General features: G+C 39.5%; 1 protein-coding gene across 1 annotated transcript; it reads left to right on the top strand.

The window, feature by feature from the left end:
• Positions 1-17717: 17717 nt before the first annotated feature.
• Positions 17718-68422, top strand: LOC118809693 (alpha-tectorin-like). The gene is made up of 23 exons (XM_036573216.1): positions 17718-17791; positions 21402-21461; positions 23293-23331; positions 33004-33045; positions 34127-34153; positions 41836-41886; positions 43775-43795; positions 45573-45704; positions 47465-47578; positions 49463-49501; positions 50113-50133; positions 53112-53243; positions 54725-54838; positions 60016-60146; positions 61639-61902; positions 61975-62076; positions 62172-62289; positions 63505-63612; positions 64555-64733; positions 66189-66352; positions 66435-66680; positions 66909-67071; positions 68085-68422. The coding sequence occupies exons 2-23, from the start codon at positions 21416-21418 to the stop codon at positions 68187-68189; spliced, it is 2358 nt and encodes a 785-aa protein (XP_036429109.1). The 5' UTR covers positions 17718-17791; positions 21402-21415; the 3' UTR covers positions 68190-68422.
• Positions 68423-72089: the final 3667 nt, after the last annotated feature.

Below are 72089 nucleotides of genomic sequence, written 5' to 3'. Positions count from 1 at the left end.
TAATGACCGCAACTATCCTAGTTTATTCTCCAACCCAGCTATCCGCTTGCTTCCTAAAGGTTTAAATAAATCTACACTGCAAGTTTCAGATAAACATTTACCCATAACTCCTGAAATACTGCAGATGCTTATTTCTGCTCACGCGAAGGTCTTTTTACACCTTTCATTAACACTTTACTTGAGGCTGTTTTTCTCATGGCTTTTTACGGTTTCATGCATCCAGGGGAATTCACTTCTAACACTCAGTCATTCGATCCCACACGAGGTCTCACACTGTCTGATATACGCTTCTCGCCTCACTTCTTTACCATCTTCCTTAAACACTCTAAGACAGACTTCTCTGAAGCGAATGTTTCTATTAAAATCTGTAGACTAAACACCTCCTTCTGTCTCTATTCCTCTATGACCCGTTATCTCAAACTCCACCCACCTACTCTCAAGTCACCTCTGTTTATATTACTAAACGGCCTTCCTATGACTGCACAATGGTTCAGGGAACATCTAGCCTTCTTCATTACAAAATGTGGACTGTCCCCAACTCACTACACAGGCCATTTCTTTAGAATAGGAGCAGCTACAACCGCAGCTAAACTTGGTCTAACCATCAATTCAATCAAGCTGCTTGGGAGATTGTCCTCATCTGCCTATGAATCCTACATAAGGCCAGATGCACAACTCATCATGGATGCTCAGTTGGTTCTCTCAAAATCTATCAAGGTATATTATATATTTTTTGCAACTACTGGTGGCAGCTACTGACCTTTGCAATTGAATGAACACTGCATGATTTACTTATATGGGCCTATATGGGCTCAATGCTGAGCAAACGCCATGCAATCTCAATACATGAATGGGCCATCATCATAACAAACACTTGCATGTGAGGGCGCGCCGCCCTAGCAAACGCTGTGCATGTGAGGGCGCGTCGCCCTAACAAACGCTATGCATGTGAGGGTGCATCACCCTAATGAATGTTATGCATGTGAGGGCGCGTTGCCCTAATGAATGCTATGCATGTGAGGGCGCGTTGCCCAGCGAACATAGTGCATGTGTGGGCTCGTCGCTCAGCGTACATAGTGCATGTGTGGGCTCGTTGCCCAGCGAACATAGTGCATGTGTGGGCTCGTCGCTCAGCGTACATAGTGCATGTGTGGGCTCGTCGCCCAGCGAACATAGTGCATGTGTGGGCTCGTCGCCCAGCGTACATAGTGCATGTGTGGGCCCGTTGCCCAGCGAACATAGTGCATGTGTGGGCCCATCGCCCAGCGAACATACTGCATATGTGGGCCCGTCGCCCAGTGAACATAGTGCATGTGTGGGCTCGACGCCCAGCAAACATAGTGCATGTGTGGGCTCGTCACCCAACCAAACATGGTGCATGTATAGCAGCCCTTGTATCAAATGTTTACATAATAAGTACCGCAGTACTCCTTACGTAATGTAAGCATGAATTTGTTGCTCTCTGCAAACTGTTTGCAGTGTTCAGGCCTCGGCCTCTAAAACTTGAGTTTTCTTTTAACCTGACGAAAAATTTAAGCTTAAAGCCGCCTTATGTACTCCAGGTGACCTATGCGTTAGAACAACTAAGTTCTGTTACTTATTACACCACCACAATGGTATTTAGAATGATGAGCCTATTCACTTATCATTCACTTAACATCTTAGCAAATGCAATAATTAAAAGCACTTAGTACACTTAATCAGTAATTTAATTGCACTTGTTACTAATACCCACAATCTGTACTTTTATTGGATATATACTGATATATCTTGCTAATAACATCTCTTACAATAATGCCATACAGTCAGCACTCAGTAGCAGTCATGCTAACCAATAAGAGCTCAGTAGCATTAATGTTAACCAATCAGAGCTTGGCACGGCACGGTGGCGCGGTGGGTAGCGCTGTTGCCACACAGCAAAAAGAGTCTGGGTTCGATTCCCTGGCCGGGCGTTTGCACGTTCTCCCCGTGTCCGCGTGGGTTTCCTCCGGGTACTCCAGTTTCCTCCCACAGTCCAGAGACATGCAGTCAGGCCAATTGGACATGCTAAATTTCCCCTGAGTGTGAATGTGAATGTGTATGTCTGTCTGTCTGTCTGTCTGTTTGTCTGCCCTGCGATGGACCGGCGACCTGTCCAGGGTGTATCCTGCCTTACGATGACAGCTGGTATGGGCACCAGCACCCCACCGTGACCCAGAAGAAGGTAGCTTAGAAGATGTGTGTGTGTGTGCGTAATGGATACCCAGGCTTTACCTGGATTGACCAGTCTGAAAAGGACAACACTCAGTAGCACTAATGCTAACCAATCAGCACTCAGTACCAGTAATGCCAAACAATCAGCACTTGGTAGCAGTAATGTTAACCAATCAGCACTCAGTGCTAGTAATGCCAAACAATCAGCACTTAGTAGCAGTAATGCTAACCAATCAGTACTCAGTAGCAGTAATGCTAACCAGTCAGCACTCAGTAGCAGTAATGTTAACCAGTCAGCACTCAGTAGTAGTAATGCTAACTAGTCAGCACTCAGAAGCAGTAATGCCAATCAGCACTCAGTAGCATTAATGCTAACCAATCAGTACTCAGTAGCATTAATGCTAACCAATCAGTACTCAGTAGCATTGATGCCAAACAATCAGCACTCAGTAGCGGTAATTTTGAGCAATCAACACTCAGTAGCAGTAATGTTAACCAATCAGTAGCAGTAATGTTAATCAGTCAGCATGCAGTAGCAGTAATGCTAACCAATCAGCACTCAGGTGCAGTAATGCTAACCAATTAGAGCTCAGTAGCAGTAATGTTAACCACTCAACACTCAGTAGCAGTAATGCTAACCAATCAACAATCAGGAGCAGTAATGTTAATCAGTCAGCACTCAGTAGCAGTAATGCTAAATTAGCACTTAGTAGCAGTAATGTTAACCAGTCAGCACTCAGTAGCAGTAATGCTAACCAATCAGCACTCAGTAGCAGTAATGATAACCAATCAGCACTCAGTAGCAGTAATGTTAACCAGTCAGCACTCAGTAGCAGTAATGCTAAATTAGCATTTAGTAGCAGTAATGTTAACCAGTCAGCACTCAGTAGCAGTAATGTTAACCAATCAACAATCAGTAGCAGTAATGTTAACCAGTCAGCATTCAGTAGCAGTAATGCTAACCAATCAACAATCAGTAGCAGTGATGTTAATCAGTCAGCACTCAGTAGCAGTAATGTTAAATTAGCACTCAGTAGCAGTAATGTTAACCGGTCAGCACTCATTAGCAGTAATGCTAAATTAGCATTTGGTAGCAGTAATGCTAACCAATCAGCACTCAGGTGCAGTAATGCTAACCAATTAGAGCTCAGTAGCAGTAATGTTAACCAATCAGCACTCAGTAGCAGTAATGTTAACCAATCAACAATCAGTAGCAGTAATGTTAATCAGTCAGCACTCAGTAGCAGTTATGTTAACCAGTCAGCACTCAGTAGCATTAATGCTAAATTAGCACACAGTAGCAGTAATGTTAACCAGTCAGCACTCAGTAGGAGTAATGCTAAATTAGTACTTAGTAGCAGTAATGTTAACCAGTCAGCACTCAGTAGCAGTAATGCTAACCAGTCAGCACTCAGTAGCAGTAATGCTAAATTAGTACTTAGTAGCAGTAATGCTAAATTAGCATTTAGTAGCAGTAATGTTAACCAGTCAGCACTCAGTAGCAGTAATGCTAACCAATCAGCACTCAGGTGCAGTAATGCTAACCAATTAGAGCTCAGTAGCAGTAATGTTAACCACTCAACACTCAGTAGCAGTAATGCTAACCAATCAACAATCAGGAGCAGTAATGTTAATCAGTCAGCACTCAGTAGCAGTAATGCTAAATTAGCACTTAGTAGCAGTAATGTTAACCAGTCAGCACTCAGTAGCAGTAATGCTAACCAATCAGCACTCAGTAGCAGTAATGATAACCAATCAGCACTCAGTAGCAGTAATGTTAACCAGTCAGCACTCAGTAGCAGTAATGCTAAATTAGCATTTAGTAGCAGTAATGTTAACCAGTCAGCACTCAGTAGCAGTAATGTTAACCATCAACAATCAGTAGCAGTAATGTTAACCAGTCAGCATTCAGTAGCAGTAATGCTAACCAATCAACAATCAGTAGCAGTAATGTTAATCAGTCAGCACTCACTAGCAGTAATGTTAAATTAGCACTTAATAGCAGTAATGTTAACCAGTCAGCACTCAGTAGCAGTAATGCTAAATTAGCATTTAGTAGCAGTAATGCTAACCAATCAGCACTCAGGTGCAGTAATGCTAACCAATTAGAGCTCAGTAGCAGTAATGCTAACCAATCATCACTCAGTAGCAGTAATGTTAACCAATCAACAATCAGTAGCAGTAATGTTAATCAGTCAGCACTCAGTAGTAGTAATGCTAACCAGTCAGCACTCAGTAGCAGTAATGCTAAATTAGCACTTAGTAGCAGTAATGTTAACCAGTCAGCACTCAGTAGCAGTAATGTTAACCATCAACAATCGGTAGCAGTAATGTTAACCAGTCAGCATTCAGTAGCAGTAATGCTAACCAATCAACAATCAGTAGCAGTAATGTTAATCAGTCAGCACTCACTAGCAGTAATGTTAAATTAGCACTTAATAGCAGTAATGTTAACCAGTCAGCACTCAGTAGCAGTAATGCTAAATTAGTATTTAGTAGCAGTAATGCTAACCAATCAGCACTCAGGTGCAGTAATGCTAACCAATTAGAGCTCAGTAGCAGTAATGTTAACCAATCAACACTCAGTAGCAGTAATGTTAACCAATCAACAATCAGTAGCAGTAATGTTAATCAGTCAGCACTCAGTAGCAGTAATGCTAACCAGTCAGCACTCAGTAGCAGTAATGCTAAATTAGCACTTAGTAGCAGTAATGCTAACCAGTCAGCACTCAGTAGCAGTAATGCCAAACAATCAGCACTCAGTAGCAGTAATGCTAGCCAGTCAGCACTCAGTAGCATTAATGCTAACCAATCAGTACTCAGTAGCATTAATGCTAACCAATCAGCACTCAGTAGCATTAATGCCAAACAATCAGCACTCAGTAGCAGTAATGTTAACCAATCAACACTCATTAGCAGTAATGCTAACCAATGAACACTCAGTAGCAGTAATGCTAACCAATCAACAATCAGTAGCAGTAATGTTAATCAGTCAGCACTCAGAAACAGTAATGCTAAATTAGCACTCAGTAGCAGTAATGTTAACCAGTCAGCACTCAGTAGCAGTAATGCTAAATTAGCATTTAGTAGCAGTAATGCTAACCAATCAGCACTCAGGTGCAGTAATGCTAACCAATCAGCACTCAGGTGCAGTAATGCTAACCAATCAGCACTCAGTAGCAGTAATGCTAGCCAATCAATACTCAGTAGCATTAATGCTAACCAATCAGTACTCAGTAGCATTAATGCCAAACAATCAGCACTCAGTAGCAGTAATGCAAACCAATCAGCACTCAGTAGCAGTAATGCCAAACAATCAGCACACAGTAGCAGTAATGCTAACCAATCAACACTCAGTAGCAGTAATGTTAACTAGTCAGCACTCAGTAGAAGTAATGCTAAATTAGCACTTAGTAGCAGTAATGTTAACCAGTCAGCACTCAGTAGCAGTAATGCTAAATTAGCACTTAGTAGCAGTAATGTTAACCAGTCAGCACTCAGTAGCAGTAATGCTAAATTAGCACTTAGTAGCAGTAATGCTAACCAGTCAGCACTCAGTAGCAGTAATGCCAAACAATCAGCACTCAGTAGCAGTAATGCTAGCCAGTCAGCACTCAGTAGCATTAATGCTAACCAATCAGTACTCAGTAGCATTAATGCTAACCAATCAGCACTCAGTAGCATTAATGCCAAACAATCAGCACTCAGTAGCAGTAATGCTAACCAATCAGCACTCAGTAGCAGTAATGCTAACCAATCAGCACTCAGTAGCAGTAATGTTAACCAGTCAGCACTCAGTAGCAGTAATGCTAACCAATCAGCACTCAGTAGCAGTAATGCTAACTAGTGATGGCACCCTTGAATCTGAAGCTTCGAGGCGTGTGTCGTGTGTGTGTGAGTTTTCTTTGCTGTTTTAGTGAAATAAATCCTTCTATGTTCTAAAATCAAAGGAAGGTCCCGGACAAGCAGTTAGAAACTGTTTTAACTCTTTGTTTTCAGCTGTATCTGTCTGCCCTGTGATGGACTGGTGACCTATCCCGGGTGGTTCCTGCCTTCTGGCCAATGACTGCTGGGATAAGCTTCAGCTCCCCCCCGCAATGCAGAAGGATAAGCGGCTTAGAAAATGTGTGTGTGTGTGTGTGTGTGTGTGTGCGTGTTTTTAGCTGTCTTTGTTAGTTTAGCTCCACTCACCCCCATTCATTGAGGACTTGTTCAAGTGCGCCCTCTGCTGTTCATCGGTGTAACAGGAGAAACAGAAAGAGGCCAGGCTCCCTTTAAACCGGCTCTGGAACTTTAAATATGAGAGGTGATTGTTGTTTAGCTCCGCCCCCAGTTCAGTCTTATGCAGTGACTGGGTGCTCCTGGACTAATTACATGCTTTTGTTGATTTTCTTGATGAAAAGAAGTGACAGCACACTCTACAGAGAACACACTTCTGCACGCTTTAATGCACAATTATTGTTCATTTGCTGAATTTAACAGTTTGGAAAAATAAATACAAAATAAAATGTGGCCTGTGCAAAAGTTACGGCACACTTTGTATTTTGCGTTTTATTTTTTCCCCAGTATGTTACACAATAGAAGCTGTGCACTAAAACGAGCAGACAAATACCATATTTAGGCCTTCGTGTGTTCCTTGTGGAGGATGTGTTAACTTATCTTCACTCAACATCAATCAACATGTCATTTGACTGGGGGTGCCCAAACTTTTGTACCAGCTAACAAGCATTACCATGGCAACAGACTTCTAAGAGTAGTAGTAATTCAGACATAGTATGTTTTTCTACGCTCTTAAAAAAATGCTTCTTCAAGGGTTCTTTTTGAAGGGAATGGTTCTATTTAGAACCATGAGTTCTGTAAAGAGACATTTGCATGCTTAAATCATTCTTCAGATTGATGGAATGAATGTGTTGTCAATGGTTCTGTATAGAACCTATAGCACCAAAAAGGGTTCTGCTTTTGTTTTACACTCTTAAAAAGATGTTCAAGCTGCTCAAGTGTTCTTTAGTAAAGAAAATGGTCCTATATAGAATCATGAACACTCAAAGAACCCTTTGCATGATCAAAAGGTTCTATATGGAACCTTTTTGAAAATGGTTCTATATAGCACCAAAAAGGGGTTCTTCTATTGTTAAAAGCTCGACTTTATAATAATAGAAAAACATTTTTTGGTGCTATATAGAACCCTTTTTACATATACTCATACCAATAAGGGTTCTATATAGTTCTATAAAGGGTTCTTTAGCTTGTAACAACAGTGGAACCATTTTTGGTGCTATATACAACACTTTTCAAAAAAGGTTCTATATAGAACCATCTACAGTACATTCTCCATCAATCTGAAGAAACTTTCATGATGCAAAGAACCCTTTAATCATGCAAAGGGGTCGTTGAGTGTTCATGGTTCTATATAAAACCATTTTCTTTACTAAAAACCCTTGAAGAACCATGTGTTTTTGAGCGTAGTGCCATGTAGCTCCATTCACTGAGGACTTACTCACAGGTGCCCTCTGGTGTTTTGCAGTCATGTTGTTGATGTAAGGGGAGAAATAGGAAGTGGCTCAGCCTGGGCTGCTTTTTGAAGGAAGCACAAAACAAAATTATTCAAAGGTCCTTCAGAAAGGAAATGGTTCTATTTAAACCATGAGTACTACACTCTTAAAAAAGATGGTTCTTCAGGGGTCCTTTAGTAAAGAAAATGGTTCTATATAGTTCTATATAACCATGAACACTCAAAGAACCCTTTGCATGATTACAGAGTGCTTCAGATTCATGTAGAATGTGCTGCAGATGGTTCTATATAGAACCTTTTTGAAAAAGGTTCTATATAGCACTAAAAAGCATTCTTCTATTGTAAAAAGCCTGACGTAACAATAGAACAACACTTTTTGGTGCTATATAGAACCTTTTACAAAAAGGTTGTATAAAGAACCATCTGCAACACATTCTCTATCATATTGAAAAAGAACCATTTAATGATACAAAGAACCCTTTAATCATGCACATGGTTCTTTGAGTGTTCATGGTTTAATATATAACCATTTTCTTTACTAAAGAACCCCTTAGGAACCATTATTTGTGTACAAGCACACTCTTAAAACAATGGTTCCTCATAGGTTTTTTAGCAAAGGGAATGGTTCCAGACAGATAGATCCATACATCCATTTTGTGCTTAAGGGGTTCCTTGCATGGTGAAATGGAGAATGTGTTGTATATGGTTCTACGTATCACCAAAAAGAGTTCTGTTATGATGTCAAACTTGTAACTATACAAGCACCATTTTTTGTGTTATATAGAACCATTCTTTAAAAATGTTCTATATAGAACCATATACAACTCATTCTCCATCAATCTGAAGAACCTTTCACGATGCAAAGAACCTTTAATCTTGCAAAGGGTTCTTTGAGTGTTCATGGAGAAGAACCATCTTTTTTAAGAATTTAGGCCTTAACTTAACATAACAACTCCAAAATATAGATATTTACAACCGTGGGTTCTACACGCTTAAACAAGATGGTTCTTCAAGTGTTCTTCAGTAAATGGAACAGTTCTAGGGAATGGTTCTATTTAGAGCCACAAGAGCTACACTCGTAAAAAAGATGGTCCTTCAAGAGTTCTTCAGTAAAGGGAATGGTTCTATTTAGAACCATTTTGTGCTGAAGTGGTTCTTTGATACAGAGATACAGAGAGAATCAATAACACATTAGTGTTAAGGCCCAAGATCCTAGATGTTAAATGGCCCTGGGCATTGATCCACACTCCCTCCAGCAGGGGTGCTGGGGCCCAGTTACTTTGGATTTCTGTTTTTTTGTTAAGAAGAACTCATCCAACAAACCTCCATCCAGGTCAGTGAGTGAGTGGTGGAATTCTGGCCGTGTCCCATGGCAACTTCTGATAGTCTCTAATGAAAAACATTGAGCCCAACATTCTCTATTTATCCAGCAGAGGGCTCTGTAGATTATGTATCATTTGAGGTTTCTGAGTTTGCAGCTGTACAAACATTGCAGTCTTGGAAAGAATCATCTGATGAGAAATCCAGGGTGATCAAATGCCTGACGATGATGCTGTCAATGCTATCACCACTGCTTTGATAAGGGAACATTCCAAAGTCTGCGATCGTTCCTCAGTTTCTCTGAAGGAACTGTTCTTTTGTGAATTTCTCATACCATGAATATTTTTCTCCTGTAGCATTTCACTTCCTTTAAGGCGTAAAGCAGTGCCGGTTAAACCACTTCAGCTCGGCCTGTTTGATCTACCTTCAGGCCCGTCCGTGGCACGAGTTCATTGTTTCATTGTTAGACTGTAGTTTTGAACCAACCGTTCTTTATTTTCTGTTTTTGTGTCAGTTTTAAATGGAGATTAAATATGTGAGCCTATAAAGAATGCGGTGTTATTATCTGACATCAGTAATGCGGGTCTTGTACAGTAAAGGCTGTATTTACTCAGCAAGACAGGCAGGCCTACTGCACAGATAAGACTGTAGTTCCTCAAACATGTTGCCCAAATTGTACACATTTTTGTGTGAAGATGTGGAGTTATTCATATTAATACTTTTTTGTGTTCAGTAATAACTAATGATTTATAAAAGAATTTGGGTATAATATACATAATAAGTCTAACAACAACAACAATGATAATAACAAAACAACAAAAAACAAAACAACAACAACAACAACAATAATAATAAGAAGAAGAAGAAGAAGAAGAAGAAGAATAGAACAAGATGTCAAAAGGTTATTTTATATATTTGACTAGTATTCAGTAAGACACTATATATTTATCGTTATTTCTTACTTTAAAGTATTTGTTTTGACATTTGGTCAAAACTTTGCAAATACATTGCTTTCAGGATATTAATTTTATTTTATTTTTATTCGTTGTAAGTATATAATGACGTTTTAAGTATATAATGACACTTTTCTGAATCTGAATCTCATGTTAAATCATAGGTTTATCTCATGCTAAATCTTAGGTTTATTTTATCTCTCTATCTATCTTTTTAAGTATGTAATGACACTTTTTTAAGTATATAATGATGCTTTTTTAAGTATATAATGACACTTTTTTCAAGCCTATTATGACACTTTTAAGTATTTTATGTCACTTTTTTAGTATAAAATTACACTTTAAGTCTATTATGACACTTTAAGTATATAATGGCACTTTTTAAGTATAATGATGCTTGTTTAAGTACATAATGGCACTTTTTAAGTACAAAATGACACTTTTTGAGTATATAATGACAATTTTTTAAGTTAAGTTTCAAAGGACACAGTTCAAGTTGAGCTTCAAAGGACACAGTTTAAGTTGGGCTTTAAGGGACACAGTTTAAGTTGAGCTTAAGGTGCTTGCTTATATTTTTTTAGCATAAGTCACACATTTTTTCTTGCTATTCTTATACCATGAAGATTTTACTGCCCTAGCATTTCACTTCCTATAAAGTAGGGGTGGGTGATTAATCAAATTTTGTTTACAATTACGATTTTAGCTTCTAACAATTTTGAAAACAAGATAATGGAGATAAAACATTTTTTGTGTTGTATGCACATGGTGCCCTTGTTGAGTCTTGTGTTAAATTCAGCGCATCCCTTTCCTTTACCCCTCCCTAAAAGTTCAAACTCTCAGCCAGGCCATTGCATGTTCAGTTCAGCTCGAGCAAAGACTATGGAAAGAGAGCCTTTGGTCAACAAAAAAGGTGAAACCAATTCAGCTGGAGTCCACTGAAAAACAACAAATACTGTGCAAGATTCCTTACATGGTGGCACCCAAGGCAATAAGAACAATTTGTTGGATCATCTGAAATTCAGTCTGTAAAACAGCTTTTTTAGAAGTTGAATAAATACATGATGTTTCCAAAGTCAATGAGTAATCACGTTCAATAATCACAATCTCAGTATTCACTATAATAATCGTGCCTTAATCGAGTTAATCGAGTCAAGATAGTCCAGGTTATACGATTTTCACTCTCATGTTCCATATTCTTTTTAGCTTTGATTAAACTTTTTACAAACTCACTGTTGTTTCATTGTTGGATTTCATTTTTGACAACTGTGTCTTTATATTGTTCCCATTTGATGTGTAAAGGTGCTTAGCTATGCTATTCTAGTGCAAGAGGTGCGATTATTGTGGCTTTTATGATTAATAAATGACCTAAAATGACCTTGTGTGACTTCTCAAACATGACAAAGTGTTTTATTTACTTTAAAAATAAAGGCTGTATTTCCTCATATGAATGGCACCAGTAAGACCGGTTGAGGTGTTGCACAGATGAGATTGCGGTTCCTCAAACATGCTGCACAAATTATGCACACTGCTGCTAAACACCTGTGGACTTTCTTCTGCTGGTTTACATGCAGCATGTCTTTGCACACTTCAGAGTTAACCCCTTAAAATCCCTTATTACATACTAAGGCTTATTATTCAGTAACTACAGGGACTTCAATGCAAACTGTCTGAGCTATTCTTAGTTATAGAAGTGTGTGATAAAACATTGTGCCTGCTGGTGGGGCCTGGCGATTTAAAGGGTTTAAGGGTACAAGGGACTCTTTAAGTGTGGTCTTGACTTTTTTCATTTCAAAATTTACAAAAAAATGTAAAAAAAATGCTTAACTATGTTAAAAGAGAAATGAGTCATAGTTTATTATGCATTATAAAATTATTAGATCACTTAAACTGAAAAGTCTACATGAAAATAAGCTTTATTTAAGATTTAGGTGGGCTTATTGGGGGCTAAAACGTCTAAAACTTGTTTTGTCATTGATGGGAAAATTTGAATATGTACACACTTAATCAATAATCAAATAGATTAGGCATGTAATCAATAATCAGATAGGTTAAACATTTGCTAAAAGGGAATATTAATTTCTCTTACCAAGGTAACATAGGAAAAGCAATAGGCCATAGACTGCATGCATTCTAGCTTAGTGAACTCCCTGAACCTACATGCAGGTGTCTGAGTGAACTTTGTGAACACACATGATATCAAATAAGAATGATCTTGTAGGATGGGATGGACAGGTGCGAACTGGATGAAACCAGCTTTTTAAAATGGAGTGTTGTTTACATTTGGAAATAAGGGGGGGCTAAGTAACGAAGGGGTTTTGTATCTAATGGTGACTAAATGGAACACCAAAACTGATAAGAAGGGTGGGGTGACATTATAGCACCCCAGATAAAGGGTATAAAAAGCGCTGTTCAAAAACTGTATTTTGCAGCTGGGGGTCCATAAGAGTGTCTGAAGTCTTTTTTCCTTTTTGACACTTTTTGAGAACTTATAATTGAAGTAGTTATTAGTGTAAGTGTTCAGTCAGTACTAAAGATTTAGTACTATGTCAGAGGACTTGGGCGGAAGGACACCATGGAAAACAAACTGAATCAAAAGTGAAATAAAGACTTACTCACGCCACTGTATGTAGAGAATAGAACTAATCTTTCAGAGATGTTTACCTGATTACTGAGTTCACTGCGGTTCAGACCACAAAAGTCTGCAACATAATAATCTGTCTTTGTATGCCAGCATTGCTGGAAACCTGTTGCTGAATTCCATGGTTGGGTTGCTTGTTCTGGGTGTAAAAACAGTTCCTGGGTCAAACATTCTTAACATCATGAACCTCCATGTAGCCAGTCCACCAGAGGAGACCATTCCTACAGCTTATGTCACCAACTTCTCATGAAACATATCACAACAAACAAAAAAAGAAGAATCCCACAAAACAGAGGAAAGGTACACAGAAATGTGGATAATGTATAAAAGCCATGAAGCTCTGGTCAGACTGGCTAAAGATAAATTGGTCAGGAATCTTCACTGTGTCTCTCCATCGGGTGTTGGAAAGGTGTGAAACCATCTGTGCTTTGATTGGCAATGTGAATTTAAATAGAATAAAGAATACACAGTATAACTGAAGTGATAAAATGTGTTACATTAAAAACAAAGTTTTTGTGATTGCAGTCTTATTTTTCATTTACTTTTTATTCAGACGTTATGTATTGAAAAAAAAAAGATGTGGGAAACTTTGCACATCAAAGGTGAATGATCTTTTATTGAATGGGCAGTAAGGGAGGACCGCTGCTGAAATGGCTGAGATAGCAGACCATATGCTGTATATTCCAAACAGAATAGCTCAAGCAACACATGTACACATCTTTAAGCCAACAACGACAACTTATTTGCAAATAATGTCTCTCCTACTACGAGCACAGCACCTCCCAAGAGCCTCCTTGCATGGTCACATCTCCTAGGCATCAGCGGCAACGTGACCCAGTAGCAAGATGCTATAATATTTAGTTATTGAGATTACTGACAAAGGCAGCAGCACATAAAATAATATGTTCCCTCACAGTTGAATTTTAATGTTAATTTCAGAAGATTATGAATACTGATGTGTCTGCATCGAGTTACATTTTACGCTGTGCCTTCTGCAATAGTGTTGCCAGAAACTCATAGACTGTTACTGTCTATAAAACATATGACAGTCTATAGAGTGTAACTAATAAAGAGGCTATTGATCATATGGGGAAAACACACATTATACAAAGTCAATAAAGGGAAAAAAGGTGGATAAAACAGTGAGATCACAATAAAATAATTGTAATTTACATTTACAGTATTTGGTAGACGCTCTTTATCAGAGCGACTTACAGAAAGTGCTCTGTCTACCTAGAGGAAGTATCTTTGCTAGTTATAAATAGGCTAGAGCGAAAGCTGGTCCTGAGCTCAGATACTGCTAGAAACATAAGCCCATGTTGACACCTAGAGAAAATTACAATACATTAGAATAAATACTAAACTCAGTGCTCACTTAAGTGCTGTATAAAGAGACATGTCTTCAGTCTGATTTTGAAGACCGTGAGAGACTCACGTTCAGAAAGTTCCACCACCTGAGTGCCAGGACTAAGAAAAGTCTTGGTACTTGTCTTCCACGCATCTTGAAGGATGGCGGGTCAAGCCGAGCTGTACTTGAAGCTCGAAGGGCTCAAGGTACAGTTCGAGTTTTGACCAGTGCCATTAGGGAGGGAGGGGCTGGTCCATTTTTGGCTTTTTTAGGCAAGCATTAGTGTTCTGTTGCATGCAGCTACAGGAAGACAGTGAAGGGAGTGCAGCAGTGGAGTGACGTGACTGAACTTAGGAAGATTGAATATGAGCCGTGCTGCTGCATTCTGGATGATTTGCAGAGGCTTGATGGCCTGTATAGGAAGACCAGCTAAGAGCATGTTGCAATAGTCAAGCCTGAAGATGACAAGAGACTGAACGAGCACCTGGGTGGTCTCTTAAGTTCAAATGGGTCGAATCCTGTGGATGTTGTACAGGAGAAACCTGCATGACTGAGTTAGGTTCGCGATATGAGCTGGTCAACTGGCCATCCAGAATCACACCAAGACTTCTTGCGTCTTCAGATGGAACAATCAGAGAGTTCTTGAATGAGATGACAAGATCATGATGAGGACCTGTAGTTGTAGGGATGAATAGCAGCTCAATAGGAGATTAAATGAAGGCGTTTACTGTTAATACCCGTAAACATTTCAACACCTGCATTCATTTCAGGAATCCTTTCTAGTTTCCTGGAAGGGCAGAACCAACCTCCCAGGCATATGCATGCCATTCCAGTGACTCCTTTCTGTTCAGTAGCTCTGCATACTGACTTAACTCCTACCTACATAGTTGCTCATTACAGGCTAGGTGATTAAATGGTGATGATATGAAAAGAAATGAAGCTGTTCTTGTCACACCTCATTGCTGCATTGTGTAACTGTCAAAAGAAAAATAGGTTTATTTATTCTGTGCTACTTTAGGCTAGACCATACAGGCCATACATCTTTGACACGAGGCAACCATGCATTAGCATGTTTTTTAGTGCATGTAGGAGCTGGATGAACAGGAGGAAACACTGTTTAATAAACTTTAAAGGATGGTAATTATCCAAACAAAGGCAACTTTTGTGAATAATTACTCAAGTGGTGCTGTATTGGGGCACACATCTACACATCACACCTACAGGAGCTTTTATAACATCCCATTCCAAATCCATAGGCATTAATATGGAGTTGGTCCCCCTTTGCAGCTCTAACAGCTTCCACTCTTCTAGGAAGCTTTCTACAAGATTTTGGAGTGTTTGTGGGAATTTTTGCCCATTCATCCAGAAGAGCATTTGTGAGGTCAGACACTGATGTTGGACGAGAGGGCCTGGCTCACAATCTCCGTTCTAGTTCATCCCAAAGGTGATCTGTGGGGTTGAGGTCAGGGCTCTGTGAGGTCCAGTCAAGTTCTTCCACACCAAACTCACCTATCCATGCCTTTGTGCACTGGGGCTCAGTCATGCTGGAACAGAAAAGATTCTTCCCCAAACTGTTCCCACAAAGATGGAAGTTTAAAATTGTCCAAAATGTCTTGGTGCTGAAGCATTAAGATTTCCCTTCACTGGATCTAAGGGTTCTAGACCAACCCCTGAAAAACAACCCAATAGCATCATCCCTTCTCCACCAAACTTTACAGCTGGCACAGTGCAGTCAGGCAGGTAACGTTGTCCTGGCATTTGCCAAACCCAGACTCGTCCATCAGACTGACAGATAGAGAAGCTGATTCGTCACTCCACTGCTCCAGAGTCCAGTAGTGGCGTGATTTACACCACTCCAAATGCTTGGCATTATGCATGTTGATCATAGGCTTGTGTGTAGCTGTTTGGCCAAGGAAAGCCATTTTGTGAAGCTCCTAATGCGCAGTTCCTATGTTAATGTTGCTTCCAGAGGTAGTTTGGAATTCAACAAATGACAGACACTATATATATATATATATATATATATACAACAGCCTTATACTTTATATTTTATGATATGCCTGAAATTTCCTCTTAGTGGCCCAGATAAACAGGCACAGTGAGGTAGGATTTACAAAGCGTGCTTCATTTTGAATAGCCTACTATTAGCCACAAATTCTTTACGACAACAAAAAATACCATGTACGCTATACAGCATATTTCTTGCAAAATATAAACCATAAAATTGCTACAGACCCTGAATACAGTGGCAAAAAAATAACAGGTTCACACTCCTCCCAACCTTTTTTAAAAGCTTTTACATGTTCTACCTTTGGCCTAAAAATAAACCATTGTTCTCATCACCTCATCAATGGATGTAAGACATTTGTTCTTAAGCAGAGGTTGAGGAAATCAATAAGCAGTCATTATCAGAAACAAAAGTAGTTTTTCACAACACAGCAGGTTGTACTTGTATGTTGACTGCATATTTCAGGAGTGTGATGTCACTTTTGCTATTGTGATGAAGACACGTGCTGATAGAATCTTCCCTCTTCCTTCTTCATTACTCCTTCTTCCTTCTTCTTTCTTGCGAATTGTGATTCCCATGTCTTTAGAAAGTCTTGTAGTCAGTTCACCATTCTGAATTGTATTGTTCCATCATATCCTGCATTGTTTTTGAAGTTTGTAGTCTACATTGAAAAAATGGAAGATGGAGAGTTTTTCAGTTTACTAATGTGCAGTTTGTATATACTACAGAATTGATTCATATTTCTCTTTTGAACATGTTTAAATCTTGTACAATTCTTTTAGTATTGATGGATTTAAATTCTGCTAGGCTCAGTCATGTTAAGAAGAATGAAACTGATTTATTGGCACAGGTCAACATCAAACAGAAAAAAACCCTGCTTTTTAAAAAAGTGTGACTTTTATTTGTAGTGTGAATTTAACACTGCATTCACACCAGCAGCGACACAATGCGTCATTCATTTTTGATGAGATGTTTGAGTGTCAGTGAGTCACTCTTTCTCTTTATTCCAGCTTCCATTCTTTTCAGGAGACTCACTTTCAGTTTCTCAAAGAATCTGCAGACATGCCTCCAAAGTTCAGTCTTAGAAGCTGGCTGATCATTTTCTGAAGTAATCAAACACATTCAGTGATGTTGAGGTCTGGACTCTGGGGTGGTCAGTCCATTGTTCAGCTTCTTTGTTTGATGTGTCTCCTTTTCTCAGTGAGGTTCTTCTTGGCAGCTACACATCCTTTCAGACCCACAGCGCTGAGTCGTCTTCTCACAGTGGAAGGATGGACAGAAACACCTGTGCATGTTTTCAGATCTGAAGCAGCTTGATTTTCTCCTCTCTCTCTCAAAGATGAAAGCTTTAAGTGCTCTTTATCTGATGGGGGCAGTTTTGGGGTCTACCAGGTCTTTCAGGTGGTTGTTTTTGAGCTCCAGTTTTGGGCTCCTTAGAAATATCTCCTGAAAAGTGAATAACTAGTACTTACTGGCTGTTTGGACTAAAAATTGAATAAATGAGGGTGGTCTCTGATTTTCATGGTGCTGTATATATTGATATATCATATTGATGGGCCTCCTCTGACTTGACCAGTCCCTGAAAATGTAATGAGAATAAATAGGTCTTACCTCAAAGTGATGTCATATGGCTCGCACCGAATCAGATGGTATGGAGTGAGAACGTGTTTTAAGAGTATGTATTTTCCCTGGTACAGCAGGTTCATCTTGATTGATGGCTGCATATTTCAGCTGTTTCTGTCATCGTTTATATAGATTCTTCCCATCAGGTAGTGAGCACAGAGCAGCTCCAGACTCTGCGCTAGTAGCCTACAACCTGGTAAGACATTGCTTATTACTATTAAATAAAACCACTAATAAAATGGTTCCCACATGAGAGTAACCCTACACAACAGGGGTGAGCACTGCAGCCTTAGGGGGGGCCATTGATCTAACACTGCAAAAAATATTAGGCAAAATATAAGAAATAAACACTAAATTTTTGGCAAGATAGTTTTATTTGACAATAAATCTAATCTAGAAATACGTAGCTCTGATAAGTGTTCAAAGGCTTCATAAAATGTAGAAAATGCTGTTTTTTTAGATCAAATTACTTGAGATCAGACTCATTACAGCACAGTAATAAGTGAAATACACTAAATATTAGCAAATAATTCATAATTTAGTTTTCTTAAAGGGTTCTTTAGTGAAGAAAGTAGTTCTATATAGAACCATAAACACTCAAAGAAACCTATGCATGATTAAAGGGTGCTTTGCATCATGAAATGGTTCTTCAGGTTGATGAAGAATGTGCTCTAGATGGTTCTACATAGAAATACAGCACCAAAAAGGGTTCCACTATTGTTACAAGCCCAAGAACGCTTTTTTGGTACTATATTGAACCCTTTTTTAAGAGTGTAGTAATCATGAAATAGGTAGGCCGAAGCCCATATTTATTTTAAAACTAGCCCTTAATCTCAGAGCAGACATTTTAAAACAGGTTCAGTGAAATTTCCCGAGAGAGAGAGACAGAGAGAGAGAGAGAGAGAGAGAGAGAGAGAGAGAGAGAGAGAGACATTGGACCACTGAAGAATAAAAAAGGTTATACTGTTGGAACATCAGAGAGGAACATTTTTCTGAATTAAATAAAACTAAACCCGATAACAGAATGAAGAAACCTCAGCAGAGGACACTGAGGAAAAACTGGATGTGTGATTCTTAAATCAAGCGATTGTTGATTTTACCTGTAAATTACTCAATTTTAAGATTTCCTGACTAATTGGGGCATAAAAGGCATATTCATGCTAACTTTAAGGACATACCATGAATTAAAAGATATAACTAGCTAATAACTTTTAAAACAAGACAATTCATCTCATATTTCCAGATCTAAGATTTTAAATCGTGGCAAACACAGAACAATTTGTATTGAATATACCTGACTCATAAGGTAATTACAAGGTTTAGCTGGTGTGTTAAAGCAGGAAAATGATCCTCCAGGGCCACAATATAAATGGCCCAAAATGACTTGGGAAAAATCTGTTTACATTAACTTCCATTATAAGTCAAGAAATGATTACGACTAGTATGATATGTAAGTGTATAACAGAACAGTGCAGCTTATTCTAGAAGTAAACAACAGCAATCACAGTTTAAAGTCCAGGCAATTTAATAAATTAAAGTTAGTAATTATTTCATAAATAAGGCAATAATTTAATAAAGGTTTATCTGCAAATCTGCATTATTGCATTTACTGGGCAACCGTCATTTGGGTGGCCAATAAAGTTCTACCTTCAGGACTAAACTTAAACCAGTAACATAAGGTAGTGGCTTGAGATCTCAAGGTCCACATTTACAATGTTACTTTTATACTGATTGGTGGGAATCACCCCCCTTTCCACTCAATTCCACTGATTTTTCAAAATTTATGGTTGAGATTTAAACAAAGTCTTTCAGATTGGTTTGATGTGAAATGGTTTATTTGTAGAGTCTGATTTCTTTACAGTGGTGTTGATAGGAACCAGATGTCCTGATGTCTACAATGCAAACATAGCCAGTTTATTTACTATCCAAAAGCACCAGTGAACCTACACATGCCTTTTGAGTTTTTATATGTGCTGTTGATGATGGTAAAATACTGGTCAATGTGAAAAAATAGGTTTTCATTATTTTTATTTATACACAATGTCATCATCAGGTCTCCATAGGATTATAGACTTAAGAACTATTGTTCTGTAATGGCTTCTGTCCTAACTTCAGTCTTAACTGAAGTTGCCATGACAACAAAGCAGATCTCAGACTTTTTTTTTACAGAATTTTCTGTAATAGGGCCCCTGGTTCCAATCACCACCACTGAGAACAATTCTGACTCATTAAGTTTATTTTAAGCCAAACTTTTCTGAATGATTTTGTTGAGATGTTAACAATTTAATTATGCAGTAACGTTGAAAAATTGGTGGAGTTCGCCTTTAATCATTTTTCATTTTCATAGTGGCATAAAAATGCAATCGAAAGTAAAGTTTTCATTTTTTTCTGGATGGTGGGTGGCCTTTTACTCATTGTCAAAAGAACATCCTGCCTGAAAGTCCTTTACTGGGACTACATTCTTCCATCTGTACTGAGCGATTGAACCGAGTTACACTGAGCGATATAGCATTTGATATGTTGGCTAAACTTTAAAACATAACTTCAGCTTCTTTGGACTTCTTTTATATTGAACGTTCTACAGGAGGTATTCAGATCCGGGCCTTAACTCCAGTTTTAACAAGTCGAATAACTATCACTAACTACAAAACTGGTCCAGCACCAAAACTTCACGGCCAAACAAATGACCTGGGCGTGTATTTCGAAAAATTCTCAGAGTAGGAGTGTTGATCTAGCATCTGATCTTGTCTGCAAGCTCATCATAAATAAGACAGGTATCTGATTCTAGATCAGCACTCCTACTTCCAAAGAGAAAGTCCAATTAATCTTCTTTGCTTGTCACCAAGTATTTCCATTATAACTGGATTATGGCTGGGGGATCACAGAAGATGTACAGAAGAGTATCTTGTGAAAAAAGTGAGACGTTAATAAAATCTGCTAGACAGTTATCCTGTTATTCTAATGCTAATACGTGACAGACACTTGACACTTTGCGTGACATTCCTCTCACTGTTATCTAGAAAGTCATCTCACCTTAAGGTGTGTTCCACTGGAGGAGCAAAAAGCTGTAGAATGCGGAATAGATTTGAAAAGTAATCCTGAAATAAAAAAAATAACATGAAATACATGAAAAGTACATGAAACATGATTTATTTCTTGCCCTATTTAAAACTGTTTTTCAGATTTTTTGACAAAATTTGTCAAAAAATCGATGAGTGGACCAAAAGAAACGACCAGACTGTAGTCCATCTGTTTCTTTGCATACTTTGTAATCCACTCACACCAGCCCATCACACACTAACACACCACCACCACCATGTCAGTGTTACTGCAGTGCTCAGAATGATCCACCACCAAAATAATACCTGCTCTGTGAGGGTCCTATGGGGGTTCTGACCATTGAAGAACAGGGTAACAAAGTGTGCAGAGAAACAGATGGACTACAGTCTGTAACTGTAGAACTACAAAGTGCACCTCAGTGAAGCTGATAAAGTGTGAAAACAAGGAGGTGGTTTTAATGTTTTGGCTGATTGGTGACATTACAGTGATATTAATACAGATTGATTTGTGCCATAATAGTAATAAAAGATGCATTTTCTCCTCAGCACTCTTATTTTTAATATATTTTAATAAGCATATATGGAGCCCGTTTGAAAATGGCTTGTAACTAAAAGACTGAAGCTCTTCTGAGCACAAACAGCTGATCAGCTCATTATAATTATCATTAGCTCATGCACAGTTGTTTGTATGTATGCACTGATTTGTGAAATTGTGATAAAAAGAATTTTGTTTTGCAAATTTTTCAGATCTTCTTCTCAGGATGGGGTATCTGCTTCCAAAGTGTTTGGCCGTCCTGCTCTTTATGAGTAAGTCCATGCACTGAACATTACACCTGAAGGGAGATTAAAGGTTGCTACTAGATCTTGGCTGATTCTGATTCTATCCATCATTAGATTAACTAGTACATGTTTTTATTCACCTACCTTGTTCTTCCACACACTGTTCACTTTATGAGCTCAGGCTTCCTTATAGGTCCACTATGTAAGTTTATAGTTACAGACTGTAGTCCACCTGTTGCTGCCCAGTTTATCAGCCCCTCGCCACTCATCATAGGTCAGTTTCTGATCAGAGGCCCACTATTGTACTTTTATAATGTTGAATGCTCTAATAAACTGAAAAATAATATTTTCAGGCACTCTATATTTTGAAAAATGCACCAAATCAAGACACCACTGTATCATATAGAACCCAATTATGAATTCTGTGAACTGTTACACCTGCAGTTTTTCACACGTCAGTGCCACCACTAGTTTCAGAGTGGTCCACCACACAAACTGACCACTCGTGAAGGGCTAAAGGGTCTCTAACTGTGCACCAACAGATGGGCTTCAATCTCCAACTGTCCACTAGCAAGGTGGAGCTACAAGGGAGGCCTTTGTAGAAATAAAAAAGTGCTAAGTGTGAGTGTAAATGTTACATATAATTCAGTAGATCACAAATGATCTCATATTCATGTTTGGCAGTGCTACTGAGGCCTCTTAGTCAATGTTGCCACGCTTAGTACAACTGAACCAGTCACTTTGGGGAATGTGTCACTGTTCTTGAAACATAGCACGCTGGCGACATCTGCTGGCCAAAAGTGTGTAAAAGCACTGTGAGAACAAAAACACATCCTGAAATAAACTAACATGAATTTATTTATAATATAAGCTTTTATGTATTAGTAAGCATTTTATCATGTTCATTATATGATTTGTGTATCAAATACAGTGATTGCTGATGCATAAAATAATGTCCTTCAGTGTCTAAATGAAACAGTGTATTGAAATACATCACACATACATACCCAAGTGTTTTCTTCCAGACGGGGGTGGAATATGTTATACAATATTTGGGTGATTCCACAACCTGGGTGCCATTTAGTCCTTGTAACTCTCATAAATTAGAGTTTATTAACATATTAACATTAAATCTAAGAAAACATGCATAATGTGTTTACCCATCTGAGAAAAATCTCATTTTTACAAAGTTACTTTGCTGACAGGGGCTTAAAAAAACTTAATTAGCAATTATTCAGGTAATGGGGTTGGGTTACAGCTGGCCAATATGGCAATACTTATCATTATTGTGATAAATTGCATCACAGTATGTCACAATATGCCTTTCTGAGCATATTGTAGATATTGTCAGTACTAAAGACTGTTAAAATATTGAGAAAATGACATTATTTTGCAGTCATTTTACATTTTGAGAGGTCAAACATGAGCCAAAGTTTATCATCCTGCTACCAGAAAGTGGTGGGAAAACAACAGGTGACTTTCTTTCAGCTGATGGAAACGGGCTTCCATTTTGTTGGATGGGCATCTCTGAGCATTATGAATGGCAGCCATGTTAGCAACAAGAATGTGTTTACAGATATTAAACATTGTACATAATTGTTGAGTCAGCATTTACCATCAACCTTGGTAAACTGGTGGTTTATTATAATCTCCTCCAAGAATACTGTTATTTTCAGAGGGAAACTCCCAAAGATAAAACAGTGTTCAAATGGCTACATATGCATAACAAAATAACAATGTTGAAGGATGTTGACGGATATAAATATCAAGCATATATTCATAGTGTGTGGAGGTGAGTCAGTAATTATTGTTCATTCCTTCTTTCTCTTTTTGTTACTTTCTCTGTCTCTAAAATTAGGCGTGATGACACAAGTTGCCACACAAAGTACGACGCAAGGTAAGCTGGCTGAAGTATTTAAATGCATTCATGGTGCCGCTGTCAAACGCCACTCTCGACAGGAATGTGCCTCTGACATGATGTTTTTAAGCAGAGCTCCTGATGTCAAATGTAAATGAATAATGTATTACACACTTGAGCCCCATGTAAAACAATGCATGTCGTAAGTCCGCTTATCTGCTCTGCTGCCAGGACTTTCTTAGGACTTTTCTGTGTGTTTTTATTTCACATTTAAAAACGGGGATATAAAGTAGAGGAAATTGTCGAGGCACTGCAAGAAGTACTGAAGAAACATGAGCCAGTGTTCAAGGAGGAACTGGGAGACCTCAAAGGAACAAAGGCAAAAATTCATGTAGCCAAAGATGACACTCCTCATTTCTTCAAACCACATTCTGTACCTTTTGCAGTGAAAGCCAAGGTAGAAATGGAATTGGATTGACTGCTGAAAGACAGAATAATAAAGCCCGTGAAATTTTCAGACTGGGCGGCCCCAATTGTCCCAGTATTGAAGCTTGATGGTACTATGAGGTTGTGTAGGGGCTATAAACTTAGTGTCCTCACTGGAGCAGTATCTCATTCAGAGAATGGAAGACATGCTGGCCTCTTTAGCTGGGGGAGAAAAATTCACAAAACTAGGCATGAGTCATGCCTATCAGCAATTGTATGTTACAGTGAACATGCACAAAGGACTGTTTACTTATACGAGGTTACCTTTTGGGATTAGTTCCAGCCCAGCAATATTCCAGAGAACTATGGAGGACATTCTCCAGGGTCTCTCCAAGTAGTGGTGTACCTGGATGATATTCTTCTGACAGGGAAGGATGACAAGGACCATTTAGGAACAATGGATCAAGTGCTTCAGCGCCTTGAAGCGGCAGGGCTACGACTGAAAAGGAGCAAATGTAGCTTCATGGAAAAAGAATTACATTTCTGGGACATAGGGTGGATACCACTGGAATTCATCCCATACCAGAAAAAGTGCAGGTCATACAGGACGCGCCTGCAGCTGCTTCAGTGACCAAACTCAAAGCCTTCTTAAGGCTATTGAATTATTACAATCGTTTCTTGCCAAACCTTTCAACACTGCTGGCACCACTTCATAAAATGCTTAGGAAGGATGAGACGTGGAGATGGGGGTCAGAACAAATAAAAGCATTTCAGCAAGCCAAGGAGCTCTTGCAGACCAGTAAGGTGTTGGTGCATTATGATGAGTAGGAGGAGCTGATACTCTCCTGTGATGCGTCGCCTTATGCTCACTGGATGCCAGATGGAGGCGAACGCCCAATTGGGGTTGTCTCACGCATCTTATCTGCAGCCAAAAAGAACTATTCACAGTTAGATAAGGAGGGTTTAGAGGTCATATTTGGGGTGCAGAAGTACTTACATGGGAGGAAGTTTGCAATCTGTACCGACCATAAACCACTTATCAGTTTACTGAACGAGATGAAGGCAGTACCTCAGATTGCATCTCAGCGAATAATGAGATGGGCTGTAATCTTAAGGGCCTATGAATATGTGATCACATACAGAGCAGGGAAGGATAACAGAAATGTGGATGCGCTTAGTCAACTCCCAGTGCCCTCACCCCCTCAAAGCCCTTCACCTGTAGAGCATATAATGTTGATGGAGCAGGAAACAAGTCCACTGATGACCTCTGAGCAAATCCAGAGATAGACAGCTACAGACCCAATACTGTCGAGTCCGCGAGTTTGTGAAGTGAGGTTGGCCTGATCACCTAGAGGAACCAGGGTTTATATCTTTCCGAAAGAGACAACATGAGCTGAGCGTGCAGGATGGTTGTGTGTTTTGGGGAACTCGCATCATTGTGCCAGAGAAGGCACGCTCCTCTTTGTTAGCCCAGTTGCACCAGTCCCACCCAGGCATAACAAGAATGAAAGGCCTGTTGAGGAGCTATCTATGGTGGCCTCAGTTGGATGCTGACATTGAAGTAAGAGTAAAGTCTTGTAATGAGTGTCAAGAACAGAGAAAAGCACCGCCAAGGGCATTTTTACATCTCACATCCTAATTGAGTGGCCTGCCAAGCCATGGAGGAGAAATCATATGGACTATGCAGTTACTTTCATGGGTAAAATGTTTTTAGTGTTGGTGGATGCACATTCCAAGTGGACTGAGGCATACCCTGTGAGCTCTGCAACCACAGCTGCCACACTAGTTAGTCTTAGACATTGTTTCAGCATTCATGGTATTCCAGAAATGATTGTGTCAGACAGTGCACAGAGTTTTGTCAGTGATGCCAGCAAAGAGTTCATGGCAAGAAATGTAATCACTCACAACACCCATCAAATGGGTTAGCAGAGTGAGCACTTCAGACTTTTAAGGAGCTAATGAAGAAGAGCTCAGGAGAAACCCTACAGTCAAAGCTGTACAGAGCATTGTTCAACTACCGAATAACCCCACAGTCAACCACTGGACACTCGCCCGCATAGCTATTGATAGGAAGGAACTTCCGTTGCACACTAGATCTGATACATCCAAACCTCAAGGCTAATGTTGAAGCAAAGCAAGTCAACCAGAAAGCCAGTACCGAGGAATCTGGTAAATCATCCAAGCCAGAGTTAAGGCACTCGGAAAGAGTCAGAAAGCCATCAGCTTATTTGGAGGACTTTTGTTCTCTGTTAAGAGTAAACAGTAAATATGAGAGTATTTCAAGCTTAAAGTGGAAGGAATATAATATATTGTTTAGGCCATACCCTGCCAGAACCAGTAGGGGCAGTAGTCGTTTAGCAGTACAGAGCTATTCCCCTTTAAGAGAGGAGAGGAAAGTTTGGCTGTGAGCCTGAAAAAAAGCTGTTCATGTAGTTTAAGGCAGGGCTGTAAAAGAGTGAAGCTTCATTTGCCCCATCTGTGCCATCCCTTATATTTTTGGTCACAAGATACTACAAACAATATTGTTATTTTCAGAGGGAAACTTCTAAAGATAAAACAGTGTTCAAATGGCTACCTATGCATAACAAAATAAAAATGTTGAAGGATGTTGACGGACATAAATATAAAGCATATATTTATAAGGTGTGAAGGTGAGTCAGTAACTGTTGTTCATTCGTTCTTTCTCTTTTTTGTTACTTTCTGTCTCTCTCTAAAATTAGTTGTGAACACACACAAGGTACGACACGACGTGCGACACAAGGTAAGCTGACTGATGTATTTAATGCATTCTTGGTGCCACTGCAAATGCCACTCTCAAGAGGGATGTCACACTGACATGACGTTTTTAGGCAGAGTTCCTGATGTCAAATGTAAATGATTGTAATGTATTGCGCACTTGAGCCCCATGTAAAACAATGAATGTCGTAAACCTTTGAGGTAACTTCACTGTAATGCCACATTTTAAGTCAAATAAATTAGGTCAGTTGTACATAAACCTGAAAATATCCCACATAATACTTAACAGGACGTTAAAAGGACCTTTTTGGGTAAAACTTTCTTCTTTCCCATTGGATCCTGGCTTCGTCTACTTGCATATTGGGTGTTTCTTCCCGTTTGTTTTACTCACCATCAAAGTGTTTATCTTTAATTTCTTAATTATCTAAAGAAACATATAATGAAATTGGGATTTTGGATTTGATGAGTAAAGCAAATTATCTTTGTGATGAATGCTTGTTCTGCTTAGTTTGCTCACATTCTTTTAATGAAAAATTGAGGGCACGTTTCCACCAAATAAAATAAAACATTTTGTTAATTTGTAATATTTTTCCTTCTCTATTGACAGTAGTTGCTAACTGGCAGACCCAGTTAGACACTTGCTGTAAAATCCAACAAATGAGGCTTTAATACAAAGAGGATTGGCAAGAATCGTAGTCGTGGTACAGGCATGGGTCAAATACAAAATAGCATAAAGGCAAAACAGAGCAATCGTAACCAGCAAGGCAAAGACAAAAGGCAACAATGAGAAATCAAGAAAAAGAGTCCAATAATCCAAAAAGGCAACCGAAAAGACAGTGAAAATGCTCAGTGGTTCTGCAGGAGAAACAATACTACTGGCTAAGCTAAAGCCCGGCCGTATAAACTAAACTAAACAGGTCATATGACATAGAAGACAGGTGTAGAGAATCAGTACTCAGGAGACTGATGATTGGTTGAATGAGGAAGTTCAGTCACATGGTCTCCCAAAGAGTTTTGGGAAGTGCAGTCTTTGTGTGAAATGAGGTCGGTGGATGCGTGACAGCACCACACAAAGAGTCCGGGTTGGCCACGGAATGAGTCAGCCTTAGTATTATGAGATCCTGGGCGATATGTAATTTTGAATTTAAACCTTAAAAAGAACAGAGACCAGTGTGCCTGATGGGGTCTAAGACATTTTGCATTACGGAAATACTCAAGGTTCTTATGATCTGTCAGAACAGTAAATGAGTGATTAGCACCCCTTAAACAAAGCCACCATTCTTTGAGAGCTAATTTCATGGCAAGAAAAGAAGGCAAAGAATGCAAAGGAGGATGCAGAATATCGTCTATATAGGTGATAACAAACCGACCAATCAAGTCCCGTAGATCATCATTTACAAATGCCTGAAACACAGAAGGGGCATTAAATAAACCAAAAGGCATGACAAGGTATTCATAGTGGCCCCTAGTGGTAGCAAATTCTATCTTCCACTTGTTTCCCTCTCTGACTCTCACAAGATTGTATGCACTATGTAAGTCTAATTTGGTAAAATACTTAGCTCCTTGGAGTTGTTCTAAGGCTACTGGGATTAGTGGGAGAGGACAGGGGTATTTCTTAATCACTTGGTTTAATGCTCTATAATCTATACAAGGACAAAGGGCACCATCCTTCTTTTTAACAAAGAAAAACCCTGAGACTGCTAGTGAGGCTGCTAAATCCCTGTTCCAATGCTTCCTGTATATAAGTATTCATAGCCTGTTCCTCTTCCTGAGTTAATGGTCAAATTCTAGATTTGGGCAAAGTAGCATTTTCAATGGGGTAACTTAGTGGCATTTCCCTTATCAAAAACTTCTTGGAGATCAGAATGTAATGCTACAAGTAGTGTCTGCGTTAGGACTTTCCATTGATGTAGAGCTGACCTGAAAGATAAGGCAATTCTGATAACAATATTCTGACCAGGCTATTACTGAGTAGGAGGACCAAGAAAAACGTGGATGATGCTTTTCGAACCAGTGGAGACCTCGTATCACAGAGAACTAAGGATTCTAAGACTAAGAAGAAAATTTGTGTATTATGAAGTGCACTGGCACACATTCCAATAGAGTTTCTTCAGTGATGGATCTTGGTCCCACAGGCTTTCCATCTAGTGCAGCAATACTTAAGGGAACCTTCAAAGGCATAACAGGAATGCAGCTGCTCAACTAGCCTTGTATGAATCAAGCTTCCTTTAGCTGCAGAATTGATCAGGGCTGGAACGACAGAGGAGAGATTTTGGCAGTAGATAGTCACAGGCATGAGGGAAGACTTAAAAACCAACTCCTTTGTGGGAATACTCACCACATACTTTCCAGTGTCCTTATATATGTGCGGACAAGCACTGCAGTCTCGTAGAACATGACCAGCACCTCCACAGTAGAAGCACAGCCTTTCATTCACACAACAAATGAATAAGTGGTTTACTTGGTAGTACGGACACTTTCTCACAAGGGCTTACTTGCTGTGGCCAGTTTCCTGGTTTTGGTGTAGAAGTAGCAGTGATGTGAACTTGAAGCATATCTCTGTCTATCTCTACGCCTCAAACAATTGACCATTGCCTGTCCGAGATCTTTCTAAGTCTATCGAGCTCTTTATTACATTCCCTTTCCAAGAGATACTGCCATTGCTCCTGTGCTGCTTTGACACGACCTTCTATTTCTGATCAATATTGATTTAATTTAACCTTCTACTACCCCCACATTTTCTTCTTTTGCTTCCTGAAAAGACTGTTTGTCTGAATACATTTGACTGAAAGTTCACTAAGTTGCTCTGTAGGTTCTCTACCTTGCTGATACTCTGCCATGACGGTATAAAAACCAAGCCCCAAATTTCCAATATGATAACCAAGCTGTATTCCCTCACTATAATAGGGTGTAAATACACACAATGCGTTAGCTAAGTCCCTGTTCAGGCGCCAAACTGTAATAAACCTCTTTGAAAAATGGTCTGACTACTTTGTCTGAAGGGGACTCTAATCCAGCAGCTTGTAACCTTGCACAGAATGGAACCACAGCCTTATACTTCATGCACAAAGCATGTATTTACACCCATAATATTTACAAAACATACAACCAGTTATGAGTGTTGTATTTGAGTAGTCATTTGAGTAGGAACTGTCTTTAAGTCTGAATCAGGGTTTAAGTCTCTGTTTGAAGGAAACAAAGGAATGAGCCGTGAGTCCAAAAAGGTGTTGTTTCCCAGGCCAGCTTTAGATGATCAATTGAAGGCAGTGCAAAGGAGTTAGATGTGATGATCCTGGTTTTCTCAACAGTTCATCTTGTTTTCCCAAAATTTCGACAGTGTTAAAATATTAAGAAAATGACATTATATTGATGTTATTTTAAATTTTGAGAGGTCAAACATGAGCCACAGTTTATCATACAGCTTCCAGAAGGTGGTGAGAAAACAACAGGCGACTTTCTTTCACCTGATGGAAACTGGCTTCCATTTTGTTGGATGGGCATCTCTGAGCATTACGAATGGCAGCCATGTTAACACCAAGAATGTGTCAAGTTTTTCACAGATATTAAACAGTGTACATAATCGTTGAGTCAGCATTTACCATCAACCTTGGTGATGGTGGTTTATTATAATAATCTTATCCTGGAATATAATATATTGTTTAGGCTGTACCCTTCCAGAACCAGTAGGGGCAGTAGTCGTTTAGTAGTACAGAGCTATTTGCCTTTAAAAGAGGAGGAGAATGTTTTGTTGTGAGCCTGAAAAAAGCCTGTTCATGTAGTTTAAGGCAGTGCAGTAAAATAGTGAAGCTTCATTTGCCCCATCTGTGCCATCCCTTATATTTTTGGTCACAAGATACTACAAAGAATATTGTTATTTTCAGAGGGAAACTCCTAAAGATAAAACAGTGTTCAAATGGCTACCTATGCATAACAAAATAAAAATGTTGAAGGATGTTGACGGACATAAATATAAAGCATATATTTATAAGGTGTGGAGGTGAGTCAGTAATTGTTGTTCATTCGTTCTTTCTCTTTTTGTTACTTTCTCTCTTTCTCTCTAAAATTAGGCGTAGTGACACAAGGTGCGACACAAGGTGCGACACAAGGTGCGACACAAGGTAAGCTGACTGATGTATTTAATGCATTCATGGTGCCGCTGTCAAACACCACTCGTGCCACTGACATGGTGTTTTTAAGCAGAGTTCCTGCTTAATTCATTTACATTCATTTACATCCAAATGTAAATAAATAATGTGTTACTCACTTGAGCCCCATGTAAAACAATGCATGTCGTAAACCTTTGAGGTAACTACACTGTAATCACACATTTTAAGTCAAACAAATTAAGTCAGTTGTACATAAACCTGAAAATATCCCACACATTACTCAGCTGTTTTAAGGGAATGATTTTGTACACTCAAAAGGGAATTTTTGAGTTGAATCAACTTATTTCAGTCAAATTTAGTCTGTTGCCATAGCAGCTTTAAAACCGCTGAATTCTAAAAATGAAACTGAGCTCCTGTTGGTTTTAATTGTTTCTATCCCATTAAAGTTACTCAGCAAATGTGCAGAACTGAGCGAAGCTCAGTGAGCTGTGGTGTTTAAGTGAAACGTAGTGACACGTTTGTTTAGTTAACAGGATGTTTTTGGGTAAAACTTTCTTCTGTCCCATTGGCTCCTGGCTTCATCTATTTGCATATTGGGTGTTTCATCCTGTTTGTTTTACTCACCATCTGTGTTTTCATTTTGTTTCTTAATTATCTTACAACCCCATTTCCAAAAAAGTTGGGGCGCTATGCAGAATGTAAATAAAAAATAGAATGCAATGACATGCAAATCATGTAAACCATATTTTTAAAAGAACATACTACAAAGACAACATAGTAAATGTTGAAACTGAGAAAATGTATTGTTTTTTAAAAAATATATGCTCATTTTGAATTTGATGGCAACAACATGTTCCAGAAAAGTTGGGACGGGGACCTGTTTACCACTGTGTTTCATCACCTCTTCTTTTAACAACACTCTGTAAGCGTTTGGGAACTGAGGAGACACTGCTGTAGTTTTGAAAGTAAAATGTTTTCTCATTCTTGTTTGATACAGAATTTCAGCTGTTCAACAGTTCGGGGTCTCCTTTGTCATATTTTTCATTTCATGTTGTGTCAGAGGTTTTCAGTGACAGGTCTGGACTGCAGGCAGGCCAGTTTAGGCCCTGGACTCTTTTAATATGGAGTAATGCTGCTGTAATACATGCAGAATGTGGTTTGATACCATCCTGCTTAAATAATCAAGGCCTTACCTGAAAAAGACGTCGTCTGGATGGCAGCATATGTTGCCAAAACATGTTTATATCGTTCAGCATTAATGTGCCTTCACAGGTGTACATGTCACCCGTGCCATGTGAACTAATGCCCCCCTATACCATCATGAATACTGGCTTTTGAACTGTTGAAACCTCTTTGAAAAATGGTCTGACTACTTTGTCTGAAGGGAACTCAGCAGCTTGTAACATTGCACAGAATGGAACCACAGCCTTATACTTCATGCACAAAGCATGTATTTACACCCGTAATATTTACAAAACATACAACCAGTTATGAGTGTTGTATTTGAGTAGTCATTTGAGTAGGAACTGTCTTTAAGTCTGAATCAGGGTTTAAGTCTCTGTTTGAAGGAAACAAAGGAATGAGCCGTGAGTCCAAAAAGGTGTTGTTTCCCAGGCCAGCTTTAGATGATCAATTGAAGGCAGTGCAAAGGAGTTAGATGTGATGATCCTGGTTTTCTCAACAGTTCATCTTGTTTTCCCAAAATTTCGACAGTGTTAAAATATTAAGAAAATGACATTATATTGATGTTATTTTAAATTTTGAGAGGTCAAACATGAGCCACAGTTTATCATACAGCTTCCAGAAGGTGGTGAGAAAACAACAGGCGACTTTCTTTCACCTGATGGAAACTGGCTTCCATTTTGTTGGATGGGCATCTCTGAGCATTACGAATGGCAGCCATGTTAGCACCAAGAATGTGTCAGGTTTTTCACAGATATTAAACAGTGTACATAATCGTTGAGTCAGCATTTACCATCAACCTTGGTGATGGTGGTTGATTATAATAATCTTATCCTGGAATATAATATATTGTTTAGGCTGTACCCTTCCAGAACCAGTAGGGGCAGTAGTCGTTTAGTAGTACAGAGCTATTTGCCTTTAAAAGAGGAGGAGAATGTTTTGTTGTGAGCCTGAAAAAAAGGCTGTTCATGTAGTTTAAGGCAGTGCAGTAAAATAGTGAAGCTTCATCTGCCCCATCTGTGCCATCCCTTATATTTTTGGTCACAAGATACTACAAAGAATATTGTTATTTTCAGAGGGAAACTCCTAAAGATAAAACAGTGTTCAAATGGCTACCTATGCATAACAAAATAAAAATGTTGAAGGATGTTGACGGACATAAATATAAAGCATATATTTATAAGGTGTGGAGGTGAGTCAGTAACTGTTGTTCATTCGTTCTTTCTCTTTTTTGTTACTTTCTGTCTCTCTCTAAAATTAGTTGTGAACACGACACAAGGTACGACACGACGTGCGACACAAGGTAAGCTGACTGATGTATTTAATGCATTCTTGGTGCCACTGCAAATGCCACTCTCAAGAGGGATGTCACACTGACATGATGTTTTTAGGCAGAGTTCCTGATGTCAAATGTAAATGATTGTAATGTATTGCGCACTTGAGCCCCATGTAAAACAATGAATGTCGTAAACCTTTGAGGTAACTTCACTGTAATGCCACATTTTAAGTCAAATAAATTAGGTCAGTTGTACATAAACCTGAAAATATCCCACATATTACTTAACAGGACATTAAAAGGACCTTTTTGGGTAAAACTTTCTTCTTTCCCATTGGATCCTGGCTTCGTCTACTTGCATATTGGGTGTTTCTTCCCGTTTGTTTTACTCACCATCGAAGTGTTTATCTTTAATTTCTTAATTATCTAAAGAAACATATAATGAAATTGGGATTTTGGATTTGATGAACTCAAAAAGTTAAATTAAGTTAACTAGAATTTATGATGGCACAATTGTGATGTGTTTATTCTAATCTAACACAAAGATTTTAGTTTATAACCTTTGAGGGAACAACAGACATATCGGCCTCCAGCCCTGGAGGGTCAGTGGCCAGCACAGTTTGGTATTTCCCACACTCAGCCATCCCCTCTGTTGGCCAAAACAAGCAAAGTCTGCCCATCTGCTCTGTGGCCAGGTCTTTCTTTGGACTTTTCAGTGTGTTTTTTATTTCACATTTAAAAACGGGGATATTTCCAGGGATAGCTCCAGCCAGGGGCAGGCCACCAAAAATTTTGACTGTCCTTGGAAAACAGGGACATCTGGTCATGCTAGTCTTGCTCTATTACTGAACAGCTGTGTAAAGTAAATTATTTTTGTGATTTTGTGCTTGTTCTGCTTATTTAGTTCGCTCACATTTAAAAAAAACCCAAAAAAAACAAGAGAGCCCATTTCCATTTTTTTGTTACATATGCATAATAAAATAAAAATGTTGAAGGATGTTGACGGGTATAAATATCAAGCATATATTTATAGCGTGTGGAGATGAGTCAGTAATTATTGTTCATTCCTTCTTTCTCTTTTTGTTACTTTCTCTCTCTCTAAAATTAGGCGTGGTGACACCAGGTATGACACAAGGTAAGCTGACTGAGGTATTTTAATGCATTCATGGTGCCGCTGTCAAGCGCCACTCTCAAGAGAAATGTTCCACTGACATGGTGTTTTTAAGCAGAGCTCCTGATGTTAAATGTAAATAAATAATGTGTTACTCACTTGAGCCCCATGTAAAACAATGCATGTCGTAAACCTTTGAGGTAACTACACTGTAATCACACATTTTAAGTCAAATAAATTACATCTGTTGTACATAACACTGAAAATATCCCACATATTACTCAGCTGTTTTAAGGGAATGATTTTGTACACTCAAAAGGGAATTTTTGAGTTGAATCAACTTATTCAGTCATGTTTAGTCTGTCGCCATAGCAGCTTTAAAACCGCTGAATTCTAAAACTGGAACTGAGCTCCTGCTGGTTTTAATTGTTTCTATCCCATTAAAGTTACTCAGCAAATGTGCACAACTGAGTGAAGCTCAGTGAGCTGTGGTGTTTAAGTGAAATGCAGTGACACATTTGTTTTGTTAACAGATTCTTTTTGGATAAAACATACTTCTTTCCCATTGGCTCCTGGCTCTGTCTGTTTGCATATAGATGGATGGATGGATGGATGGATAGATAGATAGATAGATAGATGGATAGATAGATAGATAGATAGATAGATAGATAGATAGATCACTTTATTAATCCCAGAGGGAAATTCTTCTATGGCAGCAGTACAAAGCACAGCAAAGATCAAAACAAGAGCAAAATAAACGAGCAAAGTTTTGTCGTACACTATTCACATATATATGAATAGAAAATAAAGATAAATAATAAAATATACTTACACAATAAAATTACTGTACAGTACAAACAATTGACAATGCAGTGGTGCATGTTCCCTCCGGTGAGTGAACTAGTGACTATGTAGTGTAACAATAGGCTATGTTAACAGTTGTGCAATATGACATTCATGGATGCATAAACAAAGCAACAGTGCAATGTGCAAGATTTGTGGACAAATAAACAAAGTGGCAGTGCAATATGAAATATGTATAAATATACAATCAAAAAGGCAGTGCAAGACCTGAGCCTTCTCAGAAAGTAGAAACTGCTCATCCGCTTCCTGTACACAGCCTCTGTGCTGGCCCTCCAGTCCAGTTTGTTTTCAAACCCAACACCCAGATATTTGTAGGTGTTTACCAGCTTGACGTTCTGACCAATGGTGGTCACGGGACTGATCGTGGTCCTCTTCCTCAAGAAGTCCACCACCTCTCCTTGGTCTCATTCCCGTTGGTGTTTGAGGAACCACCTACTCCTCAGTCAACAAAGCTTTCCACAAGGTTTCTATATTCTCATTCCTGCCCATCCCTAATGCACCCAACCACCACAGAGTCATCTGAAAATTTTTGAAGGTGGCAGAGGTCCGACCTGTATTGGAAGTCCATTGTGTACAGGGTGAAGAGGAAAGGGGAAAGCACAGTTTCCTGAGGTGCTCCAATGCTGCTGACCGGATGATCTGACAGGCAGGTTTCCAACTGCACATACTGGGGTCTTCCAGACAGGTAGTCCAAGAACCATGCAATCATGGACTTGACCACCTGCACTTTATCCATCTTCTACCCACCATAAGAGGTTGGATGGTATGAAATGCACTTGAGAAGTCAAACCAAGTGATTCTCACTATGGTGTTGTTCTGGCAGAAATGGGAATGTGCCTTTTGCAGTGGATAAATAACAGCATTATCCATGCCAACCTACTTTCCAGGAAACAGCTGAACTGAGGTCCGAGATGTGACAACACTAGTCTCTCCAGGACTTTCATGATGTGGGATGTAAGGGCCACTGGTCTGTAGTCACTGAAAGAGGAGATAGATGACTTCTTTGGAACAGCAACCAGGCAGGATGTTTTCCACAGCACTGGCACATGCCCTTGTTTAAGGCTGCAGTTGAAGAGATGCTGAAGAATCCCACATAGCTGAGAGAAACAAACCTTCAAGACTCTCGGGCTGATCCCATCTGGTCCAGCAGCTTTGCTCACTTTCAACTTCTTCACCTGGCTGGTTGCCACCTCTAGGAGGGTGTGACTCTTCAGACAATGGCTGTGTAGTGGAAGAGTGTGTATAGGGGTGTGAGAGAGGTGTAGGTGCAGGGAGAGAGTGTGTGCATTTTGGGTGTTTCTTCCCGTTTGTTTTACTCACCATCAACGTATTTTCATTTAATTTCTTGTGAGTGGTGGAGAGTGAAACATGATTAAAATCCCCAGAGATGGCACTGAAACTGTTTGGGTACAGAGTCTGAAGTCTTGTGATAGCCGAGAGTATGACGTCACACGCCTCTTCCACATAAGCTGCCAGCGGGATGTAAACAATGACAATAATGGCGATAGTGAATTCCCTCAGCAGATAGTACGGACGTAAACCAGCAGCTAAAAGTTCAGTGTTTGGGCAACAGTGACTCTCCTTCACAGTAATATGTCCTGGATTGCACCATCTGTTATTTACTAACAGTGCAACCCCTCCACCTTTCTTCAACCTCCCAGTTTAGTGTCTCTGTCCCCCTCACAATCTGAAAGCTGGTAATTGAAATGCTAGAGTCCAGAATATTAGCATGAAGCTATGTCTCAGAGAAACACAGCACACTGCACCCCTGATACTCCTGCTGGGTGCTGATCAGCACATTCAGTCCACCTTATTACTGAGAGACCTCAAGTTCCCCATGATGATGGAGGGGATGAAGGGCTTGTAACGTCTCCTCTTTGCTTTCGCTTTAAATCCATCTCTGCGTCCCCTGAACGGTCTCTGTAGTTCTCTAGGAATGGGAACATTAACAGAGCGTGTATGGAGTGTATAGAGCTCCAGAAGCTGCTCCCGCAAGCAGATAAGGTGAGCTGCTCTCTCCACACTGTTCACCACTCCGAGTCAGAAAAGTACTCATAACTAAAAAACAACTTGTCTGAACAAGACAAAACTATGTAGAAGTGAGAGGGGGAAAACTAAGAAATAAACATCGTTAGAAATACGCCACCAGCACGGCACTACTTTTTTGGATATTATTATTATTATTATTATTATTATTATTATATATATGTTGGGTGTTTCTTCCAGTTTGTTTTAGTCACTATCAACATTTTTTCATTTCATTTCTTAATTACCAATGAAACATATAATGAAACTGGGTTTTAGGATTTGATTAACTCAAAAAGTCAAATTAAAACAATTAGAATTTACAAGTTGCACAAACGTGATGTGTTTACGTTAATCTAACAAAAAAATTTTAGTTAGTAAAACCTTTGAGGGAACAACAGACGTATCGACCTCCAGCCCTGGAGGGTCAGTGGCCAGCACAGTTTGGTAATTGCCCTACTCCGCCAGCCCCCTCTGTTGGCCAAAACAAGCAAAGTATGCCAATCTGCTCTGTTGCCAGGTCTTTCTTAGGACTTTCTGGTGTGTTTTTATTTCACATTTAATAACGGGGATATTTCCAGGTATAGCTCCAGCCAGGGGCAGGCCACCAAAAATGGGGACTGTCCTCGGAAAACATCTGGTCATATAAGCCTTGGTCTAATACTGAACAGCTGAGCGCTGTGTAAAGCAAATTATCTTTGTGATGAATGCTTGTTCTGCTTAGTTAGTTTGCTCACATTCTTTTAATGAAAAATTGAGGGCACGTTTCCACCAAATAAAATAAAACATTTTGTTAATTTGTAATATTTTTCCTTCTCTATTGACAGTAGTTGCTAACTGGCAGACCCAGTTAGACACTTGCTGTAAAATCCAACAAATGAGGCTTTAATACAAAGAGGATTGGCAAGAATCGTAGTCGTGGTACAGGCATGGGTCAAATACAAAATAGCATAAAGGCAAAACAGAGCAATTGTAACCAGCAAGGCAAAGACAAAAGGCAACAATGAGAAATCAAGAAAAAGAGTCCAATAATCCAAAAAGGCAACCGAAAAGACAGTGAAAATGCTCAGTGGTTCTGCAGGAGAAACAATACTATTGGCTAAGCTAAAGCCCGGCCGTATAAACTAAACTAAACAGGTCATATGACATAGAAGACAGGTGTAGAGAATCAGTACTCAGGAGACTGATGATTGGTTGAATGAGGAAGTTCAGTCACATGGTCTCCCAAAGAGTTTTGGGAAGTGCAGTCTTTGTGTGAAATGAGGTCGGTGGATGCGTGACAGCACCACACAAAGAGTCCGGGTTGGCCACGGAATGAGGCCGACTGCAACGACCACCTTGCACGCTACCGGAGACCCGACAGGGAACACGCCCAGAGCTGCCACATTGCTGGATTGATGAGGAACCAGGAACTGGACTGGGAGAAGCCCTCCATGGGTGACCTCGAGGACGAGGAGCGACTTATCCGGGTGCTCACTGTGAAAGTCCGCAATTAAAGTGGATGGATAGTCCGCGTAGACTGTGACAACAGGTTTCCCTAGGGAAACATGAGACAATAGGTTTCAGGAGGCAAACATGAAAAGAACATGACACACGGTATTTGGGAGGCAGATCAAGCTTATAAGTAACACTGTTAACTTTATCAAGTATCTTAAATGGACCAATGTATTTAGGGTTCAGTTTCCTGCTGCAAAACTGAAGTACCAAGTCGACAGCCATACCCGGTCTCCAAGCTGGTAGGAGGGAGCATCACTGAGGTGGCGATCCGCTTGTTGTTTGTTTTGTCGTAGGGCCGTCTCAATTTGCTGATGGGTCTCCTCCCAAGCTCTGATGGACTCTAGTGAGCGCGTCAGCCTTAGTATTATGAGATCCTGGGCGATATGTAATTTTGAATTTAAACCTTAAAAAGAACAGAGACCAGCGTGCCTGATGGGGTCTAAGACATTTTGCATTACGGAAATACTCAAGGTTCTTATGATCTGTCAGAACAGTAAATGAGTGATTAGCACCCCTTAAACAAAGCCACCATTCTTTGAGAGCTAATTTCATGGCAAGAAAAGAAGGCAAAGAATGCAAAGGAGGATGCAGAATATCGTCTATATAGGTGATAACAAACCGACCAATCAAGTCCCGTAGATCATCATTTACAAATGCCTGAAACACAGAAGGGGCATTAAATAAACCAAAAGGCATGACAAGGTATTCATAGTGGCCCCTAGTGGTAGCAAATTCTATCTTCCACTTGTTTCCCTCTCTGACTCTCACAAGATTGTATGCACTATGTAAGTCTAATTTGGTAAAATACTTAGCTCCTTGGAGTTGTTCTAAGGCTACTGGGATTAGTGGGAGAGGACAGGGGTATTTCTTAATCACTTGGTTTAATGCTCTATAATCTATACAAGGACAAAGGGCACCATCCTTCTTTTTAACAAAGAAAAACCCTGAGACTGCTGGTGAGGCTGCTAAATCCCTGTTCCAATGCTTCCTGTATGTAAGTATTCATAGCCTGTTCCTCTTCCTGAGTTAATGGACAAATTCTAGATTTGGGCAAAGTAGCATTTTCAATGGGGTAACTTAGTGGCATTTCCCTTATCAAAAACTTCTTGGAGATCAGAATGTAATGCTACAAGTAGTGTCTGCGTTAGGACTTTCCATTGATGTAGAGCTGACCTGAAAGATAATGCAATTCTGATAACAATATTCTGACCAGGCTATTACTGAGTAGGAGGACCAAGAAAAACGTGGATGATGCTTTTCGAACCAGTGGAGACCTCGTATCACAGAGAACTAAGGATTCTAAGACTAAGAAGAAAATTTGTGTATTATGAAGTGCACTGGCACACATTCCAATAGAGTTTCTTCAGTGATGGATCTTGGTCCCACAGGCTTTCCATCTAGTGCAGCAATACTTAAGGGAACCTTCAAAGGCATAACAGGAATGCAGCTGCTCAACTAGCCTTGTATGAATCAAGCTTCCTTTAGCTGCAGAATTGATCAGGGCTGGAACGACAGAGGAGAGATTTTGGCAGTAGATAGTCACAGGCATGAGGGAAGACTTAAAAACCAACTCCTTTGTGGGAATACTCACCACATACTTTCCAGTGTCCTTATATATGTGCGGACAAGCACTGCAGTCTCGTAGAACATGACCAGCACCTCCACAGTAGAAGCACAGCCTTTCATTCACACAACAAATGAATAAGTGGTTTACTTGGTAGTACGGACACTTTCTCACAAGGGCTTACTTGCTGTGGCCAGTTTCCTGGTTTTGGTGTAGAAGTAGCAGTGATGTGAACTTGAAGCATATCTCTGTCTATCTCTACGCCTCAAACAATTGACCATTGCCTGTCCGAGATCTTTCTAAGTCTATCGAGCTCTTTATTACATTCCCTTTCCAAGAGATACTGCCATTGCTCCTGTGCTGCTTTGACACGACCTTCTATTTCTGATCAATATTGATTTAATTTAACCTTCTACTACCCCCACATTTTCTTCTTTTGCTTCCTGAAAAGACTGTTTGTCTGAATACATTTGACTGAAAGTTCACTAAGTTGCTCTGTAGGTTCTCTACCTTGCTGATACTCTGCCATGACGGTATAAAAACCAAGCCCCAAATTTCCAATATGATAACCAAGCTGTATTCCCTCACTATAATAGGGTGTAAATACACACAATGCGTTAGCTAAGTCCCTGTTCAGGCGCCAAACTGTAATAAACCTCTTTGAAAAATGGTCTGACTACTTTGTCTGAAGGGGACTCTAATCCAGCAGCTTGTAACCTTGCACAGAATGGAACCACAGCCTTATACTTCATGCACAAAGCATGTATTTACACCCATAATATTTACAAAACATACAACCAGTTATGAGTGTTGTATTTGAGTAGTCATTTGAGTAGGAACTGTCTTTAAGTCTGAATCAGGGTTTAAGTCTCTGTTTGAAGGAAACAAAGGAATGAGCCGTGAGTCCAAAAAGGTGTTGTTTCCCAGGCCAGCTTTAGATGATCAATTGAAGGCAGTGCAAAGGAGTTAGATGTGATGATCCTGGTTTTCTCAACAGTTCATCTTGTTTTCCCAAAATTTCGACAGTGTTAAAATATTAAGAAAATGACATTATATTGATGTTATTTTAAATTTTGAGAGGTCAAACATGAGCCACAGTTTATCATACAGCTTCCAGAAGGTGGTGAGAAAACAACAGGCGACTTTCTTTCACCTGATGGAAACTGGCTTCCATTTTGTTGGATGGGCATCTCTGAGCATTACGAATGGCAGCCATGTTAACACCAAGAATGTGTCAAGTTTTTCACAGATATTAAACAGTGTACATAATCGTTGAGTCAGCATTTACCATCAACCTTGGTGATGGTGGTTTATTATAATAATCTTATCCTGGAATATAATATATTGTTTAGGCTGTACCCTTCCAGAACCAGTAGGGGCAGTAGTCGTTTAGTAGTACAGAGCTATTTGCCTTTAAAAGAGGAGGAGAATGTTTTGTTGTGAGCCTGAAAAAAGCCTGTTCATGTAGTTTAAGGCAGTGCAGTAAAATAGTGAAGCTTCATCTGCCCCATCTGTGCCATCCCTTATATTTTTGGTCACAAGATACTACAAAGAATATTGTTATTTTCAGAGGGAAACTCCTAAAGATAAAACAGTGTTCAAATGGCTACCTATGCATAACAAAATAAAAATGTTGAAGGATGTTGACGGACATAAATATAAAGCATATATTTATAAGGTGTGGAGGTGAGTCAGTAATTGTTGTTCATTCGTTCTTTCTCTTTTTGTTACTTTCTCTCTTTCTCTCTAAAATTAGGCGTAGTGACACAAGGTGCGACACAAGGTGCGACACAAGGTGCGACACAAGGTAAGCTGACTGATGTATTTAATGCATTCATGGTGCCGCTGTCAAACACCACTCGTGCCACTGACATGGTGTTTTTAAGCAGAGTTCCTGCTTAATTCATTTACATTCATTTACATCCAAATGTAAATAAATAATGTGTTACTCACTTGAGCCCCATGTAAAACAATGCATGTCGTAAACCTTTGAGGTAACTACACTGTAATCACACATTTTAAGTCAAACAAATTAAGTCAGTTGTACATAAACCTGAAAATATCCCACACATTACTCAGCTGTTTTAAGGGAATGATTTTGTACACTCAAAAGGGAATTTTTGAGTTGAATCAACTTATTTCAGTCAAATTTAGTCTGTTGCCATAGCAGCTTTAAAACCGCTGAATTCTAAAAATGAAACTGAGCTCCTGTTGGTTTTAATTGTTTCTATCCCATTAAAGTTACTCAGCAAATGTGCAGAACTGAGCGAAGCTCAGTGAGCTGTGGTGTTTAAGTGAAACGTAGTGACACGTCTGTTTAGTTAACAGGATGTTTTTAGGTAAAACTTTCTTCTGTCCCATTGGCTCCTGGCTTCATCTATTTGCATATTGGGTGTTTCATCCTGTTTGTTTTACTCACCATCTTTGTGTTTTCATTTTGTTTCTTAATTATCTTACAACCCCATTTCCAAAAAAGTTGGGGCGCTATGCAGAATGTAAATAAAAAATAGAATGCAATGACATGCAAATCATGTAAACCATATTTTTAAAAGAACTTACTACAAAGACAACATATCAAATGTTGAAACTGAGAAAATTGATTGTTTTTTTTTAAATATATGCTCATTTTGAATTTGATGGCAACAACACGTTCCAAAAAAGTTGGGACGGGGACCTGTTTACCACTGTGTTTCATCACCTCTTCTATAAACAACACTCTGTAAGTGTTTGGGAACTGAGGAGACACTGCTGTAGTTTTGAAAGTGAAATGTTTTCTCATTCTTGTTTGATACAGAATTTCAGCTGTTCAACAGTTCGGGGTCTCCTTTGTCATATTTTTCATTTCATGTTGTGCCAGAAGTTTTCAGTGATGACAGGTCTGGACTGCAGGCAGGCCAGTTTAGGCCCTGGACTCTTTTAATATGGAGTAATGCTGTTGTAATACATGCAGAATGTGGTTTGACACCGTCTTGCTTAAATAATCAAGGCCTTACCTGAAAAAGACGTTGTCTGGATGGCAGCATATGTTGCCAAAACATGTTTATATCGTTCAGCATTAATGTGCCTTCACAGGTGAACATGTCACCCATGCCATGTGAACTAATGCCCCCCTATACCATCATGAATACTGGCTTTTGAACTGTGCACTGGTATCTAGCTGAGTGGTCTTTAGCCTGGAGGACACAGTGTCCATGATTACCAAAAAGAATTTCAAATGTCGATTCATCTGACCACAGGACACTTTTCCACTTCTCCTCAGTCAATTTTAAATGAGCTCAGGCCCAGAGAAGCAACAGGTGACTTTCTTTCACCTGATGGAAACAGGCTTCATTTTGTTGGATGGGCATCTCTGAGCATTAAGAATGGCAGCCATGTTAGCACCAAGAATGTGTCAGGTTTATCACAGATATTAAACAGTGTACATAATCGTTGAGTCAGCATTTACCATCAACCTTGGTAAACTGGTGGTTTATTATAATAATCTCCTCCAAGAATATTGTTATTTTCAGAGGGAAACTCCTAAAGATAAAACAGTGTTGAAATGGCTACATATGCATAACAAAATAAAAATGTTGAAGGATGTTGACGGACATAAATATAAAGCAAAGGTTTATGAAGTGTGGAGGTGAGTCAGTATTTATTGTTCATTCCTTCTTTCTCTTTTTGTTACTTTCTCTCTTTTTCTCTAAAATTAGGTGTGGTGAACACGACACGAGGTAAGCTGACTGACGTATTTTAATGCATTCATGGTGCCACTGTCAAACGCCATTCTTGACAGGAATGTGCCACTGACACATAGTTTTTAAGCAGAGCTCCTGATGTCGAATGTAAATAAATAATGTATTACGCACTTGAGCCCCATGTAAAACAATGCATGTCGTAAACCTTTGAGGTAACTACACTGTAATCACACATTTTAAGTCAAATAAATTAAATCTGTTGTACATAAACCTGAAAATATCCCACACATTACTCAGCTGTTTTAAGGGAATGATTTTGTACACTCAAAAGGGAATTTTTGAGTTGAATCAACTTATTTCAGTCAAATTTAGTCTGTTGCCATAACTGCTAAAATCAAAAAATGAAGCTGCGCTGCTGTTAGTTTTAATTGTTTCTATCCCATTAAAGTTACTTAATGAATGGGCAGAATTGAGTGAAGCTCAGTGAGCTTATGTCTGGTCTTATATGTGAGTTGTTCTTGGGAAGGTACTTTTTACTTTCAATTGCTATTCATTAGTCACATGACTCAGTCAGTATTTTACAGAAGCAACAGTATTCAGATTTACATATGTGTTTGGTTCACCCTACACATTTCTGGCTGTAGACTTCAGTGCACTTCACATACATGCTTTAGAAACAAGGCAAAGCAGCTACACATTTTTTTCCAATAAAAACAACTGAAAAAAACCCAAACAAGTTTTATAAATTAAAAACAAAAACACATGATGTAACGTATTACACACCCACCCCTGGGTGAGCTCCACTGGCTGACACTTATTCCAGACACACACCATTTGTGTTATCTTATTACTCTAAGTTCATGAATTTATCAGTATTTCCAACAATATGACAAGAACTTTAACAACAGTGCCTGTGTTTACATGCCAAGATTTTTGCCGATCTGATTAAATACATTCAGATTATAGATTCAGACTGAGGTGTTTATATTCTCACTCTACTCAACAATCTGATGAAAATCACTGTTTATATGCTCAGTACAAGTAATCTGATCCAAAATTATGCGCATGCGTAGAGAACCACTTAGTGTAGATGTTACCATTACAACCAGCATCATGTGAGTCCAGTTAACATGAGATGAGCAGCAGTGAGCAGTGCTTTCATTTTTAATTATTTTTTAATTAAAATGATGTCAGAATCTCGCATGTTGAATGTTATAAACTTTCTCTATGACGTGTAGAACGTACTTAAACTTTCTGATTGGGAATGTAATCAGATACAGGTGTTTATACTTATATTATTCTTCTATTTAACAGATTATTTACAGAATTATCCCCCTTGTTCAATCAGATTGTAATTGTATTCTGAATGGCCTTAATCGGACTAGTCCATTCTAATTGAGGTGTTTATATATTTTCTATTTCAATTGAACTATTAGTCAGATTATTAACGGATTATTAGGCTGCAATGTGGCTAATGTTGAGACAATTTCTAGTTTTTGCTGAGTTTAACTTGATAAAACTTTTACTTATGACTGTAACCTTCTTATGATGAAATTCTGATGTGATGTTAAGTTAAAGCAATGAGCTATGAGAAGGGTGTGCACTATGGTGATTCCACTGATAATGCGTAATAGTTTGATTTAAATAGCAGCTTTCTCAAACCCAAGCACAATTACAAAGTCTTTTAGTCCTTGGCCCAACATTTCCTTTATAAGAAACACGGGTCATATCTCAATCTGAGTCATAAGTCCATAATGTTCCTTTTAGTGGTGTATAGTTCTTCATGAGTCTTCATAAGTGTTGTGTGTTGTAGTTGGATGCTCAAGCCCCCCGGCGCTGTGCTGTCAAGGGTTGAATAACTCCTGCAATAGAGGTTGCTTCTGTGACCAGGCCTGCATGATGACTGGGGACTGCTGCCCAGACTACAGGCAAACCTGCGTACCACGTGAGTCTAAACACTTACAAACTTACCTGTTCTTAGCTTTAACCACAAGAATTCATATTCAGGTCCACTCACATCATAACAGACTAAACACATTCATATTCACTCACATTGAGTGCGCTTACATGTACTTAATAATCCGCTAAAATCAGATTTAGTCAGTAATCCGATCAACACATTTACATGCACTGGAGTAATCAGATAATGGGAAACTCCGGGTCTACATGAGTCAGGTAATAATCGGATTTCTGCTTTGCAACCAGCCACTAAACTCACAGAAGAAGACGTGACGTAAACGTAACGTAACTCAAACTTCATACCGTGGCTTATTTTTAAAACATCGCACCACTTTACCTAAAAATATGAACTTACATCATCTAGAAGATATGTAAATCCTTCATTTCCTGTTTGGTTTCAGCGCCGCTCCAACAGTGTTTTGCTGCATCTCGTGACATCCACCGTCTGTTCTCGCACAGACTGAGAAATCTGAAAGAAATCAGAGTAAGAGTTTACATGTACTGAGAAATCTGATTCCTGAGCTAAAGTCCAGCTCTCTTTATCAGATTTCTTAATCGGATTTCTATATCGGAGTGTGGTGTTTACATGACCATTTGAATAATCGGATAACTGCAGAAATCTGATTATGGTCAGATTATTGAGTGCATGTATACACACTCACTGATTTTACAATGGAACATCTATTTAAGGAGACAGCAAAAGAAAATAAATACATTACATTCACATATATTATTTGTAAAATGTTACCATTTGTTGTAAACATGCTTTACTTACATCCTTCAGTGGTGCCACAGTGGTCTCTACAGTGATAAAGTACAGCACACTTTTGGATAGATTTTTTGGTAGCAGGCTGTTTCTATTAATTATTTTTTTATTTTATTTGTTTTGTTTATTTTTTCTGCTGGCTTGTGAATGCAGAAGGAAGGTAGATGACTGCTAGGAAGCTTACTGGAGCTGTATAACTGTAGTAGTCTTCAATTATTACAGTGCAGAGAATTGATTATTCAAATGATAGAAATGACTCAGTAGACGAAGAAGACAAGAAGCTAAAAGCTAAAGTGAAAAAGATAGCGAGCGAAAAGGAAAACTCTTGAGGAGTATTCTGGAGAGTTCTGACAAATGGTGTGGCCTGCACATTTGCCCGGCATAAGCCCAAACGAGCATTTATGGGATGTGATGGAGAGGTCCTTGCACACCTGAGATCCTGCATCTACAAATACCACGGAACTGTGGGTGGCTATCCAGACGGCATGGCTCAACATCCCTCCAGATGTTTTCTGTCCACTTATGGAATCAATGCCACTTCGTCGGGCTAGAGGGGGTCCTACACAATACTAGTTCCTGTCCCATGACTTTTGGCACATCAGTGTATGGTTCTATGAAATAACTACATGGGGTGTAGAATGTAGTCATTTGTGTTGTATGTAGTCAGTTGTTGATATTTTGTGTAATTACATCATTTATGTTACTGATCAGTAATTCACCAATGCAAGGTAATCTGCATCTAGAAACTACTGATAGTTCCACAAGTACAGCTCTTACTACAGTTACTTTGTCAAGTACAACACCTTCCCCAGGGATAACCTTTAATACTTCACTAAAACACACATCCATGAATTTTGCTACTTTAGTGACACTGACATCTACAGCCAACCCTGGAAAGCTTTACATTTAAACACTGACAGTTGTTTTATTATAATTTTAAGAATCCTTTTTTACCATGTTAATATGTGCTGTCCTGTTAGAGACCAATGCAACAGCGAGCACACCAGGTACCACCCTCAGCACTCTACCACCAACCACAACTAGGAATGTGGCACAAACATCTTCAGCTTCAGTGCTTACAACTAATATCCCTGGTAAGTAGTAAACAATGCGGGTAAAAAAATCTTTTAAGCAGAAACAACTTCACAAGCAAAGGAGCACAGATCAGACAAAAAATTCACTAGAAATTGATGCAATTATGTCAAAAGCTTGGACTTATGCTGGCTCTTGACACAAACAAACAAACACACACACACACACACACACACACACACACACACACACATTTTTTAAGCTACTTGTTCTCCTGGGTCACAGAGGGTGCTGGAGCCTATCCCAGCTGTCATTGGGCGGAAGGCAGGATACACCCTGGACAGGTTGCCAGTCCATCACAGGGCAGTCTCGGTGGACTGTAATTATTTTACTGAAAGTCATTTCAGATGTTGACTAGTAATTGCCTATTGGGTGGGTCCAAGCATTTATTACACTCTTCAATAACTTAAGGGCCCCATATCATGGAAAACCAAATCCAGTCTTAAAGGCACAGTAAATCTGTGAAAACAGGATGAAGAAAGGTTGGAAAATGGTCACGTAAAATTTATATAATAATTTTAGCAAATGTTTCAAACTGTTTTGTTAGTGACAATTGTTAGTGACCATACATGCACTAGGTTTACTGGGCAATGGGGTCATACATACAATATGTTTGCTGGGCGATGGGCCCATACATGCATCATGCTTGTTTGGGTGATGGGCGACCACCAGTAGCTTGCAGGAATGAGTCGTTTGAACTCTGACAGCAAGAGCGACAGCAATCAACAATAGCACTGAGATACTGAGACACATGGAGTCCTGGAATATGTTGTGAATGTGTTATGAAATACAGATTGCCAGGTTAAATGTCTTAGTGAGGAAAGGAACGTGGACCATAACAACCTTCCTTTGTTGACCCTCTGGTGTCCACGAAAATGCTCAATGTTTCTATAGGTGTTTTTGCAATAATAGAATGCAGAAATAAGGTTCAAGGTTAGAGTTGCAAGAAATAAGGTTAGAGTTGCAAGAATTTCAGAATCAGACAATGGACATACAGCTAAGAATTCCTCACATTTTTCGATACACAATACTGTATCTTGCTCTTCTCTATGTCCGCTGAAACGTAGAAACTCTATGCGAATAGGTGGTTTACTTGGTAGTTCTCGGACACATTCTTACAACGGCTCACTTGCTGTGGGCAGTTTCCTGCTTTTGGTGTAGAAGTAGCAGTGACGTGAACTTGAAGCATAAACAAAGTTGCTGAGAACACGCTATTACACTAAAATATACTCAAAGTACATCCATGTTTTACTTAACAGTTTTTTAACTTTTCAGCTCAAAATAATGATTGGTTTTCTCGACATTTCATCTTGTTTTCCCAAAATTTTGACAGTGTTAAAATATTGAGAAAATTACATTATTTTGCAGTAATTTTAAATTTTGAGAGGTCAAAGTTCATCATCCTGCTGCCAGAAAGTGGTGAGAAAACAACAGGTGACTTTCTTTCACCTGATGGAAACAGGCTTCATTTTGTTGGATGGGCATCTCTGAGCATGTCAGACATGTTAGCGACAAGAATGTGTCAGGTTTTTACAGATATTAAACATTGTACATAATTGTTGAGTCAGCATTTACCATCATCCTTGGTAAACTGGTGGTTTATTATAATAATCTCCTCCAAGAATATTGTTATTTTCAGAGGGAAGATAAAGATAAAACAGTGTTCAAATGGCTACATATGCATAACAAAATAAAAATGTCCTGGAGGGTAGTCAGCACAGTTTGATAATACTCCCACTCAGCCAGCCCCCTCTGTTGGCTGTTGAATGTTGAAGGATGTTGACGGGTATAAATATAAAGCAAAGGTTTATGAAGTGTGGAGGTGAGTCAGTAATTATTGTTCATTCCTTCTTTCTCTTTTTGTTACTTTCTCTCTCTAAAATTAGGCGTGATGACACAAGTTGCAACACAAGGTGCGACACAAGGTAAGCTGACTGAGATATTTAATGCATTCATGGTGCCGCTGTCAAACGCCACTCTCTACAGGAATGTGCCTCTGACATGATGAGCTGTGGTGTTTAAGTGAAATGCAGTGACACGTTTGTTTTGTTAACAGGATCTTTTTGGGTAAAACTTTCTTCTTTCCCATTGGCTCCTGGCTTCGTCATATTGGGTGTTTCTTCCCATTTGTTTTACTCACCATCAACGTTTTTTCATTTCATTTCTTAATTACCCAATAAAATACATAATAACATTGGGATTTTGGATTTGATTAACTCAAAAAGTTAACTAGAATTTATGATGGCACAAACGTGATGTGTTTATGTTAATCTAACACAAAAAAATTAGTTATTATAATCTTTGAGGGAACAACAGAGATACCAAGCTACAGCCTACTGACCCTCCTGGAGGTTAGTCAGCACAGTTTGATAATACTCCTACTCAGCCAGCCCCCTCTGTTGGCTGTTGAATGTCGAAAGATGTTGACGGGTATAAATATAAAGCATATATTTATAAAGTGTGGAAGTGAGTCAGTAATTATTGTTCATTCCTTCTTTCTCTTTTTGTTACTTTCTCTCTTTCTCTCTAAAATTAGGTGTGGTGAACACAACACGAGGTAAGCTGACTGATGTATTTTAATGCATTTATGGTGCTGCTGTCAAACGCCACTCTTGACAGGAGTGTGCCACTGACATGATGTTGTTTTTAAGCAGAGTTCCTGATGTCAAATGTAAATGAATAATGTATTACTCACATGAGCCCCATGTAAAACAATGCATGTCATAAACCTGTGAGGTAACTACATAGTAATCCCAGATTTTAAGTCAAATAAATCACATCTGTTGTACATAAACCTGAAAATATTCCACATATTGCTCAACTGTTTTAAAGGAATGATTTTGTACACTCAAAAGGGAATTTTTGAGTTGAATCAACTTATTTCAGTCAAGTTTAGTCTGTTGCTATAACAGCTTTAAAACCGCTGCATTCAAAAAATGAAACTGCGCTGCTGTTGGTTTTAATCATTTCTATCCCATTAAAGTTACTCAGCAAATATGCAGAACTGAGTGAAGTTCATTTTCTTGGATTTTAGTGCACAATTTCTAGTTTAACTTGACAAAACTTTTACATATGACTGTAATTTTCTTATGATAAAATTTTGATGTGGTGGTAAGTTAAAGCAATGAGCTATGAGAAGGGTATGCACTATGGTGATCCTGCTTCATATATACAGTACTGTTCAGAAGCTTAATCACTTGTCAAATAAAAATTGTTATTCATTAACAACTTATACAGTTTGGCATGAAATGTTATAAACTAGCCACCAAAACATAAACTGGTCTTTTAGTCCTTGGCCCACATAAACTCCCTGGCAGTGTAAAAGTCTCCATTTTCACCACAGTGCAAGTCTCTCAGTAATAGGAATATAAGACTGTAGCATGGCATGTGCTACCCCGGGCTCAAGGAGGACGCTGGAGGCAGGGTTCAGGGTTGTAGCAGCCATTTCTTTAATTCAAACCAAACAAACAATACAAAACACCAAAACCTAGGCTGGCCACTTTTCAGTGGCTTCAGTCAGCTAGACTTTTCAGTCTTCTTCAAAATAAGCTTTTCAGCTCCTCAGTCTCTTGCTGCTGCTGCTCGTCCCCCTCTCTCTCTCTGTTCCCTCTCAGCTCTTTTAAAAGGCGCTCACGAGCCCCTGAGCCGAGAGGGAACGAGAGCTCGCCGCTCCGCCTCCCCGTCACCGCCCCCAGCTTGCAGCTCAGCTGCCCGGGTTGAACGTGAGATGTAGTGAAGCGGCCTCGCTGCGTAACAGGGGGCGGGGTCCAGGCGGCGGAGCTCGGGACTCGCTCCTTGCCCTGGTGCCTCTTGTTGCCGACACCGTCGTCGTCTTCCTCCTCCTGCCGTCACTTGCGTCACTCAGGGGAGCCTGGGCTTTGCGCTCCACCCCCTCCCCACTCGTGGCTCTCTCCCTGGCGTCCTGGCCGAGGTTCGTCGCCACTGAGTGTTCAGACCCCGCCTTCCTGCCGGCTCTCGCGGCCATCATCGTCGGGGCCCAGGGGGCGGGCGCATGCCACATACCCCCACCACCCAACTCAGGCTGGGAACCCGGCCTGAGCCACCGCACCCCCCCCGGGGAAGGACCCAGCGCCGGGCGGGAGAAGCCAGGGTCGCACTGACTTCGGCGGCAGGCGGGGCCTCGGCGACGTCTTCGACGGCAGGCGGGGCCTCTGCGACGTCTTCGGCGGCAGGCGGGGCCTCGGCGACGTCTTTGGCGACAGTGAGGGGAGGGGAAAGGAAAAGAGCCCTGAGTCCTCTCGGAGCGGGTATGGGAGGGGAGAGAAGGGCTGCTCCGAACCTACTCGGAGCGAGGACGGGAAGGGAAGGAAGGTGTGCTCCGACCGCTCTCGGAGCAGGGACAGGAGGGGAGAGAAGCTGGGCTCTGGCGCCCTCAGAGCAGGAAGGAGAGGGGGTAGAAGGGCTCCAGTCCTCCTGGGAGCTGGGACTGGAGGCTTGAGGGGTGGTGAGAGGGGGGGCTCCTGCCCCCACGCACACTGAGGGTTGCCGCTCCGCCAGCAGGCTCCTGACCATCTGACGGGTCTCCACCTGCTGCTCCTCAAGCTGCTTCCAGTGCTTTTCAGCGTCCTGGAAGACAGCCTGCAGCTCCCACCAGCCTGCCAGGTGCAGGTGTACCAGAGTCTTGACGGCCTCCTCTTCTGCCGCAGAGACCCCCTCGGTGCGTTGGCGTCCTCCTCCCAGGCTTCAACACCACTGTAGGCAGGGATGCAGCAGCCATTTCTTTCAAACCAAACAAACAATACAAAACACCAAAACCTAGGCTGGCCACTTTTTAGTGGCTTCAGTCAGCTAGACTTTTCAGTCTTCTTCAAAATAAGCTTTTCAGCTCCTCAGTCTCTTGCTGCTGTTCTCAGCTCTTTTAAAAGGTGCTCATGCTGTCAGCCAGATCAGAATCAGCTGGCTCTCATTAAGGGCAGCGTGAGCCCCTGAGCCGAGAGGGAACGAGAGCTCGCCGCTCCGCCTCCCCGTCACCGCCCCCAGCTTGCAGCTCAGCCGCCCGGGTCGAACGTGAGATGTAGTGAAGCGGCCTCGCTGCATAACAGGGGGCGGGGTCCAGGCGGCGGAGCTCGGGGCTCGCTCCTTGCCCTGGTGCCTCTCGTTGCCGGCACCGTCGTTGTCTTCCTCCTCCCGCCATCACTTGCGTCACTCAGAGGAGCCTGGGCTTTGCACTCCGCCCCCTCCCCACTCGTGGCTCTCTCCCTGGCGTCCTGGCCAAGGTTCGTCGCCGCTGGGTGTTCGGGCCCCGCCTTCCTGCCGGCTCTCGCGGCCGTCATCGTCGGGGCCCGGGGGGGCGGGCGCATGCCACAAAGACTTACTATAATTATATATGTAATATGATGATAATTGTCTGTATTATATGAATTTTGGTCTCTAATACCATAAGCTTTCATTCACTGTTGAGGATTTCTTGGTTGACCTTATAAGAAACATGGGTCATATCTCAGTCTGAGCCATAAGTCCTAATGTTCCTTTTAGTGGTGTATAGTTTTTTTTCATGAGTGTTGTGTGTTGTAGTTGGATGCTCAAGCCCCCCGGCGCTGTGCTGTCAAGGGTTGAATAACTCTTGCAATAGAGGTTGCTACTGTGACCAGGCCTGCATGATGATTGGGGACTGCTGCCCAGACTACAGGCAAACCTGTGTACCACGTGAGTCTAAACACTTACAAACTTACCTGTTCTTAGCTTTAACCATAAAAATTCATATTCAGATCCACTCACATCATAACAGATTAAACACATTCATATTCACTCACATTGATTTTATGATGGAACATCTATTTAAGGAGACAGCAAAAGAAAATAAATACATTATGTTCACATATTATTCAGAAAATGTTACCATTTGTTGTAAACATGCTTTATTTACATTCTTCAGTAGTGCCACAGTGGTCTCTACAGTGAAAAAGTACAGCACACTTTTGGGTGATTTTTTGGGAGCAGGCTGTTTTTATTAATTACTTTTCAATTTTATGTGTTAATTTACTTTTTCTGCTGGCTTGTGAATGCAGAAGGAAGGTAGGTTACTGCTAGGAAGTGTACTGGAGCTGTATAAGTACAGTATACTTCAATTATTTCAACGCAGAGAATGGATTAATCAAATGATAGAAATGACTCACTAGATGAAGAAGACAAGAAGCTAAAAGCTAAAGTGAGAAAGATAGCGAGCGAAAAGGAAAAGGATTCTGTGGGCTCATGAGGTTGCTAACTGGACCCTAGAGGACTGGCAACATGTGGCGCAGCCTGATGAGTCACGGTACCAATTGTTTCGGGCTGATGGCATGGTTTGTGTATGGCGCAGATACCCCGTGAAGCCATGGACCCCAGTTGTCAACAAGGCACTTTGCAGGCTGATGGTGTTTCCATACTGGTGCGGGGTGTGTTTTGATAGCATGGGTTGGGTCCACTCTTCCGCCTGAACATTTCATTGACTGGTGACCGCTACGCTTCACTGTTCAGTGACCATTTCCATCCCTTCATGGACTTCATGTACCCCCAAAATGATGTTATATTCCAGCTGGATAATGCACCATTCCCAAGTTGTCCAGCATTGATTCGAGGAGTATTCTGGAGAGTTCTGATAAATGGTGTGGCCTGCACATTCGCCCGACATAAGCCCAATTTCGCACCACCAGAGAGCTGTGGGTGGCTATCCAGACGGCATGGCTCAACATCCCTCCAGATGTCTTCTGCCGCTTATGAAATCGATGCCACGTAAAATCGCACTTAATCAATCGTAATCGTAATTGCATTACTCTGTTGAACAGCTGAAATAACTACACGGGGTGTAGAATGTAGTCATTTGTGTTGTATGTAGTCAGTTGTTGATATTTTGTGTAATGACATAGTGATTTAAGTTGCTGACCAGTAATTCACTAATGCAAGGTAATCTGTATTTAGAAACTACAGATAGTTTAGACAGTTACTTTGACAAGTACAACACCTTCACCAGGGATAACCTTCAATACTTCACTAAAACACACATCCATGAATCTTACTACTTCAGTGACACTGACATCTACAATTATAAAAGCCAACCCTGGAAAGCTTTACATTTAAACACTGACAGTTGTTTTATTATAAATATTAAGAATCCTTTTTTACCATGTTAATATGTGCTGTCCTGTTAGAGACCAATGCAACAGCGAGCACACCAGGTACCACCCTCAGCACTCTACCACCAACCACAACTAGGAATGTGGCACAAACATCTTCAGCTTCAGTGCTTACAACAAATATCCCTGGTAAGTAGTAAACAATACAGGTAAAAAAAAGTCTTTTAAGCAGAAACAACTTCACAAGCAAAGGAACACAGATCAGACTAAAAATTCACTAGAAATTGATGCAATTATGTCAAAAGCTTGGACTTATGCTGGCTCTTGACATACACACACACAATTTTTAAGCCGACTGTCCTCCTGGCTCACGGGGGGTGCTGGAGTCTATCCCAGCGCTTATTGGGCGGAAGGCAGGAAACACCCTGGACAGGTTGCCAGTCCATCACAGGGCAGTCTCGGTGGACAGTTTTTTAAAATAATTTTACTGAAAGGCATTTCAGATGTTGACCAGTAATTGACTAATGGATGGATCCAAACATTTATTACACTTTTCAATAACTTAAGGGCCCCATATCACGGAAAACCAAATCCAGTCTTAAAAGCACAGTAAATCTGTGAAAACAGAATGAACAAAGGTTGGCAAATGGTGCTTACATATTCTTGGGGCCCATTATGTTTATTCCGGTTACATAAAGCTTGTGGGGTGCTCATGAAGTTTGTGCCGATTGTGCACATTGTTATTGCGATGAGTGACTGGTGTTCACATTAGCCTGAGCCTCAGGCTTATTGTGTTCTCATTAGTTGGGCCACAGGCCCTTTGCATTCACTCTATTGATTACAGGCCATGGGTGATGGGCCCATACATGCACTAGGTTCACTGGGCAATGGGCTCATACATACACTATGTTTACTGGGCGATGGGCCCATACATGCACCATGTTTGTTTGGATGATGGGCCCATACATGCATTGTGTTAGCTTGGGTGATGGGCCTATACATGCGCTGCATTTGCTTGAGTGATGGGCCCATACATGCATTGTGTTCATTTAGGCGATGGGCCTATGTGTGCACTGTGTTAGCTTGGGTGATGGGCGACCACCTGTAGCTTGCAGGAATGAGTCGTTTGAACTCTTGACGGCAAGAACATCAGCAACAGCATTGATACTGAGACACATGGAGTCCTGGAATATGTTGTGAATATGCTAGGAAATACAGATTGTCAGGTTAAATGTATTTCATTGATAAACAAAGTCACAGGCTTTAAAATGTAATTTCTCTTTTTAAAAACAATTACTACAACTACTACTTCATGGAGTGTCTCGAGCACTCAGCCATCAACCACATCCAGAAAAATCCCACAAACACAACCGAAACAACCCAGTTACAACAGCCAACCTTTTTACCGCAACTATAAATTAATGTAAATGAAAGCAAATCTTATCAATGGAATGAGTAAATCAGTTAAGATTAGCATAAACATAATAATGCTCATGCCAATTCACTTTTTAAGTGTTATGAATTTTCATTATAGAAACTGCATCAGTAAATTCACCCAAAACAGCAGCAACACCACAAAAATCTCAGAATGAGAAAATAATTAAAAATCTGTTCAACACTCACACTCTAATGTAACAAATCCATGCAATGACTGGAGTACAGCAAGAAGTCAGGTATTAAACCTGTGTTGTTCTAAGAAAGACTATACACTGGCATGCAGAAAGTCATGGGATAGCAGTATGTAAATTGACAATGAAGTGGCGTTACCTCAGAGGATAGCTTGGGAACGCCCACACCTATGTAAGTTGTGAGGTGTTATCTTGTGAGTGAGCTTGAATACTGGTCAGCACGCACATGGCAAGGTGATGAATTCGAATGAGGCATGATAGAGGGTGCCACATGGATGGGACTTTCCATTTCCTAAATTGTGCAGGCATTTAACGGTAACACTTTACATTACTGTTTCATAGTTAATAAGTAACTAATCAGGAACTAAGCAGGAATGAATGTAGTGCTGCATTAACACTTAAGTAACTACTCTCAAGGACTACTAGTTAACTAATTAGTAGGTGAACTAATGATTAGGGTAGTTCACTATTAACTAAACAATAACTACTGAGTCTCATAGAGAATTACTTAGTAACCATGGTTTCTTAGAATAACTACTCATAAATTACTGATCAGTTCAGCATTAATTGCTCAACAGCTGAGTCTGACAAGGTTCCTGCTGAACTACTAATTGATGTAGTATATTCCAACACTTCTAACAGTAATGAAATACACTACACAGTATGCAGTCTCTACAATATAATGGATTATATTCTCCAATTCTATTCACAGAAACAGGTTTCCTCAGAGAAGCCTGGGGACATCACACCACACTGTACTGATTGGTGTCCCACATGTGTTTGTTTTGATCAGAAACCTTAAAACGCTAATGCACATAATCTTCATATTTGGCAGTGTGAACCAATTTGCACATCAGCCTACAAATGGGACAACTGCTAAAATACTACAGTATTCAGTAGACCAGTCTGCTTACCTCTCATCTTTAGAAAAGAAAACACCATTATTTTCTGCAGGAACACATGTGCCTATGTTTCTTCTGAACAGTAGTTCTCCTTTAAAGTCCTCTTGAGGGCAGGGTCAGTTGAAGAGAGGGCTCATGGAAATATCTGAATGTGTATGTGTCCTGCCTTCAAACTTGGTTCTACATGCTACCAAGTGATTATATAATTACTGTCTGTTAGATAATGAATGAGGTGTTGCTGTTCTTCATTAGGAGCTTATGATGATCAGGAACAATATTAAATGAAACAATGGTAACCCATTATTAATGAACTAGTTAATGATGATCAGGAACAGTATTATAAAGTGCAAAACATGGTAACTCACTATTAATGAACTAGGAGTTCATGATGACCTGGAACAGTATTATAAAGTGAAATACATGGTGACTCACAATTAATGAACTAAGAGTTAATGATGATCAGGAACAGCATTATAAAGTGAAACACATAGTAACTCACTATTAATGAACTTGGAGTTAATAATGATCAGGAACAGAACTGTAAAGTGAAACACATAGTAACTCATTACTAATGAACTAGGAATTAATGATGACCTGTAACAATATTTTTAAGAAATGGACTACATTAGAAATAAAAAACCCTAAATAAATGATGCACGTTAGTACAAAAAAATCAATAAAGAAATTTTGAAGAAAGTAAGAGTGAAGTTGTTTATTGAATCCTGTTTTATTTCTGAACAGTCCACATGTGACACATTCCCTGAGTCAGCTAGCTATGTCATTGAAAATAATACATCCAAACAAAATGAAATCAAAATCTCTCATTACTACTGAAGGAGAAAGTCTGAGAGCTGAGACGGATCACAGTACAGTCTGCTAATACAATAATTACACATCTTTAGCTAATTTAACTAGCTAGCTAGCATGCACTGATAACAGAACATCAGCAGCAGCTTTAGGTTTAATAAAGCACTAACATGTGCTTATAATTCTGAAACAACATGGTAAAACAAACATTGTACAAGAATAAACATTTCAGTTCTGATGAATTAAATAAACTTACATTTAACAGTAGAGTTGCACAGGACTCTTATTATGATAGCTATAGTGTTTCTGTTGAGTGCCTGTGAGGTTTTTGCGAGTGCTGGTAAAGGAGAGCAGTTAATCCTGCATTCTCAGTGGATCAGTTTGATAATTCTGTTTATAGTTTAATTCTGACTCGTTGTATCTCCTGATGTATGATGAATGAATCAGAAACAGATGGCCGACCCCCGGTCCGCTAATGTGAGACTTTTGATGCAGATTCAAGATTTTATTCAGACTGCAGCACTAATGTAGAGACCTAGTTAGCTGACTTGCTAACTAATCTGAGCTAGGTACAGTCTTCTTGTGCAATGTCTGTTTTACCGTGTTTCAGAATTATAAGTACATGTTTTTATTAAAGTGCTTTATTAAACCTAAAGCGGCTGCTGATGTTCTGTTTTGAGTGCATGCTGGCTAGCTAGTTAATGTAACCAATATGAGCTACGCTAATAGGCAGTAAAACGTGCCTCAGCTATAAAACAGAAAGATGTGTAATTAATGTACTAGCAGACCATACTGTGATCCGTCTCAGCTCTCCAACTTTCTCCTTCAGTAGTAATTGGTCTGCTGAATACTGTAGTATTTTGGCAGTTGTCCCATTTGTAGGCTGATGTGCAAATTGGTTCACACTGCCAAATATGAAGATTATGTGCATTAGCCTTTTAAGGTTTCTGATCAAAACAAACACATGTGGGACACCAATCAGCACAGTGTGGTGTGATGTCCCCAGCCTTCTCTGAGGATACCTAGTTCTGTGAATAGAATTGGAGAATATAATCCATTATATTGTAGAGACTGCGTACTGTGTAGTGTATTTCATTACTGTTAGAAGTGTTGGAATATACTACATCAATTAATAGTTCAGCAGGAACCTTGTCAGACTCTGTTGAGCAATTAATGCTGAACTGATCAGTAATTTATGAGTAGTTATTCTAAGAAACCATGGTTAGTAAGTAATTCTCTATGAGACTCACTAGTTATTGTTTAGTTAATAGCGACCTACCCTAATCATTAGTTCACTTTTACCTACTGAGTAGTTCACTATTAGTCCTTGGTAGGTAAGAGTAGTTACTTAAGTGTTAATGCAGCACTACTCATTCATTCCTGCTTAGTTCCTGAATAGTTACTTATTAACTATGAAACAGTATTGTAAAGTGTTACCCATTTAACATTCCTCAATCCACAGTGTCACTTGTGTACCAGGAATACATCATACATCACTCTGGCAGAAATCACATCCACATTCAATGCAGGAGGCTCCACACACATATCCCGCAAAACAGTACAGCGTTCTTTAGCTTCCATGAAATATGGGAACACCCAGTACCTCTGATCTGCATAAACGCGATAACGTCGGAATGCCTGGTTGCTGGACTTTTGAAGTTAATGGTACAGTCTCTAGTGAATTTACTGTTACTTTACCCTTCATTTAATGTGCAGTTGTATGCGTAACATGGCAGTTAAAGTGCCATAAGGTGGGCCAGTATGTTGTTTCAGGTAATCTCAGGAGTGTCTTAAACCCTGCTAGGTGTCCACACAATGGGTTATCATGTATATACTCAAGAAAATCCTCTTTCACTTTACATTATTTTCCTGTTAATTTACTAGTAGAAAAGTTCAGTGAATGCATGTGGATAAGGTTCTTATCAGATCATTCACATCTGTCCCAGTACTTTTAGTGGGGACTAAATGTAGATTCCTGTTATTGCCGATAAAGCAAAAAAAATAATGACACGATCCATTCCATGTCTAGGTCAATTTAGGCTGTTCTTTCCGGTTCTACCTGGTGCTGTTCAGCATGCTGTTACCTCTGATGGAGGTAATACACTGGTCCAGCTTAGCCAACCATTCTCCTACTTTGGAAGAGACTACACGCAATTATATGTAAGTAAAAGAAAAAAACAGAATTTTTAAGTAAGATTTTATAAGTATTCTGTTGCAGTGCATTCCAGCATTATTCACAGCCTCAATTAATATGAGAAAGACAGTAAAACTATATTGAATATAAACTTATACTAATTGAATAATTAACAAATTAATTAATATACAATCATCCGGAAACTGATAGCACTTTGGCAGTTTTACATTTTTTTCTTTGCCAAAATAACATCATTTAGTGTTCCTTTGTGATGTGTGATATGGAACACTTTGCAGGGAACAAGACCATTCCTACATCTCTAGGTTCTTCGGAGTTCTTAAATCTCACTACTGGACCATCCTATTTATTTCAGCCCAGTTTTTCAGTGGAGTTTTATGTGAGGGGACATTGGTGGTCATTGTGAAAGACTGATTTTTATTTAAGCCAAACAATCCCTCAGCATGACAAATCCACCACATATCATAGTGAGGAAGATTATGCTTTGCATAACTGTCTTTATCTTTTAAAGCCAAATCTGTCCTTGATACTTTTAACTTAAGTTTCAGTGAAATATGAATGACACCAACTGGCTTGACAAAGCCATTGCTATGGAATCCCAGGTTGTTGCTAAGGTGTCGCTATGTTACCCTTTATTAATCCCACAATGGGGAAATTCACCTCCACATTTAACCCATCTGTGTGGTGAAACACCCACATACACACTAGTGAAGGCACACACACTAGGGGACAGTGAGCACACTTGCCCAGAGCAGTGGCTAGCCCTATCCACAGCGCCCAGGGAGCAGTTAGGGGTTATGTGCCTTGCTCAAGGGCACTTCAGTCATGTCCTGTCAGCTCAGGCTATCGAACCGGAGACCTTCTGGCCACAAGGCTGTAAAATCCCAGGTGTTTGTTAAGGTGTTGCTGGGCCATTGCCATCCCAGGTGGTTGAAAAGGTGTTAACAGGCTGTTGCAATGGTATTTTAAGTGGTTAGGTGTAAAGCGTGCATTCGACTGGTCTCAAAAGCACAGGAGAACTTTTATTGCATAGGCCTTATGATCCTGCCAAGTTTTGTGGTTCTAGCTCAAAAACGAAATGTGGGAAACCATACAAATGAAACACAGAATAGTAAATGGAAGAACAGTACGTTGTCTTTGTCAAGCCAAATTAACAAATAAATTGAAGATTTATATTTAAGATTTTTTTCATGCTAATTTGTTTTCCATACGTCAAACAGGTCAAGCCAATAAACAACACCTACCAAACTTGTTGCTCGAATGCAATAGTGCGTAGACTCATAGTTTATGATTGTAAAGATGAGACAAGAAGAGTTTCTTGGGTCTCAGACAGTATTTGGTGTAAAAAACCAAACCCTCTTTTTCCCCACAAGACAGGACAAAATGCTTTTATTACAGGGCACCTCAAAAAGATGAGATCTTTTAGCTACTGCTTTCATGTTGTCTTTAGGAGAACTTCATTATCTAAAATATATTTCTAATTATAATTATCTTTTTCAGCTCAGCATGGATGGTTTCCTTTCTTTTGAGCCCCTCTACTTTGACAGCTATGTTCCAATTACGAACAAAGATATCATCGCTCCACTGTGGACTGACATTGACACTTACACCAGAGGAAACATCACCTATCAGCAAGCAACAAGTGGACCGCTTATAGCACAAGCTACAGCAGAAATTAGACAGATGTACACCAGGTCCAACTTCACTGCTGCCTGGGTCTTCGTTGGCACCTGGGAGAAGGTTGAATTCGAACCTGATGTAGGGGTAAGTGTCTGTCCTTAGGATTCAGTCGCTGCCTCCAAGCCGACATTTCTTAACATCTTTCTCCCCTTGAAGGAGGTGACTTTCCAAGTAGTCTTGATCTCTGATGAAGACAGTGACGTCTCTTTCATCCTGATAAACTACGGTCAAATTCCAAATGATCCAGAAGCCTGGATGGTGAGAGAAGCATGTTTATGCATGTCTTTACTGATTTCAGTGCTTCATAACGTTTAACATTAACAACATTAATTTTATTAAAATTATTCTTTTAGGCTGGCTATCTGACAGAGGACAATGCCTATCAGTTCAGGATTCAGGCAGCTAGTACCGCTGACCTGTCCAGAAGTTCTAATGTTGGAAGGCCTGGTCGCTGGGCTTTCCGTGTTGATGGTACGATCTCTAGAGAATTAACTGTTATTTTGTCTTTATTTCAGTATGTTAGGGTGCAGCTTTTTAAACAAAGCTTTAAGCCTGATGATACATTGAGACATAAAATGAAAAATGAATTTTCTGTTTGCAATACATAAGAATTTTGAAAGATTGTTGTTGCATGACTGGCATTTCTTTAACCTTTTATTTTTCAGGACTAATAAAATGAAAGTTTAGAGGCTACTATCTCAGTGTAACTCCTTAGATGTGCATTGAAATGGGTTACTTTAACTTGCAGGACATCACAAAATTGGTGGGTTCTGTCTAGTATGGCATATCAGTGTACGGGAGTGATTTCCTATGTAGGACATAACATACAGTATTAGTTCATAGAGTTGATATAGTATAAAAGAAAACAAGTGACCATTATCATTAAATGACGTTTACATGCGTTTTTCAGAGTTCACTTAACTTATTTTTTTTAATTTGCTCACTTTTTTTTAAAGTTTCTTTAAAAAAAATTGCTATGTTATTTTTTTAGGGAAGTTCTGTTCTGTTCCATCCTCCCAGTCCGCCCTCACCTCCTCACCCCTCCAGGTCCCGCTTCAAATTAGCCAAATATGAAGCGAGAGCCAAACAGACCATAGCACATCACTTATGCTGCGGGCCTAAACTGTACATTTCATAAACGGTCCCAAAAAAAAGAGTTTAGCCCTTTATATTGGTATTTTTTCCATGTTTTGGGAGCATCATCAAAATGTACCCTAATATTTGCTCAGTCAAATTCAGCAAATAAACAGTAATTGTACATTAAAATATGCAGAAGTGTGTTCTCTGTAGAGGATGTGTTAACTTATTTCCACAAAAGTTGGGACACCCAACTTTTGCATGTGACTATATATCCAAAAATATAGGGTTGCAGTGAGTAATGTGTCTTTCTCAGTGGCTGTTCTACATTAGACCTTGAAACAATTTACAAAAATATATTATGGTTTAATGTCATTTAAATATTAAAACATTTGTACAAGTCACATGAAAAAATAACACTATATAATAATCGTGATAATAGTGATAACACAGATAATCTATATAAAGAAAATTGCTTTAAATGCATTGAACACAATTAATATTGTTAATATAACAAAATCCTTAAGTCAGTGACTGTTATATGATGTAACTACTGGGTGCCTGACCATGCCATTCTGTGTCTGTCTGTCTATATTTTTCTCTCTCTAGCCTGTGCTGTTTTGAACTGCAGTGCGAATGAGGTGTGCGTAGCGAGATCTGGACTTTATGGCTGCGCCTGTAAGAGTAACAGTCAAAGATCCAATCCTGACAATTTTGGTATGTTTCATTTAAAAATATTTTTTTTAATTTGTGGGAAGTACTAAAGAGTAGTCAGTAAAATAAATAGTAACTGAAGATGCTACTCTGGAATTTTCTTTTCCTGCTGTCTTTAAATGATTCTTTAAAAGTTTCTTTAACGGGGCAAAATCCATTCTTAAGTTACTGTTTATGTTCTGCAAGCATTACACTAAGAGTCTCACCAGATATGTCCTGGTGGTCACTTTACAGGTGAGGAAAACAGTCAATTAATGTTGATGCAAAAACTTGGCTGTTTCTGTTATTTAACCTGCTGTTCTCCATTAATTACATGATTTCTCAGTGCCGCTGTAGCATTCATCTGACATGTCAAGAACATGATCTATCAAAGCCAAAAATTCAAAGATTTTTGTTTCATCTTCCTACCTTTCCAAACAAGAAAACACATTAATAGAAAGTCACTCTAAAGAACCCCTTCAAACACCATTATTTTAAAAGTCGTTTAGAAGAATTATCATTTTCTCAATAACAATCATTTGGAAGCTACTAGAAATTCCTCACCCACTGATGCTACAACTGATGGTCTGCTTGATTTATACCACATGCTGCAGTGACATCTGACTAGTCAAGGAGCTTAAGCTGGAAGACAAGCATAGTGTTTTTGTTTGTTTGAGTTTAATGGTTTAGCTGGTCAACTGGTTTGACCAAGCTGGTCAACCAGCATGACTAGTTTGACCAGAAAGCAAGGTGGTTATGCTGGCAGCCCATCTAAACCACAAAAACATACCCTATGCGGGTCACCAGCTAAATTGGTCTTACAGCCTAACCAGCAGGGTGTGTTTTGTGAGGTCCAGCTTGTCAACCGACTGGACCATCAAAACCAGCTTAGCAGGGACCGTTGTTATAGTGTTTATTCGTTTTAAAAAAAATGTCTGTCTGACACTGTTTACTCCGTTTTTTCAGATGTCTCTGAGAGTTGTGTCGGCACTAGTAGGTCAGTGTCTCTGTCCCGCTGCCAGCTCTTTGAAGCTGGATTTCCTGTAACCGTCCTCCATCTCAATGATCCCTCATGCAGAGGGCTGGCCCAGAATGGCAGAGTGACGTTCCGTTTTGATGACAACACTTGCGGCACAATTCTGGAGGTACAGTAGTGGCTCTCTCCAAAGAGAGATAAGGGTCTTACATACACTGACCAGCCACTTCACTAGAACCTCTTCCTTGTTTCTACACACATTGTCCATTTTATCAGCTCCACTTACTATATAGGTGCACTTTGTAGTTCTACAATTACAGACTGTAGTCCATCTGTTTCTCTGCATACTTTGTTAGCCCCCTTTTATCCTGTTTTTCAATTATCAGGATCTCCACAGGACCACCACAGAGCTGGTATCAATCAATCAACAATTATTTCAACTCAGAAGTACACTGAAGGTGACCCTCAATTACAGTGTAGCCAAGCAAGTTAAACAGAGATTGAAAAAGTTAAAATGAAATTGAATCCACTAAAAGAAGTCAAAGCCTGCAAGACAAAATAAACAAAGAAAATCAATAAAGATTTTAAAATCAGTAAAAAGTCAAATAAGGAAACAGACCTAAGGTAGCAATAAAATATGTAATAAAAACTAATAGATACTAGACAATAAAAAAGCTAAAAATCTTAGAAAAAATGTATAAAACGACAAAATAAAATAGAGCAGTAAACAAACTAACATCAAATAAGTCAGCTGCAGGCTGAGTAGAGGTAGTTAGGAATTAAAACTTTACAATGGTCAAGTGACACCAGCGAGCAGAGTTTTGTAATGTATTCCAGTTCTCTGGTGCAGCTAAAAGCAGATTTTTCCCAGTAAAAACTCTTGGAACCTGACGGGTGACCCAGTCATTAGAGTAGGTCTGATAAATACCATTGTTCACAGAGACCACAGATGTGATGTAAGATGGTGTATGGCTGGAGAATGCCCTATGAATAAAAACAAACCCATCAGTTTCCTGCCACATGACTAAAGAGGACCAATCAATATTTTCATACAGTGTGTAGTGATCAGTGCTGTAAGAGTCTCCAGTAATGAATCTCAGAGCAGAGTGTGTTGCGCTGGTACAAGTGGATCAGACACAGTAGTGCTGCTGGAATTTTTAAACATCCAGCCAACAGTGTCCTGTGACCACTGATGAAGCACTAGAGGATGACGAACACAAACTGTGCAGCAACAGATGAGCTATCGTCTCTGACTTTACATCTACAAGTTGAAGCAACGAGGTAGTTGTGTCTAATAGAGTGATGTTAGTGGACAAAGTTATTAAAAACTCCAGCAGCACTGCTGTGTCTGATCCACTTGTACCAGCGCAACACACACTAACACACCACTACATCAGTGTCACTGCACTGCTGAGAATAATCCACCACCCAAATAGTACCTGCTCTACAGTGGTCCTGTTAAGGGTCCTGACATTGAGGAACAGGGTGAAAGGGGGCTAACAAAGTATGCAGAGAAACAGATGGACTACAGTCTGTAATTGTAAAACTATATATATTTATATGTATATATAAAATGAATTCTGATAAAGCTTATTTTTCTCAAACTGTAACATCTGTCTTTCAGGTTAATTCAACACACTTCATCTACAAGAACTCCATTCAGTCATTCTCGAGTGTGGGACCAAGGAGTGTGGTCAGTCGTGACAGCTGGCTGAACCTTAACTTCTCCTGTGTGTACCCGCTCATCCAGAGCATCTCTGCGCCCATGACCTTCCAGGCTATTGATAGGTAGCAATATTTGTATCACCAGCAGACAATCTTTCAAAATTTTAGATAAAGGTTCTTCAAATGATAATTTTTTTTTCCACAGTGTTATCAACAAGAAGCTGCCAGGTACACTGGGTACATACCAGATCCGCATGGTGCCCTACTCCAATGCTCTTTTCACCGCTCGTTTATCCGGTACTGTCACGCTTCACGTGAACGAGCAGGTCTTCATGGCTGTAGAGGTGGATGGAGTCGACAGTCAGGTGTTCTCCACTGTGCTGGACAACTGCTGGGCCACTCCCTACAATGATCCGAACTACTACGTCCGCTGGGATCTGATCATCAATGAGTAAGAGGAGTATAATCACGTATCTTAGTAAACGTGCGCTTAGGTTTCTGAAAGATGATCTTAGTTGCTCTGAGAGGCCTGATAAAATATGGTGTCAGATGGAGTTTGTGATGTGTGGTGATCTAATCTGCCGTTTTGTTTGAAAAAAAATTGCTGTATTGAATGTCCTAAGAATCAGCATGTGCAGCCTACATTTCCCAAATCTTTAATTCTTCTCTCGCCCTCCAGGTGTCCTAACCCTAAGGATGGCACAGTGGAGGTGTTGCAGAACGGAGTCTCGATATCCAGCCGCTTCTCTTTCAGGATGTTCACCTTCACTGGCGTCAATAGAAATTTCTACCTGCACTGCAAGGTTCACCTGTGCCTGGTGAATGGAGGTCATTGTGCACTGGTGAGTTTTAGATCACCCACTTAGCCAGTCACTGGCCAGTTCTGTAACACATATTACTTTTTTATTTCAGTTTTCGCAATGCTGACACAGGTCTTTCACAAAAGAATAGTTGAAATACACTGTTGAAAAAAAATTCTGTAAAAAAAACCTGTTAAATCGCCAGCAGCAGAAGTGTCCGACAAAACCAGTCCATCGCAGGGCAGACAGACAGACAAATACAAATACATTCACTCACACATTCACACCTAGGGCAATTTAGCATGTTCAGTTGGCCTGACTGCACGTCTTTGGCCTGTTGGAGGAAACCTGAGTTAATAATTAACACTACAAGTTTATCTTTTAACCGTGCTAGTAAAAAATTATAAAAAAGACAATCATTTAAACCATTTAATTTTTTAGAAATATTTAAAAATGAGAAATTATTCTAACATTGTTTTTAATGATACAGAAAACAATTAAATCACTAAAATAAGTGCAAATGTCTGTGAAATAAGTGATCAACTGTTTGTGTGAATCTACATTCTATTTCTATAAATGTTAGCAAGACTTCCCTTATAAAGAGTTTGTGAATGGTTTAAAATTTGTGTATTAATGCTTATTAATCAGTTCATAAACACCCTGAAAATCATCAGTAAGCAGTTACAGCACATAAAAAGGGCAACAGTGAATATTAGTGTTTGCCTAATAGCCTTTTTCTGCCCTCTTTTATTGATGTGATACAACTGCTTATTAATGTTTAATCTGAGGTGTTTATTAACAGCCATTAATAAACAAATTTTATACCATGTACAAGGACAGTTTTAACTCTGAACTGATATCCTGTAAATTAACAACAGCAGTTTTAAAATACAGTATATGTATGGGTATATTTATATGCGTTGAACCTTTTTGTCAACATACGGGTATTGACCATTACATTTTACAGTACTTTCACAGTAAAACTACTACAGTGCAAGATAGCACTTGCTGAAATATTATCTGGACTGACTCTCATGTTTGATTTTCTTTCTCAGCCCTGTGATGATGATGATGGTGATGACGATGATGGGCATCCCTTCTCCAGAAGACGCAGATCTGTGGACTTCCATGACACAACATCCATCAGCATGAGCTTCTAATTTAGGCTATGCTATAATCTCCTTTTCTTTATTTTGATTGCTGTTGTTAATTCCTATACAAAAATCAAAAGCTTACTACATAATTACTTAATAACCTTTCTGAGGACAAATAGTATCCATCACAATTAAACTGCAATTTGTAATTTCAAGAATGTTTTAACAGTGGAAATGTGGGTATGATTGTTGATTAATTCTGTTGAATAATCAGTGAAATAAAAGTCTTAAGCATTTTATTTCTATTTTTATTTTAGAAGAATTAGAATTCTCTTCTTTTTCTTACTATTATTAGTAGTAGTGTTCCATTTATTTGTACACAATTGTTTCATCCGAATAGCATAAGTACAGTCAGTAAGTAAGTTTGGGTACCCCTAGGCCAATGACATGTTGATTTTCTAAGTGATATAGGTTAATCCATCTTCTACAGAGACACACTTCTGCACAATTAAATGCACAATTACTGTTTATTTGCTGAATTTAACATAATTGAATGAAATGTTTTTATTTTATAAATGTTTAATTTTTTACACAGGCATAAAATGTGGCCTGCGTAAAAGTTAAAAATATAAAATGGACTCAGCAAATAAATAGAAATTGTGCACTGAAATTAGCAGGAAAATGCCATATTTAAATGTGTTCTCTGAGGATGTGCTAACTTATTTTTATTAGAAAATCAATAAAAAGTAACCGGTGTTCAAACTTTTGCATGGTCTAGCTCTCAATGGCTTTTACAGTTACTCAGCATGTATAATTCAAACTACTACAACCTTCTGATGGACTACCTAATGCAGGTGTTTTTAAAATAACTCAGATTTTAGCAATACTGGCTTTAGAATATTTCCAACAAAAAGTTGCTGAAATTTGGAGAAACAAAACAGGCTTATTTCTACAACATTTTATGAAAGTAATAATAAAATACTGCCCATTTAACTAAAACAGTAAAAGTGTAGAATGCTATAGGATTGTCTTGGCTAATGAAAATGATTTCTTTCAATATATTTCAATTTTTGTGTACAAAAAGTATAAAGTATAATATTGCATGTAGGTTAGTTTACATGAGTAAACATATTCTGAATATATCAACATTTTTTAAATAGACACTGTCAGCAGCAGCTTTGTGGATGTATGGATCAAGTCCCCTAATGAGCAAGCCAAGGGCAACAGTCAAAGGAAAAACAAAAAACTAAACAAAAAACTGCCTAAGTGCATGTAGAAGAAACAATGACCGAGACAAAGACTCAAAAAGGGAACCCATGGTCAATTAGTCAATTAATTATATCACTGTTAACTTTGCACTAATATAACATAGCAAATCCCATAGAGACAGTAAAGGAAATTAGTAGTGCTGATAGTCAGGCAAACAAAGGCTACTGTTATTTTACGGCTGTACTCTCCGGTCTAAGTGAGGACAGGGACAATAACAGAAGGTTGATGGTGCACACAAAAAGGATGCAGAGACCAGCAATATGTAAACATAACTTCTGAAGATGTTATAAAGCATTTTAGTAGGACATAGAACATAAAACACTACACTAAAACAAATGATAAAGTATAACAGGCTGGATGGACAGTCTGTTTAGCAGGAAGGCTAAAGATGGCCCCAAAGAAAAGAAAGGAATGAACACAAATACTAGTTAGAATACTAGACAATTAATTTATCTTGCCCTTTACTGGTGAATAAAAAAAAAATCTGCCTGTAATACTACTGTCAGTTCGAAAACGGACAGACTTACTTTGCTCTGCTTTCAGCAACCGACACGCCCACTTAGATCACAAGGTGCAGGCTCATTATTAGTACCTAGAATTAATAAAGTTACATAAGGGGGGAAGAGCCTTTTCATACAACGCCCCCCAGCTTTGGAACAACCTACCAGTCTGTGTTCAGGACTCAGACACAGCCTACATCTTTAAGTCTAGGCTAAAAACTTACCTGTTTAGTCGAGCCTTTGGTTAATTAGTTTTCCTGTTAGAAAAAGGTGCAGATCTGGGGGTTCACAGACAGAGAGTCTTATGGTAATCTGGGAATGTTGGTGCTGTCGTCCCACTGCTCTTACACGTTCACTCAAGTTAGCTGACGATGGAGCAGAGGGGCGCTGACTTCTCAGGGAGCCCTCAGGCCCTTGTTACCTTCTGGCTCTCCCAGAAGTTATGCTGCCATAGCCAGGCCTACCGCTGCACTCTGTCAACTCTATGTTCTGTTCGGTCACTCCTAACAGAACTAAGCCTGAGCGGCTGCCCGTCCCAAGAGGGTCTGATGTGAACACCACTCAATCCCATCCCAGGGGGGTCTGATGCGGCCGGCGCTGCATCCTGTGTGGTGCTGTCGCTTCGTCTGCCATGACTGGATGGGCTTCTCGCGTGCATCGTAGAGCCTTGTTCTGTGTGGATCCTTGTGTGGTCTTCACTGTACAAAGGACTCTCAACTCCATACCCAACACTGTACAGAACTGTAAAACTGTATCCACTTATACTGTTTTGTGTCTGTGCTGTTATCCGGTGTCGACCAGAGGAGGATGGGTTCCCCTTTTGAATCTGGTTCCCCTCAAGGTTTCTTCTTTCTGTTGAGGGAGTTTTTCCTTGCCACTGTCGCCAAGACTTGCTCACTGGGGACGTGGACCCGGAATCTCTGTAAAGCTGCTTTGTGACAACATCTGTTGTAAAAGGCCTCAGCTGTAGCCGCTTTTCTTGCATCACCAACTGGAAACTTTTCCACAAAAGTAAAACAGTTTCTTGTAAAATGTCTCACAATGTTCTACTTTTTACGAGGGTGAAGTCACTTCTCATTCTCCAGCTTCTCGTTCAAATTCTCCTGTTCCACCTTAAATGGTGCCATACAGCACAATGTGGCGCCTCAGGCACCATTTAAGATGAAACAGGAGAATTTGAATGAGAAGCTGACTTCAGCCTTGTAAAAAGTCTGGTTCTTGTTAACATTTCAGTTGCCGACCACTGAGCTAAGCCTAATAGTAAGGGGTGATCAGCACGTGCCTGTTTGCTCGAACTGTCCGTGGCTCAGTAAGGATTGCACGATCACCACCAGCCAAGTTAACTACCGCGTTCTATGGTTCAAGTTTTGAGTGGATTGCCTGAAGCCTGTAGCAAAATTGTAGCGCAAATTATCACTATAGCTACACAAAATTTTTTAGCTGTTAACAGCTATTAGCTACATTTCCTAAAAGTGTAGCGGCTACAGCTATAAAAACACAGCCCAGAGTACTCTGCTCTATATTTAAATATATTATTGCTTAAATATATTTAAATATATTATTGCTTAAATATATTTAAATAATACAGTGTAAAAAATGCATATAAAAAGCATATGATCGAAAGAACATGCATTAAACATGCATTAAGATAAAAAAAAGCACTGAAATAGACAAGTATAAAAATGTATAAAACAAGTATAAAAAAAGTATAAAAATGAAAATGAAAAAAATGAAATGAAAAGAAATTCCTAAAGAAAATGCGGTTCTTGTGAGTCAAAAAACAAAAGTCTTAAATGCTTACACAAGAAGCTTGAAAGTGTGAGAAGGTTTATAGCGGTAATGTTTAACCTCTGGCCATGAAAAACAAGAAATACAACATATTTAGGTCAACCTCATTTATTAGTCTGGCAAAATGCCAGCTATGTTTACATTTTCAGTGCCAGCTAAAGTGAAACTCTTTCTCTTTTTGTTTGTACGGAATTCATCTGTCATGGACAAATCCTTACAAAAAGGATTAGAAGATCCTAAGTCTGGGCCAACTAAAGGTGAAACAGCATCTGTATCTCGGACTAAGAAAACCAAAATAAAGAAAACACAGCAGCAGGTACAGAGCCTCACTGCACCATGACAAAAACAAACGGACAGAATGTCTTCAAGTGATAAAAATGTCCTTTTGTTCCTTACAAAACAAGCAAAC

Source organism: Colossoma macropomum, unplaced genomic scaffold (assembly GCF_904425465.1).
Source record: "Colossoma macropomum unplaced genomic scaffold, Colossoma_macropomum, whole genome shotgun sequence".
Classification (NCBI taxonomy): Eukaryota; Metazoa; Chordata; class Actinopteri; order Characiformes; family Serrasalmidae; genus Colossoma; species Colossoma macropomum.
This window is presented reverse-complemented; position numbering and strand designations above follow the sequence as displayed.

Bases quoted from the DNA above. Each gene is read 5' to 3' on its own strand.
- LOC118809693 (XM_036573216.1), top strand. From the start codon at position 21,416: ATGGGGTATCTGCTTCCAAAGTGTTTGGCCGTCCTGCTCTTTATGA. The intron at 21,462-23,292 runs GTAAGTCCATGC...CTCTAAAATTAG, and splicing joins GGCCGTCCTGCTCTTTATGA to GCGTGATGACACAAGTTGCC. The intron at 33,046-34,126 runs GTAAGCTGACTG...CTCTAAAATTAG, and splicing joins GACACGACGTGCGACACAAG to GCGTGGTGACACCAGGTATG.